Source organism: Apium graveolens, chromosome 3, assembly GCF_009905375.1.
Source record: "Apium graveolens cultivar Ventura chromosome 3, ASM990537v1, whole genome shotgun sequence".
Taxonomy (NCBI): Eukaryota; Viridiplantae; Streptophyta; class Magnoliopsida; order Apiales; family Apiaceae; genus Apium; species Apium graveolens.
Window position 1 is genome coordinate 218,692,077 of NC_133649.1, and position 72,089 is coordinate 218,764,165.

The 72,089-nt window shown below is 37.2% G+C and overlaps 3 protein-coding genes and 1 long non-coding RNA gene across 5 annotated transcripts; 2 read left to right on the forward strand and 2 right to left on the reverse strand.

Annotated features, from left to right (window-relative positions):
• The first annotated feature begins 7,520 nt into the window (after window positions 1-7,520).
• LOC141713106 (agamous-like MADS-box protein AGL8 homolog) lies at window positions 7,521-18,128 on the forward strand. Its single transcript, XM_074516349.1, has 8 exons — window positions 7,521-7,870; window positions 16,290-16,368; window positions 16,520-16,584; window positions 16,669-16,768; window positions 16,861-16,902; window positions 17,061-17,102; window positions 17,187-17,293; window positions 17,737-18,128. Exons 1-8 carry the CDS (start codon window positions 7,686-7,688, stop codon window positions 17,840-17,842), a joined length of 726 nt encoding a protein of 241 aa, XP_074372450.1. The 5' UTR covers window positions 7,521-7,685; the 3' UTR covers window positions 17,843-18,128.
• A 28,284-nt stretch (window positions 18,129-46,412) lies between these two features.
• On the reverse strand, window positions 46,413-47,417 carry LOC141714820 (uncharacterized). The gene is made up of 2 exons (XM_074518315.1): window positions 46,711-47,417; window positions 46,413-46,626 (listed from the first exon to the last, which is right to left on the reverse strand). The coding sequence occupies exons 1-2, from the start codon at window positions 47,415-47,417 to the stop codon at window positions 46,413-46,415; spliced, it is 921 nt and encodes a 306-aa protein (XP_074374416.1).
• Window positions 47,418-67,370: 19,953 nt separating this feature from the next.
• Window positions 67,371-68,071, reverse strand: LOC141710969 (uncharacterized). Its single transcript, XR_012571161.1, has 2 exons — window positions 67,610-68,071; window positions 67,371-67,425 (listed from the first exon to the last, which is right to left on the reverse strand). It is a non-coding gene; the product is annotated as an uncharacterized LOC141710969 (long non-coding RNA).
• Window positions 68,072-69,247: 1,176 nt separating this feature from the next.
• Window positions 69,248-71,546, forward strand: LOC141713108 (uncharacterized). 2 transcript variants are annotated; one of them, XM_074516351.1, is made up of 5 exons: window positions 69,248-69,371; window positions 70,147-70,297; window positions 70,427-70,534; window positions 70,931-71,005; window positions 71,094-71,546. In XM_074516351.1, exons 2-5 carry the CDS (start codon window positions 70,164-70,166, stop codon window positions 71,323-71,325), a joined length of 549 nt encoding a protein of 182 aa, XP_074372452.1. In that variant the 5' UTR covers window positions 69,248-69,371; window positions 70,147-70,163; the 3' UTR covers window positions 71,326-71,546. The 2 variants fall into 2 exon arrangements, with proteins under 2 accessions (XP_074372452.1, XP_074372453.1); XM_074516352.1 differs by lacking the exon at window positions 69,248-69,371 and adding an exon at window positions 69,575-69,771.
• The last annotated feature ends 543 nt before the right edge of the window (window positions 71,547-72,089 follow it).

A 72,089-nucleotide genomic window follows, 5' to 3' on the forward strand; every position in this document is an offset into this window, starting at 1 on the left:
TGGCCATGGGAGTTTTTGCAGATGAACAATACATTAAGTCAAACTTCTTTAAAAGATAATAAATATATTTAGTTTGACTAATGAAAATTCCACCACTAACTTGTTTAACTTGTAAACCAAGAAAATAAGTTAGCTCTCCCATTATGCTCATTTCATATTTACTTTGCATTAACTTAGCAAACTTTTTACAAAGCTTATCATATGTAGAACCAAATATAATATCATCTACATAGATTTGAACAAGTATTGTAGAGCCATTAACATTTCTAAAGAAAAGAGTTTTGTCAACAGTACATCTTGTGAAGTAATTATCTAGAAGAAATTTTGACAAAGTTTCATACCAGGCTCTAGGTGCTTGCTTTAGTCCATCGAGTGCTTTCAACAGATAATACACATAGTCTAGAAAATTTGGATCTTCAAATCCTGGAGGTTGGCTTACATAAACTTTTTCCTCCAATTCTCTATTCAGAAATGCACTCTTGACATCCATTTCATAGACTTTGAAATTGGCATGGGCTGCATAGGCTAGAAAGATTCTGATGGCTTAAAGTCTTGCAACTGGAGCACATGTCTCATCAAAATCTATTCCCTCTTGTTGAGAATAGCCCTTGGCAACCAATCTGGCTTTATTCCTTATGACAATGCCATTTTCATCCATCTTGTTCCTGAATACCCATTTTGTGTCAATAGAGCTCTTGTTCTTTGTCTTGGGTACCAGCTTCCATACCTTGTTCCTCTCAAATTGGTTTAGCTCCTCCTGCATTGCTAAAATCCAATCTGGATCCAATAGAGCTTCTTTCACTCTCTTAGGTTCCTCCTGTGATAGAAAACTACTGTATAGACATTCATCTTGAGTAGCCCTTCTAGTCTGCACCTTAGATGTTGCATCACCAATGATTAATTCAAAAGGATGATTCTTGGTCCATTTCCTTTGAGGTGGTAGATTAGCTCTAGATGAGGTTTCCTCAGTATTGTCATGATGTGAGATAGAGTGTTGATTGGTTGAAACTCCCCCTGAGTTACTGATCCTTTGAAAGGAACTGGGAGTTCTATCAACTGATGAAGTGAATTGATTATCCGTTGATAGACTGTGATCAACGGATGCTTCATTATATACTTCAACGGATGATGCACTTTGTCTTTCAACGGATGCTGCATTACTTCTATCAACGGATGATGAATTATGACTTTCAACTGATGCAGCATTTTGTGCATTATCCAAAGGCAGATTTTGAATTCTTTTCGAGGTGCCTTCTCCATCATTCTCATCTTCACTATCATCACAATATATCTCAATATTGTCAAATTTGAGTCCTTCATGATGTCCCTCATTTGTTAGTCCATCAATCTTTTTATCATCAAATACAACATGCACAGATTCCATAACAATGTTGGTTTTTAGATTGTAGACCCTATATGATTTTCCAGCAGAATAGCCAACAAATATTCCTTCATCAGCCTTTGCATCAAACTTCCCTTTGTGATCGGGTTGATTCCTTAGAATGTAGCATTTACAAATAAAGACATGAAGAAAGTTTAAAGTTGGTTTTCTTCTCTTGAACAATTGATAGGGAGTCATGCCTTTTGCCTGATTGATTAGAGAAATATTCTGAGTGTAACATGCACAGTTAACAGCCTCAGCCCAAAAATATGTTGGGAGTTTTGACACTTCAAGCATTGTTCTTGCAGCTTCAATTAGTGATCTGTTCTTCCTTTCCACCACATCATTTTGTTGTGGAGTCCTTGGAGCTGAGAACTCATGCATGATCCCATTTTCTTCACAGAACAACCTCATGGTAGAATTCCTGAACTCAGTTCCATTGTCAGTCCTGATATTCCTTACTTTGAAATCTGGATGATTGTTGACTTGCTTGATGTGATTGATAATGATTTCACTAGCTTCATCCTTTGATCCAAGAAAGTAGGTCCATGAAAATTTAGAGAAGTCATCTACAATCACTAGGCAATATCTTTTCCTTGAAATTGACAATACATTGACTGGTCCAAAAAGATCCATGTGTAGCAGTTGTAATGGTTCATCAATTGTTGATTCAAGCTTCTTACTGAATGATGCTCTCTTGTGCTTTCCTTTCTGACAAGCATCACACAGTCCATCCCTTGAGAATTCCACTAGAGGCATTCCTCTAACTAAGTCCTTTTTGACTAGATCATTCATTGTCTTGAAATTCAAATGGGGCAGCTTCTTGTGCCATAGCCAACTTTCATCTGGACTTGCTTTGCTGAAAAGACAAGTAATTGATTCTGTATCTGTAGAGTTGAAGTCAGCCAAGTACACATTCCCTTTTCTAACTCCAGTTAGAACCACTTTGTTGTCCTTTTTACTTAAGAAAACACAAGCTTCAGAATTGAAGGAAACAATATTCCCTCTGTCACATAGTTGACTGATGATCAATAGATTGTGTTTGAGACCATCAACTAATGCAACTTCATCAATGATGACATTTTCTTTTAAGATCAAGCCATATCCCATAGTGAACCCTTTGTTGTCATCTCCAAAGGTTATGCTAGGGCCAGCTCTCTCCTTGAACTCTGTGAGCAGGGTGAAATCTCCTGTCATGTGCCTTGAACAACCACTGTCCAAGTACCATAGATTCCTTCTTTTTCCCTGCACACAACAAAATCAAATCAAGTTGAGGATTATTAACATATGGCATGTTTGCAAAATGTGCATGAGGATTCTGTTGAGACATAACAGGCATAACATGCAGAGGTGACATAGACATGTTAGGCATGGAAGGAGTTAAAGGCATGGGAGCATTCTTAACAGACTTGCAGTTAGCAGATAGATGATTAACACTTTTACAATGCACACAACTTTTTCTAGGAGCATACTTATCAGGTGTGTAATTGTTGTGTTTGTTAATCCCTACCTTTCCATTTCTGTTAGATTTCCTTTTAGTTTCCTTTTTATCCTCAACCATCTTAAGCCTATTTTTCAACTAATCTAAAGTCATGTGTCCTATATTCACCTTACTGACATCTTTGGATGTGCTAGCTTCTTCTTTGACAAAGTTCTTGGAAGTTGAACCAAACTTCTTATTGAGATTTTTCAAATTGTTCTTTTTAGAATCACTTGCCTGTTTTGATTGATGAGCCTTCAACGGATGCTCCTTTTCTTCCTTCAATGGATAACTTTCATCATCCGTTGATTCCACATCCGTTGACAATCCATCAATTAATTCTACTTCCTTTTTGTTTTTCTTCCAGGCATTCTCACAGAGTGATTCAATTCCCTGAACCTTGACAATCTGAGCACTAACATCCCTAGATATTTTCCAGACCTTGATTACATCTTGTTCACGTTCTAATTGTTTAGAAAGAATTTCTACTTTCTTAACAGATTCTTCTAGTTCACTTTCAACAGATAAGCATTTGATTTTAATCTTTTCAAGCTCAATTATCTTACCCTCTAACACAACATTCCTATCACTTAAAAACAAATTATTCTCTTTAATTCTTGTGTTTTCTTTAGCTAGTGATTTAAGGGAAACACGCAAATGATATAATTCATTGGACATATCATTTATAGCTTCATTGCATTCAATCTTAGAAAGCTGAGAGAGGTCAGTAGTAATTACCTGGTTGCTTGATGAACTAGTTTCATTTTCATCAGAATTAGCCATCAGGGCTAGGTTAACATATTCCATATCATCATCTTCATTGGCTCCATCCGCTGCCCAGTCATCCTGAGTCAAAAAAGCTCTTTCCTTTTGTTTGAGCAAATCGAAATATTTCTTTTTGTAATCCACCTGCTCAAATTTCTTCTTATCAGAGGTTGGCTTTCTGCACTTATTTGCAAAGTGTCCACTTATGCCACAGTTATAACATTTGAACTTAGATTTGTCCACCATGTTCTTGTTTGACTTAGTGAATTTAGCATTTTTCTTGAATTTCATCTTTGCAAACCTCCTGGACAGAAAAGCCAGATGTTCATCAACATCATCAGAGTCATCTTGACTGGAACTATCTTCAACCTTAGCTACTTGCTCCTTTCCCTTGCTTGATTCTGATTTGCTTGTGCCAATTTTGAGACTTGGCATTGTCTTTTCTTCATTCCTGGCTTCAGTCTTCTCATTGTCAGCTACAAGTACAACTGATCCACCTCTTCTCTTTCCCTATAATCTTTCAAGTGTGAAGTCCTTATAATCTTGAGATTTCCTTAGTGAAACAGTCATAGGCTTCCATTCCTTTGGTAGAGACCTCAAAAATTTTAAGTTGGAATCCTTGACTTGGTACACTCTGCCATACAGCTTCAATCCATTCAACAATTTCTGAAATCTATTGAAGGTATCATTCAGTGATTCTCCTTCTTCAAAATGAAAGTATTCATACTGTTGAATGAGAAGCTGCATTTTGTTTTCTCTGACTTGTTCAGTACCTTCACAGATGAGTTGCACAGTATCCCAAATTTCCTTAGTAGTTTGGCTGTTAATGACATTATCAAACATATCTTGATCTAGACCATTAAATAGAATGTTCATGGCTTTCTTTTCCTTGTGAACTTCTTCAATATATTCATCAGTCCATTCTGCTTGTGGCTTGGGAATAGACTGTCCAATAGCAACTGTGGTAGTTGCAGCTGTGGCTACCTTGTGAGGGATGTGAGGACCATTTTCAATGCAGTTGATGTAGCTTTCATCTTGAGAGAGAAGATGTAGATGCATCTTCATTTTCCAGTGATGATAATTATCTCTTTCCAGGATTGGAATCTTTACACCAATATCCTTCTTACTCATGATGTTAGTAGAATAGATTTTAAACTCTTTGTAAGTTAAGAGATTGCTCTGATACCAATTGTTATTCCCAAGGAACTAACAATGAGATTTACAGAAGAGGGGTTGAATGTAAATCTCAAAACTTTTTCAAGTTTTGAGCAGTTTCAAAGGCTAAGTGTTTTGATGAACAGTTATGTGTGAATTGCTTTGGGCAGGTGCAGACAGATATATATTCAAAACACAAATGTAAAGAACACAAAGGCTTTAAAATCTTTTCTGGTGGGTTTGTTGTTCCACCAGAGATGTGTATTTCAGAAAATCTGTGATTCAAAAGAATTGATCACAGCTGCGTCCTAGTACAAACTAGATGATTTTCTCTCTATGTTTTTCTAAACAGCTCTGGAAAATTCACCATCTAATTACTAGCTGCAACTTGGTTTATATATTACCAAGTTTACAAGTGAAGACAAAAGTACAAATACAATTAAAAAGATTCTTCACATGTTTCTTCTTCATTTCTCTATCCAATGCAATCTAGGATAATATGTGAATCTTTGAATACTTCCTTGTTTGCACCAGAATGGAAATGCTGCATTTTCTTGATTCCTCCAAGAGGCTACCACATTCCAATTATCTCTGTCAACCCATGTGCCTTTGTCAGCTTATGAATTGTCACTGTCAACTGCTATTGAACTGAGCATCCGTTGAAGCTTTCATCCGTTGATGGGTTTATTCGTTGATGCATTGGCAGTTGAAGCTTTATCCGTTGATGCACTCATCCGTTGATGGATGTTATCCGTTGAAACTTTAGAGACATCCGTTGAAGTTTTGTTTCTCATCCATTGAAGGCCTTTAATTCATCAGTTGATACTACTTCACTTATACAAAATTACAAGGCATGAAATATTTACAATTAGCCCTCCTATTTGCATATCCAATAGTAGTCAACATGACTTATAATTTCCCACAATCATCTAAGAATTATACCTTAAATACAGAAACTGAAATGTGCTACAATACTAAACTTATTTCCAAGTAAAGCTACTCCTTCAACGGATAGCCAGAATGGTCTTATCCGTTGAGGCTACAAATACTAGATTTCTACTTAAGTGTTTTGTTTAACTTATCATCAAACTAATACACATATTCCTAACAGGGACCCTCTAGCACCAAGTGTGCTAATCCCCATCCAGGAAGAGAGCTTTGATCTACCAGAACAGGTTTAGCTTGGATAGTTCTTGTGTGTTTGAATAAAACGAAACTAGTTTTAAAACATGTTTAGACAATTGGGTTGTAATAAATAAAGATGTTTTATAAGATTTTGAATTTGAGAATGTAATATTAGTAGTGTTGTGTTCTTATCTTCATACCTTAACCATAATGATCCCGAGCAGTAGTATGAAGGTTTTAGATTTACGTTTATATAATTACGTTACAGGTTAATTTATATTGATGGTGGCAAGTAAACTCCAGATCTAGACCCCGAATTTGAAATGCGTTACAATTAGAAGTGATAAAATGGGCCTGAATCCGAAAAACTGAACCGAAATTTATAAAATCGAGATCCGATTCAAGATTTTTTTATCATAGGTAACCGCAACCGTTACCCTTCGGGTGCATACTGGGTAAACCCTACAGGCTCACGCAATAGCCTGCAAATCATGTGAACCAAGGTAAACCGCATTTAAGTGACATGATATGGCTCATGAGGCATAACCATAAATTCTCCTCCCGTGGGATTGGAACTTGTGACCAAGAGGATAGTTATCACATCTTTAACCAACTGTGCCAACCCTTGCGGGCAGATCCGATTCGAGATTCGAATTACATGATTCGATAATTATCTGAAACCTAATTAAACCGTTCCAAAAATTACCGTACCGGAAATTTAACCGTAAATGACCCGAAACACTATATCTGATTATAACTTAGAACCGTTCAAAATCAAAAAAATTATTATCTGAACCGAATATGACCCGAAATAATCAAAATTCATACTTAAAATAATTTTATATTTATGATAAAATAATTATTTAATCATAAGTTTTGGTAAAAATACATAATATTATATTAAAAATACTAATTTTAATTATAAAATATATTTTTCAAGTCTCATAAATTGAAAAAAATGAATAAGTTATGATCCGAAATTATACAAACCGAATTTAATCCGAACCTGATTTTGTCTGATCTTAACCCGAATTTATCCGATTTAAATCTGAATTAGACCTGAACCAAATCATATCTGATCTGATCCGAATAATCTCCAAATACTCCCTCTATTTCATTTTAATTATCTCTTTGATTTTTCTGCACACATCTCAAGATGCATTGACAGCATAATAAAAATTATTATTTTTAAAATCTTCGTTTTGTTAATAAACGTTTAAGTTATATATTTTTATTCAAAAAAAGAAAATTTTAAAAATTATTATTTTAACTATGCGGTCAAATCACTTAAAAATAATCCAGCAAACCCCTATTAAAAAAACGGACATGGTCTGAAATTGATTTCATCGGGACCGATTCAATTACCCGATTTGGCAGGTCGAACCCTAGTCGGTATTTTCGGTAATTATACTCGTAGGATACTATTCGTCCTAGCAAATTTTAGTAACAAATGTGCCAAATGGACTATCGACAACATAAAAAGTCAAGAACCAACCACTTAAAAAGTATGACGTAAACTGGGTTGTCCAATAAAAAATCGACAACGTTATGCTCAAAACCGCCCGGTTTGCTAATACCCCTAAATCTCATCTTTCCATTTATATAAATGGTATAGCTGTGTCTCATATATATTCTTGTTTTACATCTCAACTCTTTCACATTCATTGCTTATTCTCTCTCTCTCTCCCCCCTAGATTTTGATTCTGTCCCGTACATGCAACACATACATGATATGTATGTGAAAGTGACATACCAACAACACAAGTGAAGTGAAGGAGAATGGGAAGGGGAAGAGTTCAGTTGAAGAGGATAGAGAACAAGATAAACAGACAAGTGACTTTTTCTAAAAGGAGATCTGGGTTATTGAAGAAAGCTCATGAGATCTCCGTTCTTTGTGATGCTGAGGTTTCTTTGATTGTTTTCTCTACTAAAGGCAAGCTTTGTGAATATGCTACTGATTCCTGGTTTGTTAAGCCTCCCTCTCCCTACTTACCCAAACTACATGTTTATGTTTTGTTTCTTCTTTGATTTCATGCATGATACGATGATTATGTTTTGATACTCTAAAATACTATCTGGCTTTCCCCAGTATGCTCCTTCATTTTCAGCTGCTACTTGATTTTACTATTATTATTCTATAAAATATCTTAAAATATCTTGCATTATTAAGTTATCAGATATATAAAATATAAACTACAGATTCTGTTTATAACTGAAAATATTCCAAACTTTGTACTAACAGGATGTTTTATCCGCAGTTGGTACAAGAAATGAGTTAATAATAGGAACAAAAAAGCAAGATATGAATTAACATCTTCTATTGTTGTTAATAGAATTTTATATTATATCTTAAGGCTCCACTTGCTCAAAAACTCAATTCTGGGTAAAAACTTAATAGAATCTTATATTATCTTAACACTTAACTCACTCGAAAGCTCAATTTTGGGAAAATAAGTAGCATGTGTAGTATACTATGTATACGTCAATTGTCAACTGCTATGATAAAAAAAAAGCCTGTAGCATCAAGGAGTAAAATCAAAAGGTAGAAAATGTAGGTGGAATGAATCATTTGAAGATTTTTTAGCCAAGTTCAGATATGCTATACAACATATATTTAGTTAATGTTCAGAATTTATCATACAATACTTAGTTACTTGCTATGATTCTCCTGGCTGGGATTATATTTAGAGCCAGACTAAAGTCTTTTTAGAATGAGTTCAAGGTTTGTATAAGTTTAGGATGTATATATTAAACAAACATAGTGTGTGAGTATTACAATTACACTGCTGCACGGTACACAATGGAAACTAGAGTTTATGGTACAGCTTCAACATTATTTCTGTTCAGTGTTCATCACAAACTCAACATGAGTTTATTCAGCATCTTCCAAATGATACCTGGAGAGAACCTAATTATTTATACATCTATGACTGCCCAGTCTAATTTGATTCCTAACCAAATCTTGAACTCCAGAAAAGGCTATTAATATCGTGTGTGTAGGATGATATATGTATGGATAAAAATCTAACACAAAAGGCTACATATAAAGTTGTGTAATTTATTTATGTCTACATGTGAATAGCTGCCTAGCGGGTTAATTATCGGTCCTTGAGATAAATTAAACGGGTGTATCAAATATATGTTTGTGAGGTAAACATAGTCTTTTATTAATTAGCACATTTTTTTTCCAACATGCAACACCAAATTAAAATTAGTGGACTAATTTTATAAAACATACTTGGTTTAAGAAATTTGGTTGCTACTTATTTTTATTTTTATAGTTATTTTTCCCTGATTTTATTTTAAAAATTGTAAAATTCTTGTTTTTGCCATGATAAGATCTAAAGATAAACTTTATATTTAATTTGATCGTCTATAATCATTTTTAGATAAATTTTAAATATATTTATACTCATTATTATTTTAAAACTTGTTGACTTGATATTTATACCTATTTAAGTTAATTAGACGATACTCCATTAAGCCCAAGAAACTGATCAATCAAATCGAATATTTAACAGGCTGCCTAACTAAGTTAGGGCAGGATGAAAGTAGCTCTTTAAGTTTGTATTTACATTTAGAATACACAATTTTATTCCAGAATTTGGTGCATGGTAGGATGGTAATATACTCCTGGGTTTCAAAGATATTTTGCTTTTGCATAAAATATTGTTATAATATCTCCCATGCCATTGCCCATAGAACTTTTTTGTTAGTCTCTCACTTGATACTTTGAGAAAGTAAAAACCCATCTTCCCCTTGACCGTTAATCAGGTTTATTACAAAAAGAAGGTTATATGTCAGATTAAATTTGATATATAAATTTATTTTTAACTAGAATATTTAGTATCAAGAGTTTGTTATGTTAGATATTTATCTTAAGCAGTAGTACTGCGTTCACAGATTAGTTACATAAATTAATCTGTGCATGATATGTCAAAAGAGCTTTTTGCATGAATACAACTCAGTTGACCAAAACTCCATCCAAAATTTCAAAAAACTCTCTTCAGAATTCAAAGTTGTAAAATTCTAGCAACCTTGAAAATATCTGTTGATTCACTTCCGACTTCCCGGTTCCCACAAATATCTATTTTTTTAAAAATTTGAAGCACTTTCATCATGGTGCCCTCTCTTCCAATAAAGTTTTGTGTATGGCCACTTGTGCCTCATCGGAACATGCATTGGCTTGGTGATTAATTTGCATATCCTTTAGAGCCGACTTAGCATTCTGTCTTTGCCTCTTGATTGTCATATTGAGAACCTCTGCTAGCACTATTATCAACGGAACCAACTTCGTTCTTTGTTTCTTCAGTCATGTCAAATGATTTATAATATCTGTTTTTTTCTAAAAAAAACCTAGCTCCGATACCATATGTATGTAGTTATTACTAGAAAATAGACAAAATGCAGAAATAGAAAAGATGTAGAGATAAAAACCAAATATGTAGAAAGTCCCAGGAATGATCTTTATAAAACAACTAAAATATACATAATTATCATATCTTATACAACTTATTCCTGAGCTAGAAACGGAAAATAAATTATATATATAGCTATTTAAAATAACTAAAAGATATGATAAGTACCTTTTCTTATCTTGTTACAACTTATTTCTAAGTTAGAAACTGAAAATGTATTTAAATAGAACTCAATGGACGGCTTATCCATCCAACTTTGAATTTCTCTCTAGCAACTTTAAATTAATTTCAACACTTACCAACACCGATGAAATTTGTAGTCTGATGGATATTAACTAGTCCAAGGTTCAGACTAGTACCCTCACCTATAAACTTGTATATGCAAGTAACATGACAAGTAACATGACACGTTAGAAGTCTGACGGATGGATAGCGGCTGCCTTTAACAGGTAATAACTTTATAGTGTCCTTTAGTTCCCTATTTGGGTAAGATTTGTCTCAGACTATAGTGACGTGGTATGCTATATATTGTCCTAGCGCCAAGCCTATTAAAAATAAAATATAATTTTGTTTTAAAATAATAAAAATATATGAACTATTTTAGAATATACTCGATTATGTCTAATCTCTAGAACTATCAATAAAGTATTTTAATAGTATGTCTTTGATGTCTAGCATTTAAACAAGAGTCTTTTAAACTCTAGCAATTAAATAAGTGTTTAGATTTTTTCATAGAGTCCTATATAAAATCTTGTACCAAATCATTTGTGATCAAATCATTTCCAAGCAATAAATTTTATATAAAATACCTCTTCTCCTAAATATCTTGAGTTGTGTGTTTTTAAGTAAGATCCTTTCTTCCAACAAAGTGGTATGAAGAGCCAAATGTTCTACTTGTCCTCGAAGAAGACTTGTGTTTGTTAAAGAAGAAGGAGATCATGGCAGATGGAATGTTTTAATGGCAAATGCCAAAAGTCACCAAAGACTATTATGAGAATTGGTGCATTCGTATAAAAGCGATCCTTGGAGCAAATGATGTGTGGGAACTTGTGAAAAGAGGATTAGTGGTGCCCGAAAATGAAGCAAATTTGAATTAAGTTCAAAAAGATCAATTACAAGCCCAAAGAAAGGACCAAAAGGTGATTATGATCATCCATCAATGTCTGGATGATTCTATGCTACAAAAGGTGGTTTCCGCAATATCAAAGAAAGTTTGGGATATTCTAAATTCTTCTTTTAGTGGAGATGCAAAAGTGAAGAGAGTTCGGTTACAAACACTTCGTGGCGAGTTTGCGGCATTGCGAATGAAAGAATCCGAATAAATTTTTGATTATTTTTCAAGGGTCTTGACCATTGTCCACCAAAAGCAATGGAGAAGAGGTAAGTGATGTTCGTGTTATTGAAAAAATTCTTCGTTCACTTGTTTCTAAATTTGATTATAAAGTTGTGGCAATTGAGGAGGCTAAAGAAATAGATGAAATGACTATTGATGAGCTTGTGGGATCACTACAAAGCCCATGAAGAAAAAATGTTAAAAAGGAATGAGCCAATTGAACAAGCCTTGCAAGCAAAATTATATTTCAAAGATAATGATGGAAGATACACAAGTCAAAGAGGTCGTGACCTAGGATGTGGACGAGGCTTCTTACATGGACAAGGAAGAGGACGTGACCAACAAAGAGAGGAAAATCAAAAAGATGAAAGAGTGTGCGAGACAAGAAATTCAAGAAGCAGTGGAAGAGGAAGATTTATTTTAAGGTATGACAAATCAAGTGTCAAGTGTTATAATTGTCAAAAATATGGTCATTATGCTTCCGAGTGCCGCACTTCAAAAAATCAAGTTGAGGAGAAAGCTAATCTTGATAGTGGGACAAGTTATCATATGTGTGAAAATAAAACCTTGTTCGTGAATCTCGATTAAAATGTGAATGGCAAAATCACTTTTGGAGACTCTTCGGGAGTGCCCATCAAAGGAAGATATAACATCTTAATTCGCTTGAAAAATGAAGATCATGATTTTATTTCAAGTGTTTATTATGTACCTAGTATGAAAAATAATATCTGGAGTTTGGGCCAACTAATGGAGAAAGGCTACACCATCACCATGAAAGATGAATTTCTTAACTTGAGAGACACTTGTGATAACTTAATTGCTAAGGTGCCTATAACCAAGAATCGTATGTTTATTCTCAAAATTGAAAATGATGGTCCAAAATGTTTAAAGGCTTGTGTTGGAGATTCTTCTTGGCTTTGGCATCTTAGGCTTGGGCACTTAAATTTTGAAGGATTAAATTCACTATCTAAGAAGCACATGGTGAATGGCTTGCCTCACATCAATCATCCAAATCAAATTTGTCAAGGATGTCTATTAGAAAAGCAATCAAGAAAGAGTTTTCCAAAGAAATCCATTACGAGAGCAAATGAGCCGCTTGAACTTATTCACTCGGATGTATGGAGGCCTTTTAATCCTCCATCTTTTAGAAAAAACCGTTATTTCTTATTATTTATTGATGATTTTAGCCGCAAGACATGGGCATACTTTCTCAAATAGAAGTCTTAAGTTTTTGAATGTTTTAAAAAATTCAAAGCCCAAATTGAAAAGGAGAGCAAATATCAAATAAAAGCAATTCGTTCGGATCAAGAAGGCGAATTCAATTCAAATGAGTTCTTGAAATTCTGTGAAGATCATGGAATAAGAAGACCCGTAACGGTGCCAAGATCACCTCAACAAAACGGAGTCGCGGAAAGAAAAAATAGAAGCATTCTTAACATGGCTCGAAGCATGCTAAAGAGCAAAAATATGCCTAAGGAATTTTGGGCCGAAGCGGTAGATTGTGCCGTTTACTTGTCAAATCGATGTCCAACAAGAAGTGTCAAAGACACGACTTCATAACAAGCATGGAAAGGAAAAAGACCATCAAATACCTACTTACAAGTTTTTGGAAGCATAGCTTATGCGCATGTCGATGATGAGTTACGAACAAAGTTGGATTATAAAAGTGAGAAGTATGTTTTTGTTGGCTACGATGCAAGAGCAAAGGGGTACAAACTTTACAACCCCATCAATGAAATTTTTTTATTAGTAGAGATGTTGTGTTTGATGAAGAAAGCTCATGAGATTGGAGCAACACACAAGAAGATTATAAATTCTTCCCATTTGGTGATGAAGAAGATCTTGAAAAAAATTATGGGTAACATATCACTCCTCCCACATCACCACAAGCAACAAGTAGTGATGAACAAACAACTTCCTCATCTTTTTCAAGTGATAGTGATGAGACACCACAAAGAAATTATAAAAGTCTTTAAGAAATTTATGATAAAACGGATGAGGTTCCCGCCATTTCCGACTTAACTCTACTTTGTCTTCTGGTGGAAACTGAACCAACGAGTTTCAAAGAAGCCGTACAAGATGAAAGGTGGAAGAAAGCAATGGACGAGGAGATTGAGTCTATCAAGAAGAATGACACATGGGATTTAGCAACACTTCCTAAAGGGCAAAAAGCTATTGGTGTGAAGTGGGTATATAAGGTGAAGAAAAATGCCCAAGGCATGATTGAAAAATACAAGACAAGATTGGTGGCCAAAGGCTACGATCAAAGACATGGAGTGGATTATGACGAAGTATCCGCACCGGTTGCTAGAATAGAGACTATATGGCTAATAATCTAGTTGGCGGCATAAAATGGATGAAAAATTCATCAAATCGATGTAAAATCTGCCTTTTTAATGGTGTTCTTGAATAAACTGTGTATGTGGAGCAACCATTGGGATACATCATGAAAGGACAATAAGGAAAAGTATTAAAGTTAAAGAAGGCCCTATACGGATTGAAACAAGCGTCAAGGGCTTGGAATAGTAGACTTGACAAATACTTTCAATCTCAAGGATTTCACAAGTGTCCTCATGAACATGTTCTATGTGCCAAGGTTACAAAAAATGGAGAATTTCTTCTTGTGTGCTTGTATGTGGATGATTTAATATTTACGGGAAATAGTCCAAGTATGTTTGAGAAATTTAAGAAAGACATGACAAGAGAATTTGAGATGACCGACATTGAATCTATGTCTTACTATCTTGGCATTGAAATGAAGCAAATGAATGATGGAATACTAATATCACAAGGAAGCTATACAAAGGAGATTTTGAAGAAGTTCAAGATGAAAAATTGTTAAGCCGTTAGCACCCCTATTGAGTTTGAATCAAAGTTGTCAAATTTTGAAGAAGGTGAGCAGATGGATTCTACTTACTTCAAAAGTCTTGTGGGAAGTTTGAGATACTTGACATGCACGAGGCCCGACATACTTTATAGTGTTGGACTTGTTAGTCGCTACATGGAGTCTCCAACAACAACACACTTGAAAGAGGCCAAGAGGATTCTTCATTATCTTAAAGGTACGATGAATTATGGGTTATTTTATCATCATTCTGGTGAGTTCAAATTGTTGGCTATTGTGATAGTGATTGGGCCGGTGACATTGATGAGCGAAAGAGTACCACCGGATATGTGTTCTTTATGGGTGATACATCTTTTTTATGGAGTTCAAAAAAGCAACCCATTATTACTTTATCTACTTGTGAAGCAGAATATGTGGCGGCATGCTCCTAGGTTTGTCAAGCTATATGGTTAAGGAAAGTTTTAAAGGAGCTCAACATGCCACAAAATGAGTCTACCGAAATATTGGTTGATAACAAGTCGGCTATAGTTTTGGCGAAAAATCCGGTATTTCATAAATGGAGCAAGCATATTGACACAAAATATCGTTATATTCGAGAATGCATTACAAGAAATGAAGTGGAGGTCAACTATGTGAAGTCCCAAGATCAAATAGGTGACATATTTACAAAGCCTCTCAAGAGTGACGTCTTCAACAAATTTCGAAGCCTATTTAGCCGGGATATTTAAAATTAAGGGAGGGTGTTAAAAATAAAATATAATTTTGACTTAAAATAATAGAAGTGTATGGACTATTCTAGATTATACTTGATTTTGTCTAATCTCCAGAACTATTAATAAAGTGTTCTAGTAGTGTGTCTTTTGATGTCTAGTATTTAAGTATAAGCCTTTTGAACTCTAGCAATTAAGTAAGTGTTTAGATTTTTGTATGAAATCCTATATAAAGCCTTGTACCAAATCATTTGTGATCAAATTATTTTCAAGGAATATAGTTTATATCAAATACCTCTTTTCCTAGATATCTTGAGTTGTGTGTTTTTGAGTAAGATCCTATTTTCCAACAAAGCCGTCACCAGACACTTGGAATAATGAGAGGACTAGCAGTCTAGCACTATCATGCATCTCCATGACTAATGCCTTTGCAACTTATTATGGAAATACAATAGAAATTTAAAAAATTAGTTACCTCCACCTCTCATTTGTAAAATATTAACTATAACAAATTAATATTTTTTATAATAAATCTCAGTTTGAGCGAGAATCGAATAATAACATGGGGACAACAATTGTACTGCACACCCTTATCCCGCAGTTAATAATAAAGTTTTTTCCATTTCTTGGTAAATCTTAGCTGTTCATTAGATTCTCTGCATTTCACACAGTTTTGTCAGGCTTGTTGTCACAACTATAGCTACAAGATTTGTTGTCACTTTGGGAGCATTGTGTTTCTTTAGCTCGTGTGCTCAGAACTATTGTCTTTGTATTTACCATGCTAGAAAGCTATTTGGTGTTGCTCCAAGTTGAATCATGCATGTCAGTGAGACCAAGTTAAGTGAGGGGCCAGTGTCTGAACATAATCTACTGTTAAAATTAATGTTCACAATACGAATTTCATTTACTGTGATGACTTTGTTTGGATACAGAAGTAGTAGTCATGGAGCTGCAAATGCAATTAGATCCTTTAAGACTTGCAACAATTGTGTTAAAGAGATGGTGTTAAAGAGATGGCTTCTAAAATCATTGTGAATACTAACTATTTCTTTTTCAACATTGACTGGTATCTAACAGTATGGAAAGGATCCTTGAACGATATGAGAGATACTCGTATGCAGAAAGGCAGCTCGTTGCAACTGATATCGAAACACAGGTGAATCTAGACAAGATCTAACAATTTTTTTGCAGTTCTATAGTGAAGTTCTTTAACTGAAAGATATGTTATCTAAAAAAAGCTTTTGTTGCCTTTTAATATTCCATTGTATTAGATTTCTTGCTGAATGAATATAACTTGCATAATTCAGGGAAGTTGGAATTTGGAGCATGCAAAACTTCAAGCTAGAATAGAGGTTTTGCAGAAAAATGAAAGGTAGGTAGTCGTAAATATATTCAGGTTCTCATTTATATTTGCAACAATACAACTAAACCAGAGTTCTTTTTTCCTTGTCTCTAGGCATTATATGGGAGAAGACTTAGATTCTTTGAATTTAAAAGAGCTTCACAATTTGGAGCACCAACTTGATTTGGCTCTTAAACACGTAAGATCAAGAAAGGTAATATGATACCTGCGCTCTTGCCCAAGTACTATGTTCTCTTTTTGGTACAAAACTAATCAGGTTAATCTGAACTATATTTTTAATTTCAGAGTCAACTCATGTTTGAGTCTATTTCTCAACTTCAAAGGAAGGTAAAACCCCTCCTGTATAATTTGTTATTATTAATCGTAATAGTTTAAATACAATGGAAATGGGATACATGGTGATGTCGCAATAAAAAGATAGACGAAGTTAACATTTTCCCCAGAAATAGATTCATTGAGAACAATCTTTGTTCAATATGAAACAGGACAAGAATTTGCAGGAACACAATAACTCGCTTGTCAAGCAGGTAATCTGTATTGTGTTAAATGTTACCATTACACTGTACCATCCCTGGAACATTATGAATATATAAGCAATGAAATTGTTGTAGGCGAAGGACAAGGAGAAGGAGATAGACCAAACACCTCCTGTGGAGCAGCAAAACGATGAGAGTTCATCCATTGCTTTGCCACAACAGTTGCATTCTGTGAACCTCGGGTTAGTGTTATTAGAAAGAAAATTGACCAAAATGACATTTTCAAAAAAGTTATCTATTTTAGCACCTGCTTAATGTGAATCTTCTCTTCCAAAACAAAATAAAAATATGCTTTCCTGTGACATTAATCGGATACAACATGGGTGCTAATATGTGCCAATTTTTCTTGGTGTACCATTTTACCCGCTAAATTACCCCCTAATTTGTGTGGTATTTTTGTCATTCTCAGAGTTTGTTTGGCAATACTTTCTTGAGGTGTTTGTAAGGTTGAGATTATTTCATATATGTCGGATTTAAAAATTGATCCACTGCACTAGTGCAAACTTTTGGCTGTCTTCAATTTGTCCCTTCAAAATGCAAAGCACCTGTTTAAAAGTGAATTATGACTAATACGACATTATAGATGGTGAAGTCTGTTACTAAGCCAAGTATTAACTCCATGCAGTGATGCTTGTCAAGCTGTAGAAGATGGAGAAGTGGAAGAAACAGCACAACACCACCAAACTAGCACAACAATGCCCGCTTGGATGCTTAGCCACATCAAAGGATAAATACAGCATAACCGTCTTAATCACAGGCATAATTTTGTTCCCAACATACACATATAGCTACACAGTTATATATAGTTCAGAAACCGCAGCAATGTAAATTATGCTCTGTGAAATCTTGGCAGAAGAATAATGACAATAATGTATATAAGCTATAGCCCAACTTTTTGTTTGTGTGTTTATTGGTTTGTCAATGTAATTAAGCAAGCAATTGAAGTTTGATGACAAGTCAACTTGCTTAAGTTTTTACTTGCAATGTAAAATAAAACCTCTATGATGGTTTGGTGTATGCATGTTTCAAGTACATAACCTGTTTCCTTAGTTTAGCCTCTTTCTTGCCGTATTTTTTTTGTTCAAAGTCTAGATAAACTGAAAGATCTGCAATATTTCTATGTTTTTAAAACGTTTGGTGTCATTCAAAATTCCTAAAAATTTCTGAATAAAGGCGTCTCTTCCAGAGAAGCAAGACAATGCTTTTGCTCTTGGTCGGACGTGTTTGAGTTTGACAAGCAGCACTCATTAAAAATTCTGATTTAAATCTTATTGTGTATGCTAGCATTATAAAATAATGTTGTCTAAAATTGTGATGTTTAATTAGTATGAGATTATAGGGATAATTTCATAAAAATGAATTCGTTTTTGTCTACTGCTTACTACATGCGTAAAATAACCATATTAATCGATATGAATATGTATTTTAATGCGCCTTCCTCTTTAGGGTTGTTAGATATATAAATGATCCAGAATAGAAACCTACCCCAGAAATTGGTATCAGAGCCAGTAATAGGCGGGAGCACAAATTTTTCATTTAAATATCGGGTTTCTGTGCCCTTAAATTTTGTCAAAAAACAATTTGAATATTTAAATGTATTCAATTACAAAAAAACTCTACAAATATTTGATTTTTATTATAATTTACAGAGTTAAGTTCTATGAAATTCACTCTTTAATTAGAAACCTTCGATCATATATGTTCTGCAAATAAAATATAATTTAAAATATTACAAAACATATTATTTTTCAACAAATATCACTATTTTATTAAAAAATTTGTCGATTGCATAACTTTTAACACTGTAAAATATATTATTTTACAAAATATGTTTAGTTTGTGGAACAAAAATGTTCATGTTACATGTTTAGTTGCAGAAAATTCATATTATACTTATAAATGTATGAAATTTGTATAATTTTTTGCAAGTAATAATATTTGTGAAACATGTTTTATAAGGTACGTTTTACAACATATTTTATTTGTAGAACATGGATGTACTCCGAGAATTCCAATAAGAAGTTGAAATGCATAAAAATTTACTCATAATTTATATTAGAGTAAAATGCAGAATGTGTGCTTTAAGTTTGCCAAAAATGCATAACATGTACCTCTAATTAGGGTAATTGCATAATGTGTACTCGGTATTTGCAAAGGAGTGCAAAAGGTGTACGATCGTTAACTCAAGTCTAACTCCGTTAGTAAATAATGCAAAAACCTAATAGACGACCCGCCTGTTATGATGTTGTCATGTTATTGTCTTAACTAGCTTTGTAGCCTGTGCAAGGCATGGGCAAACTCTAGTATCGACTATTTAAAAAGTGCAGTCTGGTTTCTGAAATGCAATAATGGTTGTGATGCGTGTTATCTTTGTGTTGCCGCGAACTGTTAATTTGATAGTGCAGTTATGTTGATAGTTAAGGTGCAGGACCGGCGAAGATATCTAAACAATTTTTTAGAAAGCTCTTGTAGATGTTCATTGCTGAACATAGGTAAACATGACTTAATCTGCACCGTTTGGCCTAAATTGTGGTTCTAGGCCTGTAATTGAGACATGTTATAAGAAATTTTCGATCTCCCTTTGGGTTAACGTTAAATCAATCACATATTGCTCTATATAGAATTATAGAGTATCATTAGTACATTTAATCGGATGTTATATAGTAATCTATCACTATTCTAGAAAGCAACAGCGCCACGAGGCCCTCCAGTATTTTTTTTGAACTTCCGATATGTTGTAAGTGGGGATACTTTAAGCAGAGATGTGTTCAAACTTCGTAACATATGTTGCAAGGCTCCGTGATGGAATTCACATATTATATTAAATATTAAACAGAAAACCATTACGATTTGAACTTCCATGTTTGTGTCAATTTTCAGACTACAAGTACCAGTGCCATCATGTTAGCTTCTCCCCAGATGTAGTTGAGTAATAAATTAAAAAAAAAGTGATATCTCTCAGTGAGGTAGGCGCCAGACTTCTTGCAAAGGTTTGATCAAATTTTGGGGAGAATCCTTAAAATATGTACGATGACCCACTCAAATTTATGTAGCAGATAGATTAAAAGCTGATAAAGAATCATGCTATTTTGCAGAAACTGAGGTATAACAAATTTAAGGTCTGCGTTTATGCTACTATTAAGATATTGAAAGCCTAAGTCTGTATCCTAAACACTGCACAGTTTCTTCAATAGCATTAGTATTTGCTAGTTATACTTGTAGTATGCTGGAGAAATGACAGGATGAAAACAGGAAGGTAAAACAGAAGGGGCTGAATATGTATCTTCATTATCCTCGTCAATTGTCAATATCAAATCTGATGATCTTGGGGTATCATCAAAACCGTTGGTTAGATTTTTCCTTCCACACATGGTAGTAGCATAACAACCCGGGTTTGAGGATTCCAGGCCTTCCTTCCTCTCAACTTCCTCCTTCATCATAGTAAACAAAAGTGTCGCCATATCTCTCAAATTAAACACATTGATCGGATTATCTATAAATTTAGATGCGTCATTAACCGAATGTGAAATCCTTATAGAAGTTGACTTGGTGCTCTAAATTGAGATACCAGACTTGGAGTCCTCCTCTATGTATATTATATATTACTATAATACATATAAGTCAGATTATTTGTGTGAAAAACTGGTATGATTGAACATTAATATTATAATTAAAGTAATATGTATGATTTGTGATAGTTCATGCCCGACACAATTTGGAGATGGCAAAGATGTTTCAAGTTTGAAATGATTGGATTCGTGTAGATTGGTGATTAATAGTAACTTAGAATTTACTTAAAAATTACTGGAGAAGGTGCCCTAGTGAGTGTACGGAGTCGGGAGATTAGATTACTCTAACAAGATAACAGATTTATACTATTCCAGATGGTCGCAATGGAAAAGACCTGGGAGAATTGTGTGAATCCCAACCAAATCTGGTTAATGATGAAAGTAGTAAAAAATAAGGAAACAAACACGCGTTGTTCACCAACTGGAATGATTCCGGATTTTTTCATGTAGTGGCAAGTTACATCAGTGTGACTTTACTTGGGATGAAATCTGAATCCCAGCAGGTTAAAACCATCAAACAGAGCTGTAAGCCTCGATTACAGCTGCTACCAGTTAAGTATCGAAAGAATTAGAGACGTCATCAGTAGTTTGCGTTCTTGGCGAACTGAAGCACTTCTTTAATCATGAACTTCCCAGTCTTATTTGTGTAGCATGATGGTTTCAGTGTGACCTCAAAAGTGCATCGTGCATTCTTTAATTTCTGTAGAGCTTGTGGAAAAGTTGGAATCCCACGCACCTGTCCACAAGCAAACACAAGGTATGAGTAATTTATTTATGTCGATTTTCACAGAGATGTTTTATCTGAATTAGGAGTATTAGGTGTTATGCGAAGTATATTACTGTGCTCCCATGAAGAAGCTCTTCTCTAGAGTAACCAGACAGTTGCCGAAGTTCAAGTGTTTGGAGTGTGAATTTTGTTTTCCCGGTATGGTCGGCGACGTCCAGAATGAAAGCGGGCCTGTTTGGAAAATAAATGAGGGGGTGATTGTGATGTGAAAATTATTTTATGCTTAATGTTATAGATATGTGTCGAATTAGGTATATTGAAGAAAGTTGCTAACCTGCTTGTTGGGGTTATGTAGTTTATGTCGCACTGTGCACAGTAGTAGCTGCTTCCTTGTGCGAAAACCTCATTTTTGCATCGAATACAGGAACCATCATGACGGCAACCTCGTAGAATTATATTTAGGATGACGGCGTCGCAACGGAACTTACATGGCAGCAGACGTTTATGTTTAGTTTAGCAATTGAAAGGAAAGATTATATTCGAAAAGAAAGGGAAGAATGTCTTGAAAATTGTAATGTAAGGAATCTACCTTTTGGTAAATCCAAAGCCTGATGTGCAGAAGCTTCTGTATTGTTGAGCAAGGTGTAGTGCTTGTTTCCGGTAAAACTTGGTAGGGGTACCTTGCTGGGTTGGGAACCGGACATATAAAATCACCATATGTAGCTGTAACATATGCAGGTAGCGGTCGCACCTCTTCACAGTTTGGATTGAAGAATAGATTTGTTGCTGTCGTGGAAGATAAAATGATGTCCCATGTGGCACATAAATAAAGCGTCTTCCATTATTGCAGGTTAATAGTTGATTTGTTTTTGTAATAGGCGGTGTATAGGTTTATTAGATTTCACGTAAATGTGAGTTGCGTGCTAATTTTGGGAGTTTGTGTGCTTTTGTGGCCGACCCATTATCCTACCAGTAGTAAGAATTATAGCCCCATTTATCAGCAATTTAGATTGCATTGTAGGAAGCAGGTGTTTAGGTTTCTTTGAGTTAATTTGCTATCTTTTATATATAAAGGCAAATAATTAAGGAAAGATGTAGCAATGCCAGTTTTCAAATATGTGAATACATGTAATGTGAATGGCCGAAATGGTTTTTTTATTGGCTTTTGAGGTCCATTTGTGTGCATATATAGGGGATTTGTTATCCTAACATATACATGTCTGCATAAGGTTTATATTGAGTGAGGATCACCTTTTTGTTGTTTGACTAACAAACCGGTGGCAATGAGAACCATATTTTTTTGTCGGTGCATCTTATGCTCAATCAGGAACTGGGTAACACCTTTCCCCCATAAGGAGACATTCATTTCTTGAAGCCTGCAATTTGATTTAGCATAATTCAGCGAACTCTCAACTTTAGGTGTGGACTAATAAATATGGCCAGAAAGTAAGTTGTAGGGGTTAATGTTATGTTTGGTAGAATCACCTGTTGTTTAACAAACTATTGTCACCCTTTTAACGCCATTATGTTGGTATGCCACATCGTTAGTTTGTATTATGATCCCGACAATATCTGAAATGAATTGGTAAAATTGGATTCAGTGTCATTTTAAATTTATTGCAGTGGTAATCATTATTGGCTGAAGTTTTTGTGGAGGAGCTTACCGGTCAGGACTGTGTTGTTGCCGACTCTCGAAAGGATCTGGGCCCATGAGCTGAGGTTAAATATGAACCGTGGTACTGAACTCCCAAGTAGGCAGTCATGTATCGTGGTTGTTTTACCAAAGATTATCAATATATCTGTCTGTATTGGGCTGAAAGCGGTATGGAGAGGAATAATTTTGAAGTTTGTAATATTGTATAGAAGACCCCTACATACCAAAGCCTTCAGGCGTTCGCCTTCTATTCTATCGGCAGTTGCCCAATACTGATTATCCTGAAGATTATTCATTTTTAAGATCAGTTAAGGCTGTGTGGGTTAGGGAGTATTAGAGTAAAGAACTTATACCTTTGCATCCAGCACAATGAAATTGGTGGCTGAATCGTAATATGTGTTGTATGAGAAAGTATGCCATATCCGAATGATGCGCACATTTGTTCTTTTAGAGTGATATCCATCGCATAAATCGCCGAGTTCTATTATCTGTGTGTGCCTCCGGGTACGACGACGTAATACTGAAATTTCTGGCTGACAAAATATTAAACAAAGGTCCAAAAAATGAGAATACTTAACAGTCAAGGGAATACAATAGTTTAAATAATTAAATAGTGCAAAATACCCGTGTTTCATTGTAGTAATCTCCATTTGCGATTGCAGCTCAGAGTGGCAGAATAGTGAAAGAAGGTTGTTGTTGGTGTATAAATTTCTAGGTTTTAGATTTTGACCAACATATGGGGTTGTCACAGCGTACTTAAGAGTATGTAAAGAGGGTGTTGTTTGAGTTTCAGTGTTGGTGTTACTAACCCTGATAGATGGCAGTAGTGTAAGGAGGACATAACAAATAATGCAACATATATAAATTATATTGATTTAATTTATGTGGACATGACAGAGAAAATTTTAAAAAATGTATTTTCTTTCCAAAATTTATTTTGTTTTAATTCTAAATTTTTAGAGATAAATGAAACATCTAATTCAACTGTCTATTGAATTAGGGATATATTTATCTGTATTTTACTGTGTGATTATTTTAAATAGTGTATCAAAAATGCAAATTTATTTCCCAGTTTTGACTACCAGAAATTTAATTTTAATTTATTAGTCATCTAAGATGTAAGAAAAAGAGATATTTAATCGATACCCTGATAGAAGAAAATGTCATAACTGAAAGTTGGTATTTCAAGAGTCTCATAGTTTGCCATTTCAAGCATCTTGTAACTGCTCCTGGTGATTAAGACAGTGGAAAGGTGAAAGTTGTTCGGAGGCATATATAAAGGAGTGCCTATGAGAATTTGGGCTTGCCAGAGAGTGACATCTTCGTTGTAGTAAAATTATAGAAATATGAGGGTATCAAATAACAATGTGGAAAGTCTTCCTATTGATATGGTGAGTCTTCTAATGCAATATTTGGTGAACTCTGGGTTTGAAAGTGTGTACAATTTCTTCATAGCATGGGCGAGGACAAAGCGAGCACCTGTTATACTCGTGTTGCTTGAGGGATTTCCACTATGCTCGTTCTACAAGTATGGGGATATGGGGTCGGATGCTAATAAGGCCTCCTTTGATAGGTTTTTTCAAATTGCTGAGGATCTGGGGATTGCCGATGTTGTAATATATAGGCGGTGTAAGGCAATTCTCACCGCATCAGGAAATATTGATTCCCATCTGAGTGCCCTTGACGCGTTAGCATTTAGGGGCCATTACATATCATTGGTTGCCACCTATATTTTGCGCAGTCTTTACTGGCAGAACGGTCATGAAATTGTTCCTGCTCTGACCCATATGGGAGATATATTCTTGAATACTGGTTGTCCTCAAGGTATAACCGGAGCTGGTGTTAGTGTTTCCTGTCCTGTTCATTTAGGCGATGAGACTGTGAATGGATGTGTGCTTTGCAATATTGGTGTGATGCTGAATGCGTATGCTGGGATGAAGTTTAAGATGTGGTGATACGATATGAATGTAATGCGTGATTATATTTATTCTATGCATGATATATGTTGAATCGTGAATGTAGTTCATAATATGGGCCTAATTAAATGAAAGTTGGTGTTTCTTTATGTTGGCAATGGATAAATGGAAAAAAACATTTCTCTTATTTTTTGCCCCTTTCAAACTATAACTTTACTACCTAATATAGAGATGAACACATTATGTATTAATTTTGACATAACACGAGGGACATTGGATAAAATTATACTAAAAGTATTAGAGGGGTTGATGTAATCTGTATTATGAAATTATTGACAGAGCCTGCTAATAAAACTAAGAAGATTTGGATAAACAACTTCATTTTTAGTTGTCTGTAATTACATGCCGGGGTATGCATTTTACTTGTGTTTAAGTGTTATTCTGTGGTAGAAATGAATTTTCTTAGCACCAGAGGCGGTAAAATTCCCAGAAAAATATGTGCTTCAGGTTATTGGATGGGGTTTTTAAGCTGATTTGTTACCCTCCCCAAAAAGGGGTAGTGGTGCTACTTGTTGGTTGCTTGCCTTCAATTTCGGTGGATTCATTTAATATATTAAAATTGGCATGACAAAAAAAGGTTTTTTATAGAATGTGTTGACTGTTATATTATAATCATGTTATAGATCATCGCTACTTTGTGATTTTCCATCTAATTAGTTTAGAATATTATGTTGCACGTGTGATGTGACATTCAGTCGTGGACTGTTATCGATAAAAAACTAAGGTTATTATTTGCTGTATTTATTGCTAAGGTTCGGGAGCTCAAGGCCTTTAATGGTTGCTCTCGTTTTTCGTAGCTTAACTCTGCCTTTACGAGATACCTACGTATCTCTGTGAATTAGAGAATCAAGCCAAAAAACGTAGTTCTTTTGTGGGGTGAGACCCCTTATATAGATGTTGGTGGTCCTTGAATTGGACTTGGTATAGGAGACTTGGTAGCCAAGTCTCAGAATTAGAATGGACTTTGGAATCCTATATAGTAGGAAACTGATTCCTTATCCTTCTAGGTCCCTTAGAGGCTAATCTGCAAGGACTTATGTCCTTATTGGGACTCTTCTCAGTAGCTGATTTTTCCCTTATTAATTAATTACGAAATTAATTAATATTCAGGGATTTTGGGCCTTCTTTGTTCCATCAGGCCTGATCTGGTCCATCAGGCCTGATCAATGTGTTAACCTTTTTGGTCTGAATGTCATACATCTTCTTGTTGGGCCTAGCAGCCCAAATCATGTATAATTACTGTGATATTTAATTACACAATCAGGATTTATTTATCCCTATCATTTGTCCCCCAACTTTTGGGAAACCGTATAAGATTCTGCAAAAGTTAAGTTCGTTCATTCCCTTTCAGGGTATCGTTTTACGTAAAGTGTGGAGCGACCTACACGTTTACAATGATTTGCCTTGTATGCGGCTTCAGGGTCGTTTAAAAACTTCCCTTTCTATTTTCTTAACGTCTCCCTATTTTTAGGAATTTTCTGGTATTTTTTCAGGAATTTTCCCTTTTTCCCGAGATTTTTCCAAATTTTCTGCAATTTTTCACAAATATTCTCAAATTTTCAGCCCTTTTTCGATTAGGATCCTAGTCGAAATTTCGACTGGATCCTAGTCGAATTTTGGGCCAGCTTTCCAATCCTGGTCGAAGGACTTCGACTAGGATCCACGACCTGAATTTCGACCAGGATCCTAGTCGAACCTTCGACATGGATTTTGGTCGAAAACTTGTGTCTTTATTTGCTTCCTAGTCGTTAGGTTTCGACTAGGATCCACGACATGGGTTTCAACCAGGATCCTAGTCGAACCTTCGACCTAGATCTTAGTCGAGACTTCTGTGCTTATTTGCATCCTGGTCATTAGGTTTCGACTAGGATCCACGACCTGGGTTTCGACCAGGATCCTAGTCGAACCTTCGACCTAGATCTTAGTCGAGACTTCTGTGCTTATTTGCTTCCTGGTCGTTAGATTTCGACTAGGATTCACGACCTGGGTTTCGACCAGGATCCTAGTCGATTCTTCGACCTGGATTTTAGTCTAGGTTTCTGCACCCATTCTCAAAAAATATTATGCTTGATTCAGGAATTCGACCTCAATCCTGGTCTGACTTTTGAACTCAATCCTGGTCTATCATACCCGTAATTTTCGGGTGTCTGTTCAAAAGAATTCGAGCAGAATTCACGGCCTAGAATTCGACCTCAATCCTAGCCTATTATACCCGTAATTTTCGGGTGTCTGTTCGAAAGAATTCGAGCAGAATTCACGACCTGGAATTCGACCTCAATCCTGGTCTTATTGGGCTTCATTCTCATCCAATTTGGATTGGGCCTTGTTTGGGCCTTATCTTTTTTAGGGCTTTGATTTGGGCCTTCTATTTTTCCAAATCCTAATTGGATTTGGGCCTTTTATTTTCCAAATCTTAATTGGATTTGGGCCTTCTATTTTCCAAATCTTAATTGGATTTGGGCCTTCTATTTTCCAAATCTTAATTGCATTTGGGCTTTTTATTTTTCCAAATCCTAACTGGATTTGGGCCTCCCATTGGGCCTCTTATTAATCTGGGCTTTAATATATTAAAACACCTTCTTTAGAATTCTCTAGAATTCTCGGGAATTTTTATTTAATTTCTTTGGAATTCCTTGGAATATTCTGGAATGTTCCATTTCTGGGCTTTTTTCTTTGGGCCTTTATCTTTACTTGGCTTCTTGTCCCTTCATCTTCACTTTTTCTCCTATATAAAGGAGTGAGTAGAGTCTATTGCTCCTCACTTACTCATTTCTAAATTCTCCTTCTTCTTTTTTCTTCTGTTAAGAATCTCAGAGAAATAACAGTAAGGTTGGAGTATTTTAAGCCCCAAAGCCTTTTTTTAGAAGCATTACTTCAGGTAACACTTCTCCCTTTTTCTTCTTGTGCTTTTTTTTGCATTGTTTGCGTTTTAAAATTATCTCCTTGTGTGCCCTTTTTTCAGATGGTTGATAAGAAAATGACTCATTTGGCCAAGATGAATGTGGCCAGAAAGTCCAATGAATTCCCCATTCGATCAAGGTACACTTCCTTGATCGATATGATCAACACCCGAGGGGACGAGTACCCATATGATGCGCATCTAGACGCGCACGACCATATCAGTGCCTTGCGGGATCCAAAGGAGCTGGACAAGTTGAGTGGTTGTTTCAAAATCAAGGATCCTTTCAAGCTAGTTCTTGCAGGTCCGGCCGACAGGGCCTGTCAGTGGAGGAAGGACGCACTATGCGTCTACAGGGATACTCTAAGGGCAGGTATCAGACTCCACTTTCACCCATTTATCCTAATTTTTCTAGATGATATGGGCATCAGCCCTTGCCAATTCCCTCCTAACTCTTGGAGGTTTATTCTATGCTATCTGTCGCAATGTGCCAAGCACAATGTCCCTACCTCTGTTGCTGTTTTCAGAAAGATTTTCCAGTTCAAGAATAGTCCTAACAAGAATCCGGGGTGGGTTTCTTTAAACCAGTGCCCAACCATTCCCCACATAGTGAACGGGAAGTCCATCCCTGACAACAATTTGGGGTGGAAGAAAGATTTTCTGTACATCATTTGGGAGGGTGGCGATTGGGGCACCCTATTTCGCTCGTCTTTTGGGCTAGCCGTAGATGGGAGCCCTAATGATACAGTTTTGTCTGAGGAGGATATCAGAGCTTTCAACCTCCTTACTCAAGATAATGGGACTTCCCATTCTTGGGATCTTATTAGGGAAACCGTTCTTGTAGAACGCGGCCTTTCTCCCGTTCCTAAAAAGAGTATATTTCCTTCCTTCTCTAGTTGTCTTTATTTTTTCCATTTTCCACTTTGCTAATTTCTCAACTCACTTATCTTATTTATTGCAGTGGCTGAAAAGATTGAGGAGGCTACAAAGCCTAAAGATCTTGAAATGACCAGGATGAAGCGTGCTGGAAAGGTCTTTAAAGACTCGCGCCTTGGGGATCGTTTCCCGGAGTTCCTACTCCAGGCAAATGAACCAGGCGAGGAAGGCCCCAACCAAGTTTTACGTACCAAACAAAAATCAGGGTCTTTCTTCCAACCTGCTTGGGGAATCCGGGGCAAGGATTCGATTGTTGGCAACACGGCGCTTGCCAAGGAATGGTCCATGCATTCCATTTCCCCGGTTGACTACCAAGACTTTGTCCTTCAACAGGACTTGGAGGCTAACGAGCTTTTCGGAGCTCAGGATTTGGCGACGGTACGTCGTTTTCCTTTGCCATTCATAGTTTTTTGCCTTTTTTATTTTTCCCATTTCTTACTTTTGTTGCGTATCTTGTAGGCGAACGCCCATTTTCAAGGGGCGATTCACCAAGTCAAGGCTTAGAAAGTTGGCCTCGAGGATGCGAACAAAAAGCTGGAGGAGGCCAACCAAAGAATAGAGGCCCTTGAAGCCCAATTTGCCTCATCAACTTTTGACTTGGAAACGGCCCGGGCTGAAAATGTTATCCTCAAGGCTCAAAAGGACAAGGCCTTTGACGGCTGGATGGATACTCAGGAATTCAAGGATTTAATGGTGGAGCATGATGGCCTCCTTCATCCAGTCAGCTACAAGGAATGCTGGGATGCCGCTGTGGAGGCTATTCAAGATGAGTTTCCTGAAGTCCTTGAACAGTCTTCCTTCCCTTGTCATGTGCGAGTTCCAGCTCTTGGGGGCGTTGCAGATAAGCTCACCGATTTGATCAAGGATGGCCCATCGGGGAGTCAAGGCCAAGGCCAAAAGAGGATGGAGCTCGAGTCCAGCTCTGAAGAGGAGGAATCTTCTTCTGAGGAGGAGCCTGAGCCCGTTATAAAGAAGGCCAGGGTAGAAGAGCCTCCAAAGACAGCTTCTCCGAAACCAGCATCTCCTGCACCATCCAAAGCGTCCGAAGATAGTTCCGAGGGAACCTCTGCGGAGACTTCCGAGGGACCGACTGAAGAGACATCCGAGGAGACTTCAGATAGTGGTTCCGAAGAATCCCAGCCTTCTAAGGCCTAAGTTTTTATGTATTTCTTCTTTCTTAGACAATATTGAACTTTGTAATTGATTTTTATTATTTTCAATCGTATTTTGCCCAAGTATCGTCGTATTTTTCTTTCAATTTTTCAAACTCAAGTTTATAACTCGGTTTTATCTTTCACAATGCATCAATCTAATAGGCTAAGATTAAGTCGAAGGCTTTATATTATAACTTGGTATTCTTGATACCTTACATGAAATGCGTTCAACCCTGATAAAATCTAAACATATCTTCTATATAGAAAAATCCTAAGCAAGCAAAGCTTCAAGGTGCTTTTAAACCTACTTGTCATCTGACAAGTGAGAATCGTGCTTTAACTGTTTTACACATAGTAAACCTTTAGGTTTTGTGCATGCCAAGTTCTCGGGACTTCAAAACCATCCATAGTCTCCAGCTTGTAGGTCCCTCTACCCTGAACGCTCTTGACTTTATACGGCCCTTCCCAATTTGGGGCAAGTTTCCCTTTCTGCCCTACACCAGAAGCTTCCACTTTCCTCAAGACTAAGTCACCTTATTTGAAGAACCTTTCTTTAACCCTTAGGTTATAGTAGAACGAAGCTTTTTTCTGATATTCCACTATCTTCGCATGTGCCTCATCTCGTACTTCATCAATTAGATCCCGGGCTAACCTTTGCCCTTCTTCATTTTCCTCAGCATTGAAAGCTTAAATCCTGGGGGAGGAATGTGATATCTCTACAGGAACAACTGCTTATGCACCATATGCTAACATGAAGGGAGTTGCTCCAGTCGTGACTCTACAGGTAGTCCTATAGGCCCATAGTATGGGGAGTATTTAATCCACCCAGTTATTCCTTGACTTCTCGATCCTCTTCTTTAGTCCATCTACGATTATTCGATTTGCCACTTCTGTTTGCCCATTGGCTTGCGGGTGAGCCACAGATGTGAATCGCAACTCAATTTCATTTTCCTCACAATACTTCTTGAATTCCTCGTTGTTGAACTGTGTTCCATTGTCAGTGACTAGGATGCGGGGAATCCCATACCGACACATAATACTTTCCCACAGGAATTGTGCAACCTGCTTAGTTGTGATATTGGCCATGGGTTTAGCTTCAATCCACTTGGTGAAATAATCAATGGCTACAATCAGAAACTTCCTTTGTGTCGTGGCCATGGGGAAAGGCCCTAGTATATCCATTCCCCACATAGAAAAGGGGATGGGCGAGTTGATAGAGGTCAGCATCTCGGGAGGTTGTCTAACAACTGGTGCGTGCTTCTAACAGCGATCACATTTTTTCACATATTCTTTGGCATCAGCCATCATTTCTGGCCAATAGAAGCCCAAACAGGTTATCTTATGAGCCAAGGCCCTGCCCCCCAAGTGTTGCCCACATATGCCTTCATGTACTTCTTCAAGAGCCAGGCGAGCTTCATCGGGCCTGAGACATCTTAAGTAGGGAACCACGAAAGATCTTTTATAGAGAATTCCATCTATCAAAGAGTATCTTAATGCTCGAACAACCAATTTTCGTGCTTCAGTAGCATCGTTTGGTAACCAACCGGTTTGAATGTGAGCCTTAATAGGATCAATCCACGATGTCCCCAGGCCTATAGGAGCCACAAGATTAACATCAATGCTCCGTGTTTTTAAAACGCGATAGTATACACTTCCAGAACTTTCTTCCATCTCAGATGAAGCAAACTTTGACAACGCATCTGCCTTAGCATTTTCCTCCCTTGGAATGTGCTCAACATGGCATTCATCAAATTAGGTCATCACGGCCCTTACCAGGCGGACATACTTAGCCATCGTTTCATCCCTTGCCACAAACTCTCCCTTCACCTGGGATATAACCAACTTCGAGTCTCCACATACTTTTAAGTTTTTGACTCTAAGTATCCCTGCTAAGCCAAGACCAGCTATCAGAGCTTCATATTCTGCCTCATTGTTTGTGGTTGGGAAGTCTAACTTCATGGCATACTCAATTAAGAACCCATCAGGGCTTTGTAAAACCAAACCTGTTCCACTTGAATTCATTTTTGATGTTCCATCAAAATAGAGAACCCAGTATTCTTTTTCCTTATTAACCTTCTCTTTACCCCCCTTATCAACTTCCTTGTCTTGAGGTATGTTATCTTCCTTCCCCCCGACTTCTTGGTTGGGTATGGTACATTCCACCACGAAGTCAGTTAATGCCTGGGCTTTTATTGCCGTTCGTGGCTTATACTTGATGTCGAGATCTCCCAGCTCTATTGCTCACTTGATCAATCTCCCACTAGCCTTGGGACTATGGATGATATTTCTCAGGGGCTGATTCGTTAGCACCTCAATTTGATGAGCCTGAAAGTAAGGTCGTAACTTTCTTGAAGCCATTACCAAGGCTAGAGCAAATTTCTCAATAGTTGAATAATTCAACTCAGCACCATTCAGAATTTTGCTGACATAGTATACGGGTTTCTGGATTTTCAGTTCCTCCTTAACCAATACAGCGCTCAAGGCACTCTCTGAAACAGCTAAGTACAAGAATAAAACTTCATTCAAAGCTGGCTTGGCCAACAACGGGGCCTGGGCCATATATTTCTTTAATTTCTCGAATTCCTTCTGGTTTTCCTCATTCCATACAAAGTCCTTAATATTCTTTAGTGACTTGAAGAATGACAAGCATTTGTCTCCGGACTTGGAGATGAATCGTCCCAGCGCAGCAACCCTTCCTGTGAGCTTCTGAACATCCTTGACAGTTTTGGTGGTTCCATGTCCAGGATTGCCTTTATTTTATCGGGGTTAGCCTCGATCCCTCTCTTGGAGACCATCAATTCCAAAAAATATCCGGACCATACTCCGAAAGCATACTTTGTAGGATTTAACATCATCTTGTGGTACCTCAGGACCTCAAAAGCTTCCCTCAAATGGGTTATATGGTCAGTCTTTACTAGACTCTTGACTAACATGTCATCGACATAAACTTCCATAGTCTTGCCAATAAGATTCTTAAAAGTTTTATTTACCAACCTTTGATAGGTGGCTCCTGCATTCTTAAGACCAAATGCCATAACTAGATAATAATAAACACCAAAGTCAGTGATGAATGATACATTTGGAATGTCATCCTTGTGCATCTTGATCTGATTATATCCACTGAATCCATCCATGAAGCTCAACATTTCATGCCCGGTAGTGGCATCTAACAAAGTATCGATCCTTGGTAACGGGAAACAGTCCTTAGGACATGCATCATTTAGATCAGTAAAGTCCACACACATCCTCCATTTTCCATTGGCCTTCTTCACCATTACAATGTTTTCTAACCACTCTGGAAATTGAATCTCCTCAATGAAACCAGCCTCCAAGAGCTTCTCCACTTCCTGTTTTATAGCTTCTTGCCTTTCTGGAGTAAAATTTCTTTTCTTTTATTTCACTGTCTTCCGATTTGGGTCCACATTCAGCTTGTGAGTAATTAGTTCCGGGTATATGCCTGGCATATCAGCTGCTGACCATGCAAATGCGTCAATATTTTCTTGCAAAAATTTCACCAACTTCCCTCTAAGGGGCTCCTCCAGCGTTGTTCCAATAAAAGTCATCTTCTCAGGATCTTCGGGGGCTAAAGGAATTGAAACCAAGTCTTCTGCTGGCTTTCCTCTTTTCTCATCATTCTCTCGGATATCCAGATCTTCAATAGGAAGCACCTGCCCCCAACTCCATCTGCCCTCAAAGAGGCCACATAACAGCTTCTAGCCATTTTCTGGCCTCCTCTCTCTTCTCTGATCCCATCCCGGGTAGGAAACTTCATAACTGAATGGTTGGAAGAAGGGACTGCCTTGAAGGCGTGTATCCCTGTTCTTCCCATGATAGCGGTGTAAGTCGAACTGGCCTTCACCACCACGAAGTCCAACATCTGAGTTGCTTGCCTTGGTTCCTGTCCTATTGTTACTCCTGTCCTGGCCCTCTTCGGGGCTTCCCGAACAATATGCATAACTTCTCGGGCATACGCTTTCCTGGAGTTCTTGGATAACCCAGCAGTAGTTGGTCCTCCAAAGATTGTGTTTATCACAGGCCCTCGGGGTCGTGGTCCTCCGAAGATTGTATTTATCACCGGTCCCCTAGGATGGGGATTCCTCCCCTGATCATCTTGGTCCCTCCTACGATCTTCAAAGTTCTTTCTTCCATTGTTATTCCTATCCCCTCCTTCTCCAGTGTATTTGTTCAATCTTCCTTTTCGAATGAGGAACTCAATTTCATCTTTCAGCTGTCTACACTCATCGGTGTCATGACCAACATCTTTGTGAAATCTGCAATACTTGCTTTTATCTAGCTTTGTAGGATCAGCCTTCAAGGGCTTAGGCCAACGAATATCTCTATCTTTCTCGATTTCCATCAAGATCTGGCTTCTAGGAGCATTCAGCTTAGCGTATTCAGCGAACTTTTGCCCAGGTCATCCCTTCTTGGGGGTTGAATCAGGGTTTTGCTCGGTTCTAGGATACTTATCCTTAGCGATATACTCCAAATCAGTTTTCCGCTTCTTGCCTCCAATGGGCTCATTACTCACTACGGTCTTCTTCATGCTCTCTTCCACCTTGATGTACTTCCCTGCCCTATCCTGGAGCTGCAACATGCTTTCAGGGGGCATTTGGCTAAGGACATCTTGAAAAACTCATCCCTAGTTCCTTGTTGCACTGCTATCATGGCTACCTTATCATCAAGGTCTGGGACTTTTAAAGCCTCCTTTATGAAATGATTCAGGTAGTCTCTCAAGGATTCATTTGTTCCCTGCACAATGCTCATAAGAGAGGCTGAACTTTTCTCATGTACTCTCCCGCTGATGAATTGCTTAATAAAAGCCTGACTTAATTCTCTGAACGACCCAATAGAGTTCGGGGATAAACGACTATACCACCTTTGAGTCATACCCGACATGGTTTGAGGAAAGGCCCGACACTTAATAGCATCATTCACGGGCTGCAATAGTAGTGCATTAGAGAATGTTCTAACATGATTAGCGGGATCTCCCGTGCCGTCATAAGCTTTTATAGTTGGCATCTTGAACTTCCTTGAGATATGGGCATTCATTATATCTTCAGTGAAGGGCAGAGTAGGATCATCAGGATCTCCAAGGGGAAGAAGATTGCTTGGATCAGCCCTTGGGACAATAGCCCTTCTCTGCACTGGACCATCCAGGTCTATGATAGGAGGAGGATTTCTCCCCCCAAGGAGGTACTGGGGGTCTGGTGGTTGGTGCGCCTCCAAGTCGCGCCTCAGCCTTTGAATCTCAGCCTCGTGAGCCCTGATTCTTTCCTGCACGTCTTGGGGATTCGAACCTTGGGTGTTTTGAGGGCGTTGGCTACCATCAGCCATCGGCTCTTTGCCAGCACGTCTCCTTCTTGGGGCTACTTCATCATCCGAAGATTCGGAGTCTCTCTCAGTGTAAGGACCAGAAAATTTTTGATCCTCAGGGATAGGAGCCAAACCTCGTATGTATGGGGGCAAGCGCCCTCGTGCTTCACTACGCCCAACATGTCCACTTCCTCCAACCTCGGGGTAAAGGGGCATCCCATAAGGAGGGTTAGTAGTAACAATAGTTGAATATTTGTACCGATAGGTCGAGAATTCACAGGTGCATGTATTTATTGAACTTGGCGATTCGTACCTTGAGTAGCCGAGGGAATCATCCCTTGTGGCTGAGGTTCAGTTACCCCTATCTGGGCTTCTCCTTGCGTGGTTGTATAGGTTGAATGAGGAGGTACCTCCACAGTTGAAGAAATCACTTGGGTTGTCCCCGTTGGTGTTCCTCCTCCAAGGGCTCTAACTGTTCTCCGTGTTTTCGCCATGGTTATTGTTGTGCTTTTCCCACAGACGGCGCCAAATGTTATGGATAAAAAAACTAAGGTTATTATTTGCTGTATTTATTGAACTTGGTGATTCGTACCTTGAGTAGCCGAGGGAATCGTCCCTTGTGGCTGAGGTTCAGTTACCCCTATCTGGGCTTCTCCTTGCGTGGTTGCATAGGTTGAATGAGGAGGTACCTCCACAGTTGAAGAAATCACTTGGGTTGTCCCCGTTGGTGTTCCTCCTCCAAGGGCTCTAACTGTTCTCCGTGTTTTCGCCATGGTTATTGTTGTGCTTTTCCCACAGACGGCGCCAAATGTTATGGATAAAAAAACTAAGGTTATTATTTGCTGTATTTATTGCTAAGGTTCGGGAGCTCAAGGCCTTTAATGGTTGCTCTCGTGTTTCATAGCTTAACTCTGCCTTTACGAGATGCCTACGTATCTCTGTGAATTAGAGAATCAAGCCAAAAAATGAAGTTCTGATTTGTGGGGTGAGACCCCTTATATAGATGTTGGTGGTCCTTGAATTGGACTTGGTATAGGAGACTTGGTAGCCAAGTCTCAGAATTCGAATGGACTTTGGAGTCCTATATAGTAGGAAACTGATTCCTTATCCTTCTAGGTCCCTTAGAGGCTAATCTGCAAGGACTTATGTCCTTATTGGGACTCTTCTCAGAAGCTGATTTTTCCCTTATTAATTAATTATGAAATTAATTAATATTCAGGGTTTTTGGGCCTTCTTTGTTCCATTAGGCCTAATCTGGTCCATCAGGCCTGATCAATGTGTTAACCTTTTTGGTCTGAATGTCATACATCTTCTTATTGGGCCTAGCAGCCCAAATCATGTATAATTACTGTGATATTTAATTACACAATCAGGATTCATTTATCCCTATCATGGACATTCTTTCGTGGCATGTTTCAGTCTCAATGAATCTTCTGGTTCTGGTCCTATAAAGCCAAGGTCCTGGTTTGGTCCGAATGGACAGTATATAAGGGAACCCCCTTGCCCAAGTTGCAGGGGAAGAGGTTATACTCTATGTACATTATGTGTAATAGAAAGATCTAGAAAAGATTGTTCACAATGTGATGGAAAGGTAAATGTCTGCAATTCGTTGTAGTAATCAATCTGATTAGTATGAGTTTCTTGATAGATGGAACACGTGTGTGTTTTTAGCTTCAATTATATCTTCCGTTTCCATCTTCTACTTATAATACTGTTGTTTGCTTATGTATCTTCTTTGATATGGGATACAAGGTGTAAAATATTATGATGAATCTTTTATCTACATGTTAAAAATGCAGAGTAGAATGATCAAGAGAAGATTACTGTACTACAATAATTTGAGGAACTAACTCCGTAGAATTTTTTTTATATTACAATTAGATCAGTGTGACAAGAGAATGTTCTGGTAGATACAAACTTCATACTTGATTGACAGAAAAAATATTGTAAATACTGAAGCCCAATTTGTCTCCTTTGTATCGTATTAAAAAATTAATTTTGAACATTTTTCTACCACAGGAATTGAATACTTGCGATCAGTACAAGGGAGATTGTGTAATATGGAAAGAGTCAATTGATGAACGACCTGGGAAAAGGCCCGTTAGATGTAATTATTTATACCATGCTTTTCAGAACATATGTATAATGGTAACTCTATTCTTGTCTGTATTGTATTGCATTTTAATCTGTAATGTCGCAGAGTGACTGTTATTTTGTATTGGCTAGAAGATTAGCTAGTAATCATTTTTTTCAGACAGTTAGTGTAGTGTTTTATAGTAAACTGATAAAGATTTGGTAACATTTTCAATTCCAATTTAACGGCATGAAAAGCACTTTTTTTGCAGAAAAGTTTGGAGTTCTAAATGTGCTGCTTTAAAATACTGCCTTTAATTCTGATAGTAAAATTTTGGATCCATAATATGTTAGTTTTATGAATAGTTGATTTCTTGTAGGGAAAAAAGTATTTCAAATAATCCGAAGATATGTTATAATACGAAAATGCTTTAGATGTCAACCAAGAGAAGTAAATGGTATATTAATAGTAAAGGAATTCTAACTATACCTGAATATAGAAGAAGGGAATGGAGAAGAATGATTCATGCCACCGACTCTGCTAAATCTTGCCTACCCCGACTTTGTTAGTATAAAAGCATAGATTATTCAATAGTAATTCTCAGGGGTTTCATTCTTCTTTTTGTACATGACATCTAAAAATTTAAGATGGTCCTGCTCCTGGCCACAACAGCACAAGCAAGATATAGGCCAGACACAAAACTAATTTAGTAATATGTCCCTTTATTGAGTATTTAAAGCATTCCCACTAAATTAATTATTTTCATTTAATTTTAGGCAATTTTAAGTTGGCACCAAATTGTCCCGTTTATAAATATGAACATGATGCGAAACCCGAAATTGCCACCCAGTGTGAATAATCCGTTGCAAGTGCAATTTACAAGGAAATGATATTAATAGCCCTAAGAGAGTTGATAACTATCCATTTTCAAGGCTACTACTAAACTAAATCAAATATAAAAATGAATGGTCATTTACAAACCATGCACATCTCTTTCTTGATCAAACCTTTCTACAAAGTAATATGTCTCTGTTCTTGCTTAGAAACATTGTTTTCTATGTTCCTTCACTAGTCTTTCTCTGATGGTCTATCAAGAGCCTGAATTACTGATGGAGCTAAAATCGGATCCCGGATAACTCACATCCGGGATCCAGGTAAAAAATATTGTTAGACCTCGGTAGACTAAGTTAATATCAGAATTCGTATAATGTGTATAAACTTTTGTGATGCATGCTTGAGAAAAAGCAAACATAAACCAAACATACGGCAGTAAATGTACGCAAACCTTATCCCAGCTCTCACGAGAGAAGATGTCATTTTTGTGAAGACCTCGATTTGAGAAGTAAAATTAATGGAATTTCGGAAAACAATGTGAATCAGTACTTCTTACTTGGTTATTCATAATTCCTCAAAAAAAGTGCATGCTTCCTTTTACATCCTATATTATAAATTGCGATACAAATTCGATTCTTTCTTCAATATAGAATGCAATCTTTTTCTGGGCGCGAGGATCCCACCATTCCAATTTTCCTATCAGTGTTAAATGTCTATGTGTTGACTAACAAGTCCGCCTAAAAATAAAGTTATTACAGGAAGGCCGCAGCGGAATCTTATAGTATATTAGAACACCATGCTATTACATTGACATCATTCACAACATGAGAATGACTAGTTAGCTGTAACAACTTATATATGTACAATGTTAACTTACTTGCGATATGGAGGCCTGACTGTCAGTAGGTGAGGGACCTGTACCATACATCATTGCATCTGTCATATTATCTCCGGAAAATTATCTCAATCTCTAAAGCTCTTGGAAGACAACTGTGCCAAGATCAGATCTGTATTTTTTCGTAGCTCAGTGCAAACAGAAATGAAATTTTCATTTTTTTGGGTAGGTGAAACGTCGTAAATTTGTATGCATGTTGGAGAGCCTCACCGGCATTTCTGAAACCTAACAGAGAGAGGTGATTACTAATACTTTGATCAATATTTGTATGTAACAATTCATGAATTTCATAATGTACTTTAACCGTACAAACACAACAAAGACCAATTCTGCTTTAGATAATAAGGGAATCAGCGTCCACTTTCTTAAGATACCATTTGCCCAAACTCCAAAAACCTGATGAAGGTTGGAAATTATTACAACTTACCAAGACCTCTTTAAACATGACATAATCCATTTTTAATGAAACAATACTATAATTTATAGACCAAGGTGAATATTTAACATTTGCATATTAGGCATCTATTGCAGGACCAAACTATTGTTGTAAGGCAATTCTGTGGGCATGTGTACATCATAATTATGGCAACATGGCATTCAAAATTTGAACAGCCGTAGTAAATTAAAAATCAGAGAACTGTAAAGATATTGGCAAATTTGACAGATAATACAGAAAATATATTAGAATTCAAATATTTGTTACCCAGCCATTGCAAACATCCAAAGATAGTCATAAAACCATACAGTAATAAGGAGCGATATCATATAAGAAAGGGTGATGTCTTATTTAGTAAAGGTAGGTTGGGGTTCATTTTAGGATTTATATATTTCACTTGACTTTGGCCTTCTTGCTGGGGCCTTCTCCGTGAATTTGATCAGCCTCTTCGATGGCTGGTGTGGAGACCAACACTTCAGCAAGGCATGCGACTGTGTATCCTGCTCGGCCATCCTGATTACGGGCTGTCACCTTTACTTCAAAGGCGCAAGTCTTACCAACAACATTGTTCAACACTGGGGGGATATCCTGAGTAAGTTTGTCCTGTAGGGTTTTATGTGGTCGTTGTCAATATCAAAGGTTAGTAATTAAAGTAATACAAAATTATGTTATTTTTGGGTGAACTCCCATAAAATGTGTGAAAGGAGTTTGAACCTGTCCAATATCAGAGATTATGATGTCTATGGGGATGCCAATTATCCGCTGTGCCTCTTGGTTGAATATGGTGAAAGTGGTTTCCCCTGATGCATCTTTAACGCCCACAGTGATCATGTACCTTTAGTTTGTAATGCAAAGTACACTCCAGTCAGGGCTAAGGTTTTTTAAAACCTGTAAATAGGTAGTTAAAATTGTGTGTGCCATCTATTATTTGTGCAATTATTTAATAGTAAGGACATTGGTTGAGTGACTAATTTTTTTAGTTTTGAATCATTTTGACCATATTTAACTGACAGCCTTACCTCTGTTTGCAACCCTCGGTCTCCTTTCGGCAAGCCTCACAATAGTATTTATCGCCTTCAACTCTTATTCCCTTGGGGCATTTGGGGCAAGTGTTGTAGTACCAGTTGTTAGGTTTTGAGATATTGATAATAGTTGCTTGGCATATGAAGCGCATAAACTGCATTGGATTTGAAGGTCAATTAAAATTTTTGTTGTGAGGATATGTAATTTAATATATTTAAAGGGTTGGGATAATAATAGTGATCACATTTATTCCATCTGGCAGCTCAGCATCCAATATCTCTTCGATTGTGGCCATCATCGGGAAATTTTCTCCGGTTGTAACAAATTGTGTTTTGGCAGGCGCCTCCAGAGGATGGGTTGTCGAACCTAATACTAATTTTTTTGTTACCATGAGCTCCTTCAGGGGGGGCATAATCTATGTTGAAGTAAGTTTTGGTTGGATTACCACTTGATAATATGATATTATTGCCTACATTTTCCCGAGCGTAGTTAGGGCAAGGAAATAAGGCAGGAGGAGGAACAATAGATTATATAAGTAATAATTATCTCTAGGACAACCCCATATAAGACTATTTTATTGTATAATATGATATTACTCCCTACATTATCCCGAGTGTAGTTAGGTCAAGGGAAAAAGTCAGGGACATGAACAGTAGGGTATGTAACCAGTAATTATCTCTAAAACCCTATTAGGTAGTTTTGGTCAAAAGCCTTTACGCAGGGGAGGTAAATGGGAAATGTAAGAAATCAGAGAAGAGATAAAAGAAAATTATATACTAATATTTTATTATTTGAAACAGAATCCATAGCTTACAGTGTTAGGGAAAAAAATTGTTGGAATATATCAATAAAAATTAAAGTACCTTTTATTGTTTTGATTTTGTAACTCATAGAATATATTTTGTCATAAGGTTCCTTGCAGCCTATTAATTTTGGTTTTTAGTACGCAGATTGCGTGCTTAGGAAGGTCAAACTGTAATTATAAAATCTGTTCTTGTGAGGTACAGGTGATGTCTGCCTATCTTACATTTACACTAAGATGTAGTGGTGAAGTGTGGGGCTACCCCAATTTTTTTCTGCCGTGGGTTGAGTATAAAAATGAACCTAAAAAATTATGAGTGACTAAAAATTTATGTAGTAATTAAACCAAGGTAGCGCTGACTTGTTATAAAGATTCCTTCATTTTAAAAAAACCAAAAATCAAAGAGAATAAACTTGTGAGCTTGAACAATCTATAAGTTCCATTTTTTTATGTTTTCAGGTATTCTTTGAACATATTTTTTCAGCATTTTCCATACAAATACAGGAGTTTCTGTGATTGTGAAGTAACAGTGTCATTAACTCTGTGTGAATTAACTATGGTGTGCTGAATGGAAAACCTAAATATTTTTTTGCCAAGAGCCCAGTTACAACAGCGAAAGCAGCACTCCCCTTTGTTGTAGCCAGTCCTTCGAGGAACTGAAAAGCCTTGTCTTCCCATAGGCTGACAAGTATCTCCTGGTCCCAGCATGAACATTTAAATTTGATTAACTTGATCGACTGTTCAGATAACTTTAGAAAGAGGCAAGTATTCCATTTTTTGTTGATCAAGGTTTGAGAGTCAAAACCTATCGTCGACCAGAAGGACATCCATTTTCTTTGCTCCGTTCTATGCCGGTTCTGGTTCCCCATACTTCCTTACCATTCCAATGATCTCTACAAGAATGTAGATGATTAAATTTCAAAGAGGTCGATCAAGGTGCCAAAAAAATTGTGTGCATGTACCTATAAATTTTTTGGTGTCCCAGAGAAATGCAGGGATGTCCTCATACTTGGTGAGTTCAAATTTAAACATTGGGATGTCCCCATTGTCCTCTACCGGCAACACCTTAGTTTTGTAATAAAATGACAGGGAGAGGTCTGAGGTGACAACCCTATAAGTTTTCGGACTTGGAACAACCTTGAAATCAGAGATATTATAGACGCCACCTTCTTTCAGTAGAGGGAAGTAGTCCTGTTTCTGGTTGTTCCAAACAGTTAGCATGATCTGAGACCCCTGCAAATTTAATTACTTTAAACAGTATATGGAGTAAGAATTGATGAATTTTATTTGCTAATAAAATATAGGTTATGATGGTAGGTTCCAAAGTTGGTTTAGGTTTGCAGGAGGTTGTTACCTCCTTATCGATGAAGACGACCTTGGTATTGAGTAGTTTTTTATCATCCCTGTTGGTAGCTTCCCATATGCGTGATGCTCGTACATGGAGCAAAGCCTGTTGAGTTTTGGTTGTGAGTGCAGAGATCAAAGTGGATTGAGGAGACATAGTTTATATGTATGTTCTGAGTTATAAGTTAAAATATGTAATATGAACTATTTTTGCTGGTCATGCCAATCCTTTATAGAGAGGTATTCATCAATTAATGTTGAGGTTAATAATGATGTGCCTGATCAATTTCTTGATTTCAGTTTTAGAAGTAAATGCAGTGTGCAGTTCATTATGTTGTTTGAATGTGTAAAGGCGTATGAAAAATATTTCCATAGGTTATTTTGGAGGGGATAAGTTTAATTTGTCTAAGTCGCAAGACAGTCAAGTTTAATTTGCTCAAAGAGGAAGCCGGTAGTCGAATATAAAATCATATTTGTATAAAAAAATTTGTCACGTGCTCAGTATATCTGGTTTGATGTCGAAACAAAAATAAGTTATTTTTAATATTATAGAAGTTGTTTTAAAAAATTATAATAAAAATTGTTTGCATATTCTTTGGGCTTCATCAACAATTTAATATTACCATAATTTTTTTCCCATAATTGAAATATAATTTTTTATGATTGTATGAGTTTTTTGGGTTTATTTCATAAAATTTGGCATGGGGATATATGGTGGATATGTATTCTTTTAATAGTTTTGTAAAGATATATGCTCAGCGTGTAATTTTTATGGCTTATTTTTTACTGAAATTATAAATACAGGCTAAAATAATAACTCAAGACAGATGTGTAATTTGAAAACCAGATATATTAAGTTTATATCTCAAATGGAAGAGGCCTAATATGTAAAAAATTCCATAAGTTGATTCCAAAATTTTCAGGTGTGGAAATTTACAGTGGCACACATTTTGCATCTGTGCCCAGGGAAAAGTGTTCCTAAGATATCAATTCTCAATAACAATTTTACACGTATTGAAATCTCACAAGTCGAAAACTGTGGTTTTAGTGGTGTAACGAATGTGCAGATAGATGTTGGTTGTAATGGTGTGTGCAGTTGAATTTGTTATGTGGTCATGATGTCATTGAAGATTTCATGGTCTACAATATTCTTTGTATAACCATCATATATATCTTCTTCATTAACACAAACAATTTTCAATCCAGTGGGTGAGGTCACCCATGATACGGCAACGTAGAGTTGTCCATGGCTGAAAACCGGCTTAGGCAGGTACAAGCCCACATTTTTCACCGTTTGCCCCTGACTCTTATTTATTATCATTGCGTAACAAACTACAACAGGGAATTGTTTCCTTTTCAGAACAAAGGGCATTGTTTTGTCAGCCGGGGACATACATATCCTTGGTATATATGTTTTTTCCCCAATTTTATTCCCAGTTATAATCAAAGCCTCTATAAAAAATCGATAGCACTGAGTAACGATCAAGCGGGTCCCATTACATAACCCTTTTTTGGGTTCAGGTTGCGAAGCAGCATTATAGGGACACCCACCTTGAGCTCAAGTTCATGATTGGGCATACCCCCGAATCTCAGAGAATTCAGGTATTCTGGTGGATAAAGGACCGCGTCAACTATATTTGTGGTCGAACCCTTACAGATAGTGTCAGAACTTTTGTAGAGTGTAGAGTTTCCTGGTAGCGTATCCAATACGTGTCGATTAATCTTGTCTACATATTCGTTTAGGGATGTTAGTATGGCGCAGTCACGCAGGTATTCAAGGCAACCATGGCTCTATTGCAGGTCTTAATAGATTTCATTGACTATTGCTTTCACTGGATCCCCAGAATAGGTGACAAGTAGCTGCAAAAAGGACGGATTATTAGTATTGGTTGTAACAATATTCTCATATCAATAAGTGCTGCCACAAAACTTAATATGTAGGTTTTAATGCGTTAATTAAGTTTGTCATACAAGATTCATCCTATTTAAAACAAGGTTAAAAATAGGTTGTAATCTGATATGTCCGGGAAAGGCTTCTAAGATGGCGATGATACATATAATAGGAATGGAACCATCTTAGGGTATAGTCAACTCTATTTATGATCTCTAATTATGCTTCTACAAAAAGAAACCAAAAGTGTGAAACAATTGACTGGTTATAGTTAACTCTCAAACTTATAACCCCGGGACTAACATAGCCCCAGGTTTCCCAAAATTATTCTTCCTGACATAACGAAGCTTATGGTCAACATATTAAGTATGTATATTTATTCTCCAAGTAAGACGCTTAACCCACATTTATGACATGCATGAACAAAGCATGAATAATAAAATGCCAAACTTTACTTAATGTTTCAAACAGATTTACATAAACATACCAAACTAAACATCAAGATATCAACTTTCATCATTTTCAGACATCATCAAAACTGTAGCTACCTCCGAGAAAATAGTAAAGACATATATTAGTTAAAGCTATTTAAAGAACACATTTCATCTATAACTAAGAATAATCGATTTAAACTGAAGGCCGAGTTTTTAATCGAGCTTGAAAATGTGTCCAGGCTATGAGTTCGAGTCAAGTATGAGTTGTCCCTTTTATCTCCCACATAATAGTAGCAATATATAAAATTTAAGATGTCGTAAGCATTACCATTGGACCCCAAAACCCAAATACAACCACTATGAAATTGTAATAACATTGGTAGAATAAGGTAATGTTGAGTTTTTATAGGAGTAGGGGGCTCATAGAAAACTTTTTCACTTGTAACACTTCCTGGGCACAAAGAAATTTGGCATAGCCATCAATGTGTATATATATACAAGGGCAATCATATTTTTTTATAAAGGAAGGGCCATACCTCTTTGGGGATTTTGATCCATGAGGAATCATTAGCGTCACCAAATTCATATGTTTGTTGAACTCCATCACCCAGGTTCAAAATCCATTTTTTAAAACTCAGAACCTCTCCATCCAATGTCACAGGAGGCACGTCCCTTTCAACTCGCATGTTTTCAATGAGAGTGAAAACTTTGCACTCTCGCCACAAATAAGACTTACTTATGCTTGCAGCCACTATTCCCTCACGACCTTCTTTTGGCACGACTGGAAGGACCTGCCTGAAGTCCCCACCAAGTAGTACGGTCATACCGCCAAAGGGCATGGAGCCAGCGGCCGTATTTATGCTCTGACAAATATCCCAAAAACTCCGGTCAACGGCCTCAAAGACAAATCGATGAGTCATTGGGGCCTCATCCCAAATGACAAGGCTCGCTTTGTATATTAATTTTGCTAAATGTGTATTTTTCTTAATCTCACAAGTGCTGACCTCGTTTATGTCTATAAGTATCCTGAAGCGAGAATGGGCTGTCCTACCACCCTGTACAAGTAATGAGGCAATGCCAGAGGAAGCCACAGCCAAGACTTTGCGCCCTTCACTTCTAAGCTTGCATAAGATGGTGGACCATACGAAATTTTTTCCCGTGCCACCATGACCATAAACAAAATAAAATCCACCCAAACCTAAAGTAGCATAATGGACCACTTCGTCCCCACGTTGTTTGTGGTTAAGATATGTGATGCGTCAGTTTGCCTCTATTTCCAATGCCTGGCAGTCGTACATCATTTCCACTAGAAGGAGTTGATTCCTGAACCTGCATGTCGCTTATGTGTTAATTTCTGGAAGGCCAGGGAAGTCGGCCATCGATTTCCCATGTTGATTGAGCAAACTATTGATCGCCTGTAATGCAAGTGATTGTTTATCAGAATCAGCAACAACCAGCATGGGCAAATGTAACAATTTCCTCTGGGTGTAGTCAATGTCATCAGCGAGAGCGGTCCAATGATTTTCCCATAAGGCAGAGGGGTTGCTAACCACACTGTACAACAATAAGGTGACAAACAACTCTCGTAGTTGAGGTGCAGTTGCATAATTTGAGGCATCATTTAAGGCAACATGCTACTCATTGTCAGATTTCAACAGGCCTCTATGGAAGCAAGCTTCCTTGTATGTTGGGTAAATTATCCCGTCAACAGTCCGAATTTCTTCAAAAGTTTGTGCCCCAGGTATGATGTTTAATAAAAGGTGCATATAAAATCTTTCGCCACTTGCAGGATGGACGTAGACCATTCGACCGACGACATTAATATTTTGTTTGCGCTGAGCCCAAAACTTACCAGCATTGTCCCAACGGTACCTTGTGGGATACCTAACAAATGTTAAGTCATGACCAGACTCATCCCGATGATTATTTAACAGCCATTGAACAAACATGGTCCCATCTGGTCTGATCCTGCCGAGTATCTCAGGAAGAGAGTCATCATCGCGGAACCTCACTTCCTGTTCATCCTCCAACTGAAAGAATAAGCGCTGCACATACGGCTCTCTATGGTGTATAAAGAACTCAAATATCCTCCAGCAAGCTTCAGCATAAGACACATACCTACATGAGAGGTAATTTTTGACTTCATCTAACTGTTTTTCCCGCAATGTGGAGGTTGAAGAACCTGTGACAGTTGAGACCCCATCTGCATGCTCCATCACTGCATCAGGACCTTCACCAATATACTTAAATAAGTACTTAATTGACTGTGAGTGGTTGCAGCGCTCCACATTGATGTGAGCTTGGTACTTCACAAGTAAACCACGATTGTAAGGCACCACATGCATGTACAATACATGAAACACATATGCAATTATACAGTCAAAACTTATCAGAGAGGCATGCAGAGGCTAGAGTAAAAAAAAATAGCAGGGCTAACCCGAGAATTTACTATTTTATACATTTTTGCCCCTTCAAAAAGCTATTGGTTTTGATGAATGTTTTGTTTCCCAAAGAGCGACAGTAATCCCATTATCCATGACTAATTTCACCACTGTTATCAAAAATACTCTGCGTACGCAAAAAATATCTAAGTCTGCCTGTTGATCTAGCTCATTATTCTATGCACACAACCCATAAGCGGTGTCCTAGGACTTGTATTACTGACAATGCTCTACTTATGCACGGAGATAGCCAGATGACGCTGCACATTCTGCAGCAGTTTATTAGATTTTAATTTTTAGTTTGGCTAAATTTAATTTAGCCTTAAGTGATGGTCCATAAGCCAACAAATGAGGGTTTTGATCTTATAAGAGTTAGGCTGGATTCTTTTGTCAGATTGGTAGGCTTCTTGATTCTAAAACAAACTTTGTATGCAATGCTCTAAAAACCACAATTTCCTGTTCCAACAAAGTGTTAGACTGACATTAGCGTTTTTTATAAATTTCATTATCCGTGCAGTATTTTAGCTCGATTTATAGCACTATATGATATGGATAACAATTTTGGGCATAAAGGTATATGCAGCTCACCTGAATTGGGTCTGTCTATATTCCTGACCGATGTTCCAAACATGACAAATGGATTTTGCATTATAATTCTAAGTACAGGTCTGGCCAATACCTACTATGGAAAAGGAGAAAGGGTTTTTTTAGCCCCAAAGCTATTTTAATAGTGTTGTCATGTCCAGAGAATCTTAGTGGCCTTGGGGCTAATATTAGTATCAACTACGGCGGGGTTTTTTTGTGATTGATTTTAGGTGATTGCTAAACAATTAATTTCCCTTCAAAATTACTAAAAATAGAATTATTGAGCCCCCTTTTACTTGAATCTGGGTAACTTGATTTTAGAAGTTTTAAGTTTGTTATTTTTATATTGGATACAGTTTTACCAGATAAAGATTAATTACACCATGACAGATAGACATGGTCCACAAGATGGGTGCAACCCAACATTAACCACACCTAAGAAAGCATAAAAGGGGAGATTGGGAAAAAACCTGTTGTCGAGGAGGATCTTGTTGCATTCTACTGTCCTTCCTGTATCTCTTCTTCGATATGAAGCATAGCCATCTGAATCCATTGTAGTGTTATTGGTGTAAGGTTTGGGATAGTATTTTGTGCATTTCCCATTAACCATACACGGGAACCGAGGATTTGCCTCCCCACATGGACCATGCATCATGAATTGACCCATGGCTTCATAACCAATTGGGTCACTATCTTTATCAGGTATTTCTGCACTAATAATGCTGCCAATTTCTTCTGAGGACATTAGTTTATCACCGTCACACAACCAAAGGACAATATGAACATGAGGTAGGCCCCGTTTTTGAAATTCAATTGTGTACACACCTGCCACCATAGGTTATAAACCGAGATTGCATGCAAAATGAATTTGGACAAAAAAAGTTAATATGTGAAAAAATTAAAACCACAATTGCAAGAAAATGGACCCAAATCTTCTCCTACCCCGATACAAGTAACCAGCAATAGAATGATGCATTTTTGTGCAAAAGGATAATTACCCTAACCACACGAAGCAAGCACATCAAAATTAGATCATGGCAGGGCATTACCCAAAATGGAAGAACTCAAAATTTCCATCAAATGACAAATATATCAAAAGCATGAGAAATAACACTTATGTTATTTTGGAATAAAGTAATCTAGCAGGGTACCCAGTAAGGGAGAACCCAAAATTTCCATCAAATGAAAAATATATCAAATGCATGAGGAATAATAGTTAAGCTATTTCAGAATAAAGTAATCTATCAGGTAAAGTTTTATCACTACTAATTCATGGCAATGAATGTTTCCCAAGGGATGGGAAAGGAAAAAACTAACTAAACACATATGAAAAGTTTACAATAAAAAGATTGAATAAAATTAGATTTACCTGGTTATTGCCAGAAGTTGTAATGTGATTTATACCTGACATAGAGATGCCTAATGAAAGTTTGATTAAAGGTTTGTGAAAATTGTAATTTTTCACAACTGATCCAAAAGTGCCACTGCCTGCAGTTGCAACACAAGTTTCTTAAACTTTTTGTTTCCCTCACGTTAATCAGCCTAGATTTATAGGTGATAATTTACAGCAAATTAAGACTATTTATACTCGTTTAGCGCCCTAGTTGATGGCATTTCTCATTGCGGCCGACACATAATTTAGCTGATATTAAAATAAATATTCTTTACAATTTGTGAAGCCATCATATTTCTGAGATTGTGAAAATCTTGAATTGTGGGGAGAGGAAGAAATAATATCAGCTATTGACTGCTTTATTTTCTATTTATAATAATAAAACATCTCTGATCTAAGTTTTCCTGCATGATATTTTTTTAAGGTACATTTAATTGTTTTTTTGCTGAGACTCTTGTGTTAGTGATATGGGATGACTACAATAATTTAATTATTTGTATAGATGTGTAGTTAATTATATCATATTTTTGGTTGAGTACTGTTAATTAAAATGTAGAAGGAAATTGTATTTTAAATATTCTTGGCTTCAAAATTGTACAAGCCTCCTATATTTTCAGCATCAAATATGTTAGTAAGAAGTATTTTTAACAAATTAGCTGCTTTTTATTCAATCCATGTGCAAACATACCTATTTCATCAATTGCTGGTGCCCCATGGTTGCCTACTGTTCTTTTATGTGTAATAACAATCACATGAGAAGGATATTTTTAAATTCAAAGGCGATACCCTATCCACCCCCTTACATACATTTTTATTTCTCCAGAAATCAAACAAGCACCAAATCCCTGAAAGCAACCATATTCCCTTACCAAATGACCCTAAAACACATGCAATCCCATATCCATGCCAACACAATATATTAATATAAGCAGATAGATATATAATATCGAAGGCAGCACTACACGCTTCCCACCTCAGCTGCTAATGTATCTCCATGACTGACATTATCTACAATATTTTTATATAGGTCAGAGCGAATTATTGATTGATGCCTTTCCACCCATTTAAGCCTACTGCGCTCAACGCAGCACCAGGCGTCCACAACATATTGAAGTAAAAGTATTCCACCTAGCAACAAAGTATGCCCCTCTCCAATACGAAACTGTAACCTGAATGCCTGGAACTCTCTCATGCTAACTGTTTTTTGATTATCTTGGTCTGAGCTAGGAACCTGACGATGTTTAATGCCTAGCCTGTAACCATCTTCACCATGGGGGAATAAAATAGGGTACTGAAGTGACATAAAACAAGGGTGGATTTCAGTAATCCTCTCCAAAGCTGTAGTCCTGTACTCAACAAGGATATCCCTAGGGTTGGTCAAATTTTGATCTATTGCGAGGCCCGCAAACTCGTAATCATTTCCACCAGGAAGGTTTACAAAATGGCTATCACTTGTCCTCCTTTCAAGTAGCCTCAGCCTTACAGGTATTTGTTCGGATATATGATAGCGCTCCCGTACCTGTTTGAAGATCCCTATAAGAACATTGTCCCGGTTCAACATATGTAAAAGCAAAGCAACAATATCGGGATCTAATGTGTTCCTGGTACGAGGGAACTGTAAACGGTGCTCAACTGCCTCCTGTCCGTCATACATGTAAAACTGAGCATATTTAGGAGTTTGGCCATCCGGTGGGAGCAAAGAGCCTATGCTATGATATACATGGTCGTTGAGACGGAACACATATGGGCCGAAACCATTGTTTATACTCTCATCAACATTGCCGCCAAAAGAGCAAAGGGCAAATATGTTATTGTACATCCGAGAATTACCACGAAATTTTACCTCCCTCCTCCTAGTGGCAGTGAGTAGTTGGGCCAACTCTGGAGGGGTTGGCCGAAGCAGGGGAAGCTGAACCTTTCCCTTGGAACAACAGATGGAGTAGGCCCTCGACCCTCGACCTACATGCCTTCCTGTAAATTCCTTCTCCCAAACAAATGCTCCGCAGTACCCACATACCTGATCCTGGTCGCCAATATCCAACTTGGCATTTGCAGCAGCTGTTTTACAAAGACATCTTAGCATCACAGATAAGCTAATCAGAATTTGATACGTTTAGGTTGGATACTTGCCAAATTCTCTTTTCTTCTTGTCAATATGGCCACGTTGACGTGGGGTCTCAGCTGCCGAGCCTACAAACAAGAGTACAATTTGAAATGGTGAATAACTGGACAATGGGGCATGAAGGCACATTAACCATGCATTGGCTATACAAATATGGCAAGGAAAGCGGCAACAAAGGACAAGCGTGAAGAGCCTACCCTCACCTGGCCTATTTATAAGTAATGTGGGTGGGCATGCCACAGGTGGAGTAGGAGGCCCTGCCACAATAATGCATTAAGCGACGTGGACATTTAATAATTAAATTAAAGCGACTAACCTTACTTGAAAGTAACTCTCGGACAAAATGCAAAGTAGCCACTATCCGAGACATTGGTTTCACAAAGGAGTGAGAGTTCCCACATGTATTTCTAAATTAAAACACAAGTCAACTGGCATATAAACAATTCAGCATACCATATTAATATAATCTTCAAATTTTATTATGGTACTGTAGTGTGGGACATAACGATTAAAACAGAATACACAAATTTATATACACCCCAGTATGTGCAAAGTTTTAACTTTACAACCTATTTATCACTACTTCCTTACTAAAACAATCAATTGGTCCATTTGAGTGGTTTACCATTATGGGTCCCTATAATAGTAAATAAATAGATAGGGAAATAATTGTATACACAAGATAAAAAAAAACTGGCAACTTTTTTCCCAATTTTTTTAGCGAATATATACTTTCAGTGCCTCAATTAACTGACAGAATTAAACGGGAGATTAAGAAGTCAAATCATGCTATGCAACTCTGACTTACGGCACATAAAAAGTCCCAACACAAAATTTAATATCTAATTATTTATACAAAATTTTAATAAAAATTAAATAGTATAAATAAAAATATATAAATATTAAAGGAACCTGTGCATCGCACATGATTTAAGCTAATTATGCTAAAAATATGTCTAAGTGAGAAATATACATATATATATACATATATATATTTGATAAAATCTCAAAATTATACGCATTCAAATTAAATTAAAAATCATATATTTACTATTTAATATTTATTTAATTATGCAAAAAAATATTAAAATAAAATAATATAAATTAAAAAAATATAAATATTAAAGGAACCTGTCCATCGCACATGATTTAAGCTAAATTTGTTAAAAATATGTCTAACTCAGTGCCAACATAGTAAAAATGGTCAAAATAGCTACAAAGTCGTCTAGTTTGCTTTTATTCAAGGTTAATGTATCCTAAGCTGGCTTTATATCTAGTGCAAGGCACGGCCTTGCTAGTAAAATCATGTTAATACAGTATCCTGCACCTGCAGACTGATAAAATCTTGTTAGTATGGCACTTTGCGGGTCTCTAGAATGCAAAGTAAATTGAAAATATTAAGTGTTCATAATGTGTATACAGGTGAAAATAGACAAAAAATTCACCCTACTAATCTCCCTGAAGAAATTTTCAAAGGTCTGATCGTAAATAAGAATTTATACGAGTAGCAGATACTCCTTCATCTTCCATAACAAATTGTGCGAGAGTCTTTAATAATTATATATATATATATTAAAATACTAATTATCTATTCTTTGAATCCAAATGGTTTCTCTCTGCCTTGGAATGTTAAGAATGGGGAACATAATTAACCTATCTCAAGAATTCAATAGTAATTATGTTATGTTCTTTCTCTGGCTCAGGCTTTCGCACCTCCTCTGCTAAATGCAATATCGGAATGCCAACACCTTTTTCTGTATTTGGAATTTCAGGGCTTTGACATCGAAATGTCAACACCTCTGCTAAAGTAATAATTTGAATGCACTTCATAATTTGAAGCCAAGCACTAAAATTAAAGTGTGTCCAATAACACGAGAATATGAATAATAAACATAGATAAACACTTCCCTTTGAAGAAGGCCTTAAGCCTAGCCTTGACATGGCCGTCCTTTTAATAAACCCCTAAAAATTTAAGCCTGATTGTCCATTATACTACCTGAATCACGAAAAAACTGCCTTCTCCTAACCTACATTTAGTCTGGCCCTATTTAAAATTTCAATACAAATTACAATATTAATGCCTATAATTGTTGCCCGGATGAATGTCTATTTAGCCAAGTCTTATTGGAGAGTAAAATTATAATACCAGCCGAAGTTTATATGATCAGTGGAGCAACTATAGTGATCCCCAAACTAAAATATATTTTCAACTATGGGCACCAATATATGGTGTAACACCCCTAATTTCAAGGTCGGGAATTCGGGTTGTTACGATCACTTAATATTGTCTAATAAATAATTAATCCTCTTTTCATATCATTACTCGACCTTTTAACCAAACTCACACACACACAGGTTATATGCTCAGAAATATTACTAAATTAACGTTAAAGTATTTAAGTTATTACAGACCGAAGGAAATTATCCCAAAAGGGTGAACGCCGAGAAAAGCTCTACACGAGACTGGCTCGGGTCACAAATAGTCTTGGTTCAAGTACTCAAAAGGAAACTATCTCTACTCGTCTACCTGAGGTGGTTGGCGGACGAACAGTCTACGGTACTCACGTGCGTCCCCTACCCGCTTGCGGGGAGTCATCCTGGTTCGGGCCATGCTGGTAATCTGTTGTGATATGATATTTATAAAAGCAAGAGTGAGCACTAACGCTCAGCAAGATATAGATATCCATTATTTGAATATGATCATTTAGGGAAAAACAACCATTAAGAAGTGTATATCCAAGGTTTCTAAAAGTTTATATGCTTGTCAATTTTATGAAAAACTCAACTTTAAATGTATCAGTTTAATCAGCTTATACGCGTACTCATTTCATCTCAAAATCTCAATATGATGCTTGAACCAAGATTCTCATCTGGATGTGATATATATACATCAACATCCTTATTTAAAACTCGGCCTTCTCGGCCTTCTGCTGTAGGTTTCACAACAATTTATCCAAAGTGGAGGAAATGGACTATACTGGAATAAACCACGTACCGGTGATCAGCCGAATACGAAATTTTCTCTACTAGTAGAAGGAATACAAACCTAGCCGCCTTTGGGCTTATCAAGACATTACACGATGGTTGCCCATTTCCGTGCAAGTCCGAAAGTCAATGGTCACAGAGACCATATAACTGTATACTGCGCCACTCCGCGCTTGGTCACTACCCGATACCTCTCCGTGCCGGGCAGGCCACATTCCAGTCCCAAAACAATTATATCATTTACATAAAATCCTATATCGAAGGAATAGATCGTTCTGAGTTGACCTTTAAATAAGATGATTTATTCATCACTTTTAATTCAATTGATCCTTAGGAGTTGTCGGAGTTTTGAATTTAAAATCATTTTTAAACCCTTAACTGTAGTAGAGTTTTACATATATTGTTCACTTGTTTTTCTTTGAGCGAGGAAGCAAAACCCTTATGCTTCTAGACTAAGTTCCCTAAGGTTTTGATAGGTTTCAGATGATTGATCTCTTCCAAGAATTTTGAATAATTTAGAAAGTATCATTGGGAACTATGTCTATTTTTAAATGATTTTTAGAAGTACGGAATATTAAATATTTACGATCTCATAATATTTTTAAGAAGGGTTCAATGAATTGATAAACTTCTTAATTAAATACTTAAGACGGGATTTGACATCTTATAATTATCCTTCGAATGGTTACATACGTTTTAGATAGAGTAAATTGATTTAAAAACTTTTCAATATCTCTTTAAATATTTTTTGGATATTTTAGTAACTCTTTAGGTATTACCTATAAATAAATAATCAAATAGGATATCCCTTGAGTGAATATTCGATTATCTCTTATAGTTATAAATCAAATCTCAATCGTTCGCTTAATATGTATGTTACGCGAAAGTACTTTATTTATTGAAATAGAAATCTTTCGCGTCCGGCTCGTTCCGGAATTAAATCGATTTAAAAATATCTGCGACTCCCACTATCTTGTATTATATTAAAAAAAAAAATTCGTTTCAATTTCTCATACTCGTATAAAACGAAGTTTGTTTTCGTAAACAATCGCGTAATTTGAATGTATTGATATCACAAACAAGCATATATTTTCGAACTGTAAATCATGGCATCAATATCACAACAGTATATATAGCATGGATAATTTGTGATAGGGTTTCGTAAACTTGCCTCGAGTGCTAAGAGTGGTATGGTCTTGGGGCTTTTGTTGGCGATCTAAAATCAATAACCAACGATCTTAGTTAGTACGCGATTATCGATTCGCTTCACTAAAACATTTTTATAAAATTGAAAATTAATATTTTCTTAAAATTCTTTTTGGAAAGTCTTCCTTGCTGCATTATTTAATTATCATGATTTTTCCAAGATTCTGAAATTATTTTTAGCCTTTCAAAATCATCATGCAAGTGGCCTTATGTGCAGTTGGCTTTTCGTATGGACGCTCTACACTAAAACGATCATAACTCCTAAACCGTAAATCCCCTCGCGAATATCCACACATGTACAGAAACTAAAAATCAAGATATACACATTCATGGCCAGTGACTCACAAGTTTCAAATATTTACATGGCCGAATACACTACAGAAGGCAGACCAAGTGCAATAGGCTCCACATTCCATTTCTACTACTTGTTCTTGACACAATCACTACTTATGACCCACACAAAACTTTTTATTTCTCAAGATTCACTCATCTACTCATTATCTATATCATCTAGTGTAACATCCAAGAATTACATCTCATAATCTTTAAAACTTAACAAGATTTAGACACATAAACCTTAAGCACTCACAATCTTTTGAATCTTGAAACTATATAACATAAATCCATAAAATTCAACCATTAAATCTTTAATGGTGAAGAGTTATACCTTTCTTTGATCCTTAGAACACCTAGGAAGAGTGTATTAACCTTGGAGAAGCTTGATCTATCCTTAACAAGCCTTAAACTAACAAGAAAACATCAAGAACATAACTTAGTTTCTAACCAACAAAAACATGCCCAACTTTGGACCACGATTTACCTATGAAATCCTTAATGAATGGCCATAAAAATTTGCACGTACCTTTTATATGTAATGAGGAAGCTATGGTCCAAATTTCATGATTTATGAAGCTCTAAAACTCAAGTTATAGATTTTTCTTTCCCCCTTGGTCTGAAAATCTGAACTGCTGGAATGAGGAGTGTGGGAGCTTTTCTTGACTTGGGTACTTGAGTGGTGTGGTGTAAAATAGAAGTATGGTTGATATATAATTATTTGGACAAAAGAAAAGTGGAGGTTTGGCTTGATTATTTGTGTGGTGGAGTAGAAAAGTAGAAGCATGGTACTTCTTGTCTCCCCTACACTATTCATGCTACTATTCTAGTTTGATTTACTAACTACTAGCTACACTTCTAACTACTAGTTGGGTGTAGGATCTTGCATGGCCACCTTGCATGGCTTCCATTCATTTCTTATTTAATTTACACTCATGCACTTGTCATTTTAGTCTGATAGTTTTCTCGCATAACATTTCGTTTCGTAGTGAATTCTTTTATTGCTTATAATCCTTTAACCAATTCTATTCCTTTCTCTTGATCATAGAAACACCTTGATATAATGGTTATTCCACATAGTATCCCCGATTCTACGCCATTCCTTACGGATACGAAAACACGTAGTATAATCGTGAATCTTCGAATTCCGACGGCTTTTACATTCACTTATTTTCCACGATAAACAAGAATATGATCTCGGATTTCCAAAATTCCATTGTTCATATTTGTGATGAACTCCATACGTATTACATAATTAGATCCAGTTACTATTCACTGAAGTTTTAAAATATTACAAAAATCAGGGTTCTTACAGTCTCCCCCCCTTAAAAGGATTCCGTCCCGGAATCAATCCACAAATAGATGGGGGTTCTTTTCTTGCATGTGACTCTCTAATTCCCAAGTCGACTCCTCGATGTTGTGATGCCTCCATAAGACTCTGACTAGATTGATATTCTTGTTCTGGAGTACTTGCTCTTTTCGGTCAATGATTTTGACTAGCTGCTCATCATAGGACAGATCTGGTTGAAGGTCTACTTGCTCATGCTCCACTATATATTTGGTATTCGCATTATACTTTCTCAACATTGATACATGAAAAACATTATGAACCTGTTGAAGATTTAGAGGTAAAGCTAACTCGTATGCCACGGGTCCTATCCGTCTTAGAATCTCGAAAGGTCCAACATAACGGGGGCTCAACTTCCCCTTCTTCCCAAATCTCATCAATCCTTTCCATGCTGACACTTTCAGAAATACTTGGTCACCCACTTCATACTCTCTGTCCTTCTGTGCCAGATCGGCGTATTTACTCTGTCAGTCTTGGGCTGCTGCTAGGCGCCCTCTGACTAATTGAACTATGTCCCTTGTCCTTTGCACCAAGTCGGGACCTAGTAACTTTCTCTCACCAACTTCATCCCAATACAAGGGCGAACGGCACCTTCGTCTATACAACGCCTCGTATGGGGGCATTCCGATACTCGCATGATAACTGTTGTTGTAGGCAAACTCTATCAAAGACAGGTGTTCATCCCAAGAACCCCTAAAATCAATTACACACATTCTCAACATGTCCTCCAATGTCTGAATGGTTCGCTCACTTTATCCATCTGTTTGCGAATGGTAAGCGGTGCTCATGTTTAGTTTGGTTCCTAGGCATTCCTGAAAGCTCCTCCAAAATCTAGAGTTGAATCGGGGATCTCGGTCAGATACGATAGCTACTGGCACTCCATGTCTTACCACAATTTCCTTAATGTATAGCTCCGCTAATCTATCCACTGTGTAGGTTTCCTTGATTGTAAGAAAGTGCGCTGACTTGGTTAGTCGGTCTACAATTACCCATATTGCATTACGGTTAGTCTTAGTTCAGGGTAATCCTACCATAAAATTCATAGCTATCTGCTCCCATTTCCACATCGGAATTTCTAAGGGTTGTAAGAGTCCACTTGGTCGCTGGTGTTCTGCCTTTACTTTCTGACAGGTCATACACTTACTGACCCACTCCGCTACATCCTTCTTCATGTTAGGCCACCAGTAGTACTCCTTCAAATCTTGGTACATTTTGGTGCTTCCTGGGTGGACCGTATATCTAGAGTTGTGTCCTTCACGTAAAATTTCATCCTTTAATTCTTGGACGTTAGGGACCCATATCCTGTAGGCATGCCTCCTAATTCCCTTCTCGTCTGGGTCACACTTGCCCTCCTCTCCGCTTACCAGTTCCTTGTTCTCCCTCAACACTATTTCTTGGCATCGCCTAATCTTTTCCAGTAGCTCCGGTTGCATAACCATCTCATACAAGCCTTCGGTCCCTGGCTCAGTGACCTTGACCTCAATCTCTAACTTTTCAAATGCTCTGATCAAATCCTCTGACGAGGTGATCCTTTTCAATCTTTCCTTACGACTAAGGGCATCGGCCACCACATTGGCCTTCCCTGGGTGATAAAGAATTTCGCAGTCGTAGTCCTTAATCAATTATAACCACCTTCTCTGCCTCATGTTTAGCTCCTTTTGGGTGAAGATATATTTAAGACTCTTGTGGTCAGTATAAATCTCACACTTTTCTCCGTATAGGTAATGTCTCCACATCTTAAGGGCAAACACTATGGCGGCTAATTCTAAGTCATGGGTGGGGTACCTCGCTTCATATTCCTTTAATTTCCTGGATGCATAGGCAATCACCTTACCGTGCTGCATCATCACACATCCCAAACCCTTATGGGATGCATCACTATAAATCACAAAGTTCCCTTTATTGTCTGGTAGGGCCAGCACTGGGGCCGATACCAACCTTTTCTTCAATTCTTGGAAACTCTCCTCACATTTCTCTGTCCAAACAAACTTTTCTATTTTCTGAGTAAGCATAGTCAACGGGCCTGCTATCTTGGCGAAATCCTTTACAAACCTTCGATAATACCCGGCCAGTCCAATAAAGCTTCTTACCTCGGTGGGCGTGGTTGGTTGTTCCCAATTAGCGACAGCTTCTATCTTTGCAGGGTCTACGAGAATTCCTTCCTTACTAATCACATGATCCAAAAACTGAACTTCTTTCAACCAAAATTCACACTTTGAGAATTTGGCATACAATTTTTCTTTTCGTAAGATTTCCAATACTATCCTGAGGTGTTCTGCATATTCCTCCTCCGATCTAGAGTAAACTAGAATATCATCAATGAAGACTATCACGCATTCGTCCAGATACTTCTTAAAGACTCTGTTCATCAGATCCATGAAAGCAGCAGGTGCGTTAGTCAAACCAAATGACATAACTAGGAACTCATAATGTCCAAACCTAGTGCGAAATGCAGTCTTAGGTATATCTTATGGTTTGATCTTAAGTCGATGATAACCTATCCTAAGGTCAATTTTAGAAAAACACGTTGCATTCTTTAATTGGTCAAAGAGCTCATCTATTCTTGGCAATGGGTACTTGTTCTTAATGGTCAGCTTGTTCAGCTCTCGATAATCGATGCACAGTCTCATGCTGCCGTCCTTCTTCTTCACAAATAATACGGGTGCACCCCACGGGGACACGCTCGGTCTAATCATTCCTTTATCCAATAGATCTTGCAGTTTATCAGCCAACTCTTTCATTTCGACGGGGGCCAAACGATACGGGGCCTTTGATACTGGTGCCGTGCTGGGAGCTAAATCAATGACAAATTCTATCTCCCGATCCGGGGGTAGTCCGGGAAGATCCTTGGGAAATACATCCTCGAACTCATTAACTACAGGTATGGTGTGGATCTCAGGGGTTTCTCATTTGGTATCCACCACGTGAGCCAATTAGGCCTCACATCCTTGCCTTAAAAGTCTCTTGGTCTGTACCATAGTTAGAAATTTCTTGGTTTGCCGTTGCCCCTTAATTATTATACTCTTACCACTAGTTGTTTTCAATTTTACTTTCTTCCCCTCGCAATCAATTTGGGCATGGTTTCTAGATAGCCAATCCATTCCTAATATCACATTAAACTCCCCTAATCGAAAGGGAAATAAATCTACTGGGTATCTCACTCCACCTAATTCTAGGTTGCAGTTAGCATAAACTTGATTTACAGGGATAATCTCTTGATTGGCTATTTCCACTTGCAAAGATTCTTTCAAAGGTTCCACTTTTAAGTCCAATTTTTCAGCAAATTCCTTAGATACGAAAGACTTAGTAGCTCCAGAATCAAATAGCACATTGGCGGGATTGGAGTTTAGGAGGAGCATACCTGCTATAACATTGGTGTTCCTTACGGCATCTTTCACAGTCATATTAAAGGTCCTGGCAGTCGGCACTTTGTTAGATGCAGCTACACTACCCCTCGAGCTAGCTGGGGCTGCCGCAGGGCAGTCCTTCTTCATGTGTCCTGTCTTTCCGTACTGAAAATACTTAGCTGCTTCCTGGTTACAAGCTGTGGCATAGTGCCCTACCTTACCACATTTAAATCATGTCACCGGTTTCTACATACATTGCCCAGAATGCTTCTTACCACAGCTCTTGCATTCTGGCAGAGGAGGTCGTGGTTGGCTATGATAAGACATTCCCGTTTGGTTCCTGCTCCGGGCCACACTCACGCTCCCTGATCCCCCGAATCCTGTACTGCGGTTGGGTTAGGAGGCCGTCCCCCTGACAAACTTACTAGGGAAGCTCTCCCCTCCCACACTCCTGCTTCGACCATCAAACTTTTGTTTCTTAGTTTGCTTCATTTTCTGGCTCATTTCACTCCCTGTTTTAGCTATTGTGGCCTTCTGCAATAGGGTGGCATAGTCAGTTATCTCCAGAATTACCAGCTTATTCTGAATCCACTGCTTTAATCCCTGTTGAAATCTCTCAGCCTTTTGCTCTTCGGTGCCCACCAGCTGTGGCACAAACCTCGACAATTCTGTGAACTTAGCTTCATATTCCGCTACGCTCATATTCTCTTGTTTCAGCTCTAGGAACTTTTGTTGCATCTGAATCTCCATAAACTTCGGGACATACTTTTTTAAAAACAACTCAGTGAATCTTTCCCAAGTAACAATCCCTTGGGGCTCCATGTTTTTCTTGGCTTCCCACCAATAGTTAGCCTCACCCTTTAAGAGATAAGTGGCAAAATTAGTCTTGTGGGCTTCTTCAGTGCCAATTCGTTCAAAGGTCTTTTCTACCTCTTTCAGCCAAGCCCTGGCCTGAACTGGGTCAGCAACACCGTGAAACTCTGGGGGCTTGAAAGATTTAAACACATTAGTCATGGCTTGCTGGGGTTGCTGGGGTGGTCGTTGCTGTTGCAGGTTTTACCTCAGAAATTCTAAAAACTGCTCCATAGGGTTCACTGGCACTTCCATCCCCTGAGTATCTTCAGCCTCTGACTCTTCATAGTCCTCATCATCATACTCATTTCGTTCTTCGTTAATTCTTAATGGTGGGGTCTGTGCTCGATGCCCTTGTTCATTATTACTGCCCTGGCCGCCAGATGCAGCCCGGTGAGTTCTTGTTACTATTCTCCTTGGCGGCATTTTCCTGTTACATAAACTTATTTAGGTTGTTTATATTTGTCAATCCTCATGCTTCCTGATTTGTTATGACAGTATATAATTATGCAGGTATGAAAGAAGATTAAATCACAATCTAGAAATTGCAACTAATCAACACGATAATTATACATAATTTGGCCATATGCCAGGTCTGGGTACAACATACTGAATTATAAAAGTACAATCTGCCTTAATACAATAATCCTTAGCTGGTGGCACTATCAAAGATAACAACCAAAACAACTATCACAAAACAACTAAGTACCACCGCTGAGGAACAACAACCAACTACTAATAGTGTCCACTAGCCACGAGCAACATCACGAATCCGCCTCATAGCGTGGACCATAACCCTGATAACCTCGCTCCTACTCACCAAGTCACGCTGTGGGGATAAGCGGTGAATCCTACCGATGATCCTCTGCTCTATACGGCAAATGGTCATGCGCACGCGTCGGGCGCTGGGGTATCCTCGCCTGCCTCGGGCCTCTATCCTCATGTGTCGCTCGATGGAAAGCTGGTCCCTCAGCTCGGCAATACGGGCCTCGGACGCTGTCAGATCAGTAGCGTAGCGACCTACCACCCAGTCGTGATCTGCTAGGGATATGACTGGTATGGGTGGTGGAAGTGGGGAATCTGCAGGAGTCGCTGCCACACCGTCAAGAATAGGGTCCATGCCATCGTCGGTCTCAGTCCGTGCGGGACTAAGTGGTACAGGGGGCGGGGTGGGTGTCCTCACTGGGGTGGCTTCCCCTAACTCCGCCTCTAACTCTTCAGTCAGTACAGTGACTCTGGCCTGCAGAGCTATCATCCTATCCATCAAATCTGCTACTCCCGTCTCGTTCTCGAGCTCAGCAACTCGAGCCTGGGCTGCTGAGAGCCGATCTAACAAACGCTCTATCGACCTCTGATGCACATCCACCCTCATCATCTCTGGAGATGGAACCTCCGTGTTGCCGTATGGAATATCCTCAGGAGGGGCTATCTCAGTGTCTGGTTCAGTGGGGTCCTCCTCTGGGTCCTCCTCAGGGTTAGTCTTCGGGTACTCGAATACCTCTAAGCCCAAAGTGGGGGTAGGGTCAGCTACCTCGGTCTCAGCTAAAAGAGCCTTATCATGCTCTCTCTCGTACACCTCTACAGCCTCACGGTCTAACACATCGGGTACCTACAAGTCATTTAACACACGCATTACTATCCATGGATACTTAAATCACCCCTAAGGGTTCTTAATGTCAGTGCTACCCTCGTAGCCCGACCACGAACTCTATGTGAGTTCTAGTTCATTGATTCAGTTGATTTACCTAACGTTTTTGAGACTTATAACCTAGGGCTCTGATACTATTTCTATAACACCCCCAATTTCAAGGTCGGGAATTCGGGTTGTTACGAACACTTAATATTATCTAATAAATAATTAATCCTCTTTTCACATCATTACTCGGCCTTTTAACCAAACTCACACACACAGGTTATATGCTCAGAAACATTACTAAATTAACGTTAAAGTATTTAAGTTATTACAGACCGGAGGAAATTATCCCAAAAGGGTGAACGCCGAGAACAGCTCTACATGAGACTGGCTCGGGTCACAAATAGTCTTGGTTCAAGTACTCAAAAGGAAACTATCTCTACTCGTCTACCTGAGGTGGCTGGCGGACGAACAGTCTACGGTACTCACGTGCGTCCCCTACCCGCTTGCGGGCAGTCATCCTGGTCCGGGCCATGCTGGTAATCTGTTGTGATATGATATTTATAAAAACTGAGTGAGCACTAACGCTCAACAAGATATAGATATCCATTATTTGAATATGATCATTTAGGGAAAAACAACCATTAAGCATTGTATACCCAAGGTTTCTAAAAGTTTATATGCTTGTCAATTTTATGAAAAACTCAACTTTAAATGTATCAGTTTAATGAGATTGTTCTTACTCATTTCATCTCAAAATATCAATATGATGCTTGAACCAAGATTCTCATATGGATGTGATATATATACATCAACATCCTTATTTAAAACTCAGCTTTATCGGTCTTCTGCTGTAGGTTTCACAACAATTTATCCAAAGTGGAGGAAAGGGACTATACTGGAATAAACCACGTACCGGTGATCAGGCGAATACGAAATTTTCTCTACTAGTAGAAGGAATACAAACCTAGCCGCCTTTGGGCTTATCAAGACATTACCCGATGGTTGCCCATTTCCGTGCAAGTACGAAAGTCAATGGTCACAGAGACCATATAACTGTATACTGCGCCACTCCGCGCTTGGTCGCTACCCGATACCTCTCCGTGCCGGGCAGGCCACATTCCAGTCCCAAAATAATTATATCATTTACATAAAATCCTATATCGAAGGAATAGATCGTTCTGAGTTGACCTTTAAATAAGATGATTTATTCATCACTTTTAATTCAATTGATCCTTACGAGTTGTCGGAGTTTTGAATTTAAAATTATTTTCAAACCCTTAACTGTAGTAGAGTTTTACATATATTGTTCACTTGTTTTTCGTTGAGCGAGGAAGAAAAACCATTATGCTTCTAGACTAAGTTCCCTAAGGTTTTGATAGGTTTCAGATGATTGATCTCTTCCGAGAATTTTGAATAATTTAGAAAGTATCATTGGGAACTATGTCTATTTTTAAATGATTTTTGGAAGTACGGAATATTAAATATTTACGGTCTTATAATATTTTTAAGAAGGGCTCAATGAATTGATAAACTTCTTAATTAAATACTTAAGACAGGATTTGACATCTTATAATTATCCTTCGAATGGTTACATACGTTTTAGATAGAGTTAATTGATTTAAAAACTTTTCAATATCTCTTTAAATATTTTCCGGATATTTTAATAACTCTTTAGGAATTACTTATAAATAAATAATCAAATAGGATATCCCTTGAGTGAATATTCGATTATCTCTTATAGTTATAAATCAAATCTCAATCGTTCGCTTAATATGTATGTTACGCGAAAGTACTTTATTTATTGAAATAGAAATCTTTCGCGTCCGGCTCGTTCCGGAATTAAATCGATTTAAAAATATCTCCGACTCTCACTATCTTGTATTATATTAAAAAAAATTCGTTTCAATTTCTCATACTCGTATAAAACGAAGTTTGTTTTCGTAAACAATCGCGTAATTTGAATGTATTGATATCACAGACACGCATATATTTTCGAACTGTAAATCATGGCATCAATATCACAACAGTATATATAGCATGGATAATTTGTGATAGGGTTTCGTAAACTTGCCTCGAGTGCTAAGAGTGGTATGGTCTCGGGGCTTTTGTTGGCGATCTAAAATCAATAACCAACGATCTTAGTTAGTACGCGATTATCGATTCGCTTCACTAAAACATATTTATAAAATCAAAAATTAATATTTTCTTAAAATTCTTTTTGAACAGTCTTCCTAGCTGCATTATTTAATTATCATGATTTTTCCAAGATTCCGAAATTATTTTTAGCCTTTCAAAATCATCATGCAAGTGGCCTTATGTGCAGTTGGCTTTTCGTATGAACGCTCTACACTAAAGCGGTCATAACTCCTAAACCGTAAATCCCCTCGCGACGATCAACACATGTACAGAAACTAAAAATCAAGATCTACCAATTCATGGCCAGTGACTCACAAGTTTCAAACATTTACATGGCCGAATACACTGCAGAAAGCAGACCAAGTGCAATAGGCTCCACATTCCATTTCTACTACTTGTTCTTGACACAATCACTACTTATGACCAACACAACACTTTTTACTTCTCAAGATTCACTCATCTACTCATTCTCTACATCATCTAGTGTAACATCCAAGAATTACATCTCATAATCTTTAAAACTTAACAAGATTTAGACACATAAACCTCAAGCACTCACAATCTTTTGAATCTTGAAACTATATAACATAAATTCTTAAAATTCAACCATAAAATCTTTAATGGTGAAGAGTTATACATTTCTTTGATCCTTAGAACTACTAGGAAGAGTGTATTAACCTTGGAGAAGCTTGATCTATCCTTAACAAGCCTTAAACTAACAAGAAAACATCAAGAACATAACTTAGTTTCTAACCAACAAAAACATGCCCAACTTTGGACCACGATTTACCTATGAAATCCTTAATGAATGGCCATAAAAAATTTGCACGTACTTTTTATATGTAATGAGGAAGCTATGGTCCAAATTTCATGATTTATGAAGCTCTAAAACTCAAGTTATAGATTTTTCTTTCCCCCTTGGTCTGAAAATCCGAACTGCTGGAATGAGGAGTGTGGGAGCTTTTCTTGACTTGGGTACTTGAGTGGTGTGGTGTAAAATAGAAGTATGGGTTGATATATAATTATTTGGACAAAAGAAAAGTGGAGGTTTGGCTTGATTATTTGTGTGGTGGAGTAGAAAAGTAGAAGCATGGTGCATGGTAATTCTTGTCTCCCCTACACTATTCATGCTACTATTCTAGTTTGATTTACTAACTACTAGCTACACTTCTAACTACTAGTTGGGTGTAGGATCTTGCATGGCCACCTTGCATGGCTTCCATTCACTTCTTGTTTAATTTACACTCATGCACTTATCATTTTATTCTGATAGTTTTCTCGCATAACATTTCGTTTCTTAGTGAATTCTTTTATTGCTTATAATCCTTTAACCAATTATATTCCTTTCTCTTGATCATAAAAACACCTTGATATAATGTTTATTCCACGTAGTATCCCCGGTTTTACGCCATTCCTTACGGATACAAAAACACGTAGTATAATCGTGAATTTTCGAATTCCGACGACTTTTACATTCACTTATTTTCCGCGATAAACAAGAATATGATCTCGGATTTTCAAAATTCCACTGTTCATATTTGTGATGAACTCCATACGTATTACATAATTAGTTCCAGTTACTATTCACTGAAGTTTTAAAATATTACAAAAATCAGGGTTCTTACATATGGTATCTTCCTGAAAATCCGTGATTACCCTGTTACTTTTTTCTATATGATTACCTAAGGTTGGCATCTGACTCTGCTCATAAACGGACAAGCAAGTTATACATGGAAGTATGGCTTAAGGTGGCATATCCTACATGGCCTGGCCAATTGAATTGAGGAAGCATAACATTAATTTCAAGTAACTTTTAGACAAAAAACAAAGTACCCATTATCCCGAGACATTGGTATCACAAAGTGGTGAGAGTTGCCACATGTCTTCCCAAGCCAAAACCAAAATCAACGGGCATATAAATAATTCAGTATACCAGATTAATATATTCTCCGAATTGCAGCACTATAGTCTGGAACATAACAATTAAAACCAAAAACAAAAAATTATGGACACACCAATTTGTGTAAAGTAATAAGCTTTACAACGAATCCATCACTACTTCCATACTCAAAATCAACCAGAACTCCTTCACAAAGTACATTTGCGAGAGAATACAACAGTAATAGGACACATAAAGGGCTGAAGAAAATCACCTCTACCCCGCTGGAGGCAGGTTGCGCCGTTGCTTAGATAATCGGCGAGCCTCAATCAATTCATCAAGTCAGAGGAAGTCTCGGCCTGCCTCTTTTCCGCGAGGGGCCTTCCATGGAGGGCGGTTAACCTGGGCCAGGAAAAAGAATCGCAATAGCAGAGGGAGAGAACCGATGAGGGGAATCAGAGACGGAGAGAAATGACCCTCTAGCTCGGGGCATTCATTTGATCTCCGCTGCAAATGAACGGTCACAACAGGGGCTAGGGTGTATGCTAGCGTCTGTGCAAAGAGGCCTAAAATTGTACTTGGAAAAGGGGGTAAAAATGTAATTGTACACGGATTAAATTGTCTCAGGAGACCCCCTGTTCTGCTATTAGATATATAATAATAGATATGAATCAGCCTTTGCAAGAGTTTGATTTTCTAAATATAATTAATCGATTCAACTTGTCTTCCACCTCGAAGTTATGTAGTACTTCTTCATTTCTAGTTTTAAGCTCAACATTAGCAATATCAATTTTCTAATTTCTAGTTGTGTACATACATTGGACAATAATGAATTCATTACAAGAAATTTCATGATCCTTTCCTTTATTTACTAACGGAGTCACAACAACTTAACGGCGGTTAGACTTGGCAAAATGGGTCTGTATCCGAAGAACCAAACCGAAATTTATGAAACCAAGATCCGATCCGAGATCCGAATCATACAATCCGATAATTATCCAAAAACCGATTTAAACCGATCCGAAAAATACCCGAACCGAAAATTTAACCGAAAATGATCTCAAATACAAGATCTGATTATAACTTGGAGCCGATTAAAACCGAATAATATATTACCCGAACCGAATATGACGCGAAATAAATAAAATTTATACTTTAAACAATTTTATTTTTATGATAACATACTTATTTAATCATATTCTTTGACAAAACTACATTATATTATATTAAAAATACTAAATTAAATAAAAAAAAATATTTTTTAAATCTCAAAAATTGAAAAATAAATAAGTTATGATCCGAAAATATCCGAACCAAATTTAATCCGAACAGAATGTAGTCCGATATTAATCTCAATTTTATCCGATTTTAATCCGAATTAGAACCGAACCGAATCACATCCGACCCGATCCGAATGGTTTACAAATATGTCATAATCCGAAAGTAGATCTGATCCGAAATTGATCCGATCCGAAACAGAACCGGTTATCCGAATTGTCAGGTCTAACGGTGGTACACCTTTTGTACTAGAATTTAAACTCCACATACACGTTCTGCAATTACCATAATTAGAGGTACACATTCTACACTTCCAACAAATTAAGTGTATATTCTGCATTTTACTCTTTATATTAGATTACCATGTTTTAACTTAATTTCATATAGAGCCGGATCAAACATAATTTCATACAGATTGACCTCCGGCTCAACTAACTTATAACTTATAAGTTGTACTAACTTATAACTTATAAGTCGTAAATACATAAATTTTAGTAATACATTTTTAAAATATCAACCCATAATAATAATCGGAACAATAAAAATTAAAAAAATTGCAAACTTGCACACTTATTCAGGCCCAATTTTATACTGAGGCCGAGGCCTGTTGAAAACTCCCTTCAATTTTCTTTCTAGCCCACTTAAAATCAATAAAATCCCTGTCCAACCCATTGTTCGAATAGCCCAGGTAACGTTTATATAGCTTTACACAACGTGTTTCATTTTGCCCTAGATTTTCAAGTCTCTCAAAGTTTAAGGTAATGCCCAAATTTTTTATTTCAGTTCGCTAAATTTATATTAAGGGTCAAGATATTGAATTTGCTTATCTTTATAATGCCGGCAAGCAAGAATTTTCTGTTTATGTGCCAAGTGTTTGATGAAAGTCCTCAGTGAAAATATATTTCCAAGTCTCTGTTTTGATTGAGTGGGTTGTTTATTGGTCCTTGAATAGTTTCTTTTTCTTTTTTCTTTTTTTAGTTTCTGGGTTGCTTTTTCAGTTATTTATCCGTAAACTGAATGTAATTCTCATTTTTGAAAGTGGGTTCGTTAAGATTAGACTGAGTTCGTGAAGATAAGTTATCTGGACTGGGTTTCTTAGGGTTAGAACTTGTTACTAGAGCAGAAACCATTATGCAATAATTTACGAGAGGTTAGCAGGTAAAAAAATGCTATTGTTAAGCTAATTATGCTTCTTATCTACGACACATATGCTTTGGATATATTGGTCTGGACTACTTTAAACTACTCTAAAAATCGGGTTTACATTAAACTACTCTAATAAATTTAGTGATTTATTGCACGGGAGTATTGTAAAAAATGATTTAGTTTATGTTTTGTGAATGCAGCGATGTTAATTCTGCCTAATGATGATTTTCAGTATTAAATGATGAGGCTCAACATACTAGATATGTATTAAATGATGAGGCTCAACATACTAGATATTGTCTTGGTGCACTTATGCCATTCTACAGTTAATTTCTTACTAGTTCAGGGCTTTATAATCAATTCTCTTTTCCCCCCTTTTGGATACAGAGGTACACAGCTGAAGCATGAGGAAGCTGAAGTTTCATGAAAAGAAATTACTGAAGAAAGTTAACTTTTTGGAATGGAAGAGAGAAGGTGGTCATCGTGAAGCCCATGTTACGCAACGTTACCATCTTACTGCACGGGATGACTACAAAAAGTACTACATTCCGTAATTTTAATACTGTATATATATGTACTATTTCTTGTAGTAAACATTCTGTTTATCAGTTAAAGTTTCTAAAGTTCTCAAATTTAATTTTGTTGAATTCTTTTTTTAACTTTATAGGTACAATAGTATGTGTAGAATGGTGCAGAAGCTGGTGAATATTTTGAAACAGATGGACCAAAGGGACCCCGAACGTATTCAGATGACCGCTTCTCTCTTGGAAAAGCTGTGAGTAGTTTATCTACAAATTTTTTGCTGAAGTTTCTTTGTTGTATGTGTTAAATTACAGTGTTAGAATATATATAATTCATGTATATTGTGTTGTATACATTATACAAGATAATATTAGAGGACCAACTTTTTTTATTGTATAAGAAACTATGTCATACAGTTGTATCAGTTGTACTGAGCATGGTCAGGAAAATATACACCTCAGTGGAAGAAATTATTTTCTCGATTTGGTTATAATTACTCATAATCATATGACTGGAACTTTTCTATAAATTATTTTCGGAGTTCTTAAGGTTTTATTTCATGAATTTCCGGGGTAACCAAAATTTTTGTTTCCATACGACATCTTTGTTATATAATTTTGCTAACTGGAAAAAAATTCCTATATTGCAGGTATAATATAGGTGTTATACCATCCAGGAAAGATTTGAATTTATGCAAGAACCTGTCTGTCTCCTCATTTTGTCGGTTAGTAGCTTGTCTGTATATTCCAGTTTATTAGTTCTTTATCTTAGTCTGCCTTAATATGACACTCAGTGTGTGTTTTTTATGGCAGTCGCAGGCTCGCGACAATTTTGGTACGGTTGAAGTTTGCTGAACATCTTAAAGAAGCTATTACATATATTGAGCAGGGCCATGTCCGAGTTGGTCCACAGACGGTGACAGATCCGGCATTTCTTGTAACAAGAAATATGGAAGACTTTGTTACTTGGGTGGATACTTCAAAGATAAAGAGAAAGGTGCTAGAGTACAACGAGCAGCTCGATGATTACGATGCGATGAACTAAAAAAGGAACAATTTTTGTTAGTAACTATTTCTTTGGGGGGAAAATGTCAGTAATCTCTATTAGCTGATTATGGTTCATTGTACTAAATATTGATTCCCAACTTCTGTGTGATGAGTTCTTTACCTGGGTCTTCCCTAACATCTGTCAGTTACGGTAATCATTGAATTCTGTTGTAGCTCCTGTGCATTGGAAATATAATTTACCAACTATTATCACTTATACCCCCCCTCGCGTTCAGAAATGCTGGATTTAAATTTGTTTTAGGAGCCTGTTTGTCTTTTGTTAATTAGCAAATGCTAAAATAAACTTTTAATATGGGGTATGATTAGATGGATTGAAGCGGGGCATTTATAATGGAAATAGACAGATAGCGTATATGTGTATGCTTTTTCATCATTCTGCACATTGTAGTTTTGAAGCTGGGGAAATTAAAGCGGAAATACCCTTGTTTTTAGACTGTCGGATCTATCAGAAGAACATTGGAGTATCAAACAAAAGATGATTAATTTGTTACACAATATGCAACATTCACTTTTTGATTTCTCTTTGTATCCACCCTCAAGTGTAGTATTCCAGATCTATCGTCGAGTTATCAATAGAACAAGTATCTACAAGTGACGTTTGAAAAACAAGAAAGTTTAAGTCTCATGGAGGTGTCAATTCTCATCCTACAGGGAAGTTGCTTGGTAATCCTTTTTTTTTCTATTTTCAAGGAATTATGTGGAGAAACTATATACCTACCTAGGTTCTACATGCCATGCTAA

Bases quoted from the DNA above. Each gene is read 5' to 3' on its own strand.
- LOC141713106 (XM_074516349.1), top strand. From the start codon at position 7,686: ATGGGAAGGGGAAGAGTTCAGTTGAAGAGGATAGAGAACAAGATAAAC. The intron at 16,903-17,060 runs GTAAAACCCCTC...AATATGAAACAG, and splicing joins TTTCTCAACTTCAAAGGAAG to GACAAGAATTTGCAGGAACA. The intron at 17,294-17,736 runs GTTAGTGTTATT...AACTCCATGCAG, and splicing joins TTGCATTCTGTGAACCTCGG to TGATGCTTGTCAAGCTGTAG.
- LOC141714820 (XM_074518315.1), bottom strand. From the start codon at position 47,417: ATGCATGTGGTGCCTTACAATCGTGGTTTACTTGTGAAGTACCAAGCT. The intron at 46,627-46,710 runs GTAGCATGTTGC...ATTGTTGTACAG, and splicing joins CTGTTGAAATCTGACAATGA to TGTGGTTAGCAACCCCTCTG.
- LOC141713108 (XM_074516351.1), top strand. From the start codon at position 70,164: ATGAGGAAGCTGAAGTTTCATGAAAAGAAATTACTGAAGAAAGTTAAC. The intron at 70,298-70,426 runs GTACTACATTCC...TTAACTTTATAG, and splicing joins GCACGGGATGACTACAAAAA to GTACAATAGTATGTGTAGAA. The intron at 71,006-71,093 runs GTTAGTAGCTTG...TTTTTATGGCAG, and splicing joins TCTGTCTCCTCATTTTGTCG to TCGCAGGCTCGCGACAATTT.